This window comes from Eretmochelys imbricata, chromosome 14 (genome assembly GCF_965152235.1).
Source record: "Eretmochelys imbricata isolate rEreImb1 chromosome 14, rEreImb1.hap1, whole genome shotgun sequence".
In the NCBI taxonomy this organism is placed as follows: Eukaryota; Metazoa; Chordata; order Testudines; family Cheloniidae; genus Eretmochelys; species Eretmochelys imbricata.
The window spans coordinates 23,452,005-23,523,712 of NC_135585.1; the positions used below are offsets into that span (position 1 = coordinate 23,452,005).

At 49.7% G+C, this 71,708-nt stretch overlaps 1 protein-coding gene across 1 annotated transcript; it reads left to right on the plus strand.

Moving 5' to 3' along the window:
- The first annotated feature begins 11,783 nt into the window (after positions 1 to 11,783).
- CCDC42 (coiled-coil domain containing 42) lies at positions 11,784 to 18,417 on the plus strand. The gene is made up of 7 exons (XM_077834028.1): positions 11,784 to 11,860; positions 12,880 to 12,985; positions 13,250 to 13,354; positions 14,955 to 15,152; positions 15,705 to 15,926; positions 17,587 to 17,745; positions 18,319 to 18,417. The coding sequence occupies exons 1-7, from the start codon at positions 11,784 to 11,786 to the stop codon at positions 18,415 to 18,417; spliced, it is 966 nt and encodes a 321-aa protein (XP_077690154.1).
- The last annotated feature ends 53,291 nt before the right edge of the window (positions 18,418 to 71,708 follow it).

A 71,708-nucleotide genomic window follows, 5' to 3' on the forward strand; every position in this document is an offset into this window, starting at 1 on the left:
CTGTCCTAAAGAGACATCCTTTCCCCATTTCCCAGAACACAGGGAACCAGGCCTCTACACCAATGGCTCTCACCCTTTCCAGATTACTGAACCTTTTTCAGGAGTCTGATTTGTCTTGTGTACTCCCAAGTTTCACCTCACTTAAAAACTTACAGAATCAGACATAAAAATACAAAAGTGTCCCAGCTGACTGTGACAAATTGCTGACTTTCTCATTTTTACCATATAATTAGAAAATAAATCAACTGGAATATAAATATTGTACTTACATTTTGGTGTATAGTATATAGAGCAGTATAAACATGTCATTGTCTGTATGAACTTTTAGTTTGTACTGACTTTGCTAGTGCTTTTTATGTAGCCTATTGTAAAACTAGGCAAATATCTAGATGAGTTGATGTATCCCCTGGAAGACCTCGGAGATCCTCTAGGGGTACACGTACCCCTGGTTGAGAACCACTGCTCTACAACAAACCCGTATTTGTCAATATCCTCCTGAGTACAATGCACAGCCCACTTCCCTGAGTTTCCTGGCCCCTGGTATTCACAAACATTCAGTGAGCCTTTATTTATGAGAGCGGAAGCACAAATCCCAGGGCTAATCAATGTTATAAAATAAAAGAATATAAAATTCAGACTGGTCTAGAGAAGGGCGATCAGTAGCTTCTGTTCACCCTGCCTCATTGCACATGAACAAGGGCACTTTCCATGAAACTGAAGGGTGGCAAATTCAAAACTGAGAAAGGAAATTAATTACACACCATGTGGGAAAAGTGACTGTGGAACTTGCTGCCAGGTGAAGTCATCGCGGCCAAGTATCTAGCAAGATTCAATGAGGCATTGAATGATTATATGGATAACAGGAATTTCCAGAGTCACAACAGTTCATGCTAAAAGAAGTGTTTTGGAAGGAACATGAAGCCTCATGCTTCAGGGCATTAACCAATCTCTAACCACTAGGGATTTGGATGAGACTTTACAGGGGAAGATTATCCCATATCTGTCTGTTGTGGGGTTTATTGGACCCTTTGCTGAAGCATCTGGTGCTGGCTATTGTCAGAGACAGGATACGGTAGCAGCTGGACCTCGGTTCTGATCCAGCCTGGCTATTCCTGTGCTGTAGCAGATGCTGATGGGTGCCCAGCAGACAGCGAGAGGGATTTGCCCATGAGCTGCCACCCAGGCTCATTCCCTCGGGGGTGGGGGGAGAGCTTTCTTTTGGCTGCTACGATTGCTGTTTGTATTTTCCTCTGCAGTGCTGGGAAAGCAATAGAAGATGCCCATATCCTCAGTAATGAGAAAGGTCTAGGAGCCCAGCATGGAGAAGCAGAGACAGATGAAGTCTTGATAGGAGGTGACATGCTGGCAGCTGCAGGACTCCGGCTGTGATTAGCTGGAAGTAGGGAGCCTTGTCTCAACGGGATCCATAAAACCCTCTGGCTCAGTAATGAACTGGAGACTGGCCAGGTGGCCTGAGAGAGATGTGCACACTCATTTACATGGGGATGCTTCCCCCTCACTCTTAAGGGGGAGGCAGCTGGGCTGGGGGCTTTCTTGTCAGATGTGCTCCAGGATCCGTCCCGTGCTTCCTCCGCAGAGGCCTGGCTCTCTGTGCTGCACTTTCACCTGTTGTTCTGGGAAAAGGGGAAAGGGTGTATCTCTAGAACACCAGTATCCGTACCCAGCGCTCCGGGCAGAGGCGCTCGCCTGGGGAAGGGGCTAAGGATGCAACAGGTGAAGGAGAAATTGCAGTATCTTCCCCCGGGTGTGTATGAGTGTGAGGGAGTGCGTCTGAGCATGTCTACCATGCTCAGGCCCTGACCCAAAGCCCACTGAGAACAACGGAAGTCTTTGCATTGGCTGCAGCGGGTTTGGATCAGGCTCACAGAGAGTAAAACACTTGTCCAGTCTGGGGAAATAAAGGAAAACAACCAAGTAAGAACAAATGTAAAGTCTCAATGAGAAAGAGCACAGTCTGTGACACTCATCTTGGACTGACTCAGACAGCACTTCTCCCTCTGGGCTCCCCAGGAGGGGCAGGGAGATTCTTTGTGCCTGAGTCACAAAAGCCCTGCACCTCACGCAGCCATTTACCCCAGCGCACACTGCAGGGAAAGCAGCACTCCCACTTCGGTCTAGCCATGCTGGACGTGCTCACTGTGCATTGTTCTAACTGATGGCACAAGGCGCAGGGCAGCAGAGCATCCATCCCTCTATAGTTACAGGTGCTGGATGGACACAGAGAGCAGAATGGGAACATCTCCCCCACGTTTACATAGCTACAAACATCACCATGGACCTACGGGAGCTTCCTTGCTGTTTCCTCCGGTCTTTGTTCCTGGGATGAATTTCTGTGCTCTTTCAGGTGGCATCACTGGGAAAAGTCCTGCCCCCGAAGGGTGAGAGGGTCCCATACTGCTGAACATGTCCCCCCTCCCCCCCTCGACACACACACACTGCTCCGGCAGGGACCTAACTCCTAGCTGTCATTCTTGGAAAGCAATTCTTTTTGCACCCTGACTACTCCTGAGCACTACCTCCCAGTGGGACAGGACGCTTTGCAGGGCATTTCTAAAGGGGACCTGGACCCCTGAGGCCACCAAACCCACTTCAGGTGGGTTATAAAGACAGACACGAGCCAAGGCCCCTGAGCTAAAAGAAACCCTGTCGCTGCCAAACACCCCCCTAAGAATATCTCAGGTTCTCTTCTTCTGCTTGGACCCCCGGAGCCTGCAGGGACTAGAGAGCAGTTTCTGCTGCCCCTGAAGAAAATGGCTGTTTGCTGACATGACTAGTCTGAATGCCAGTGATAAAAGCCAGGCACTTCTGCTTTGCTTGGGTCGCTTGTCTCTAAATGAGCCATCTCATAATAACAAACGAGCCCATCAGTCTGCTCTCGGTTTGGAATGCCTGGCCAGCTCTCTCATCTCACTCCTGTTTACAGTGAAAGAGGGTTGCAAGGATGTGACCATAAAAGATTTCCTAACGAAAGCTGGACTCGTGTCAAAAATGAAAATGAAATTTTCCAAGAACTGGGCCCATTCGCCTCCTTCCCCCCCCCCCCCCCCGGCCGTCTTGGCTTTTGTTACTCATGGACAGGACTTTGCGAATGAGGAACCATCTCAGAGTTTAAAGCACCCCTGGATTTTCAAAACAGACTTAGTCATTGGAAAGGAACTATGAACCCCCAACCTCCAGACGCTCCAGAATCACCTATGCCAACCGTGGGCATTGGCCATGCAAAGCAACTTGTTCGGTTGCTCTGATGGTATTTTTCTGACTCCCCCACCAGCGTTCCAACCCGAGACGTTTTTACGTCTCTTCTAGCACCAAGCACAGTCCGGGCTTAATTAGTCCGGGCTTAATTAATTAGTCCAGCTAAGGCTCCCAGTGTGCTGTTGACAGTAGATTGTTTTTGGTATGCCCCCCCCCCCGACCCCCCCACACGTTAGCTGTCATCTCAGACAGCTGGCAGCAGGGAACGGAGCTGAATTAGGACAGGAAAGAAGACATGCTCTGCTTAAGCTTGAATGATTTTCATTAATAGCTTGTTGCTTTTGGAACTCTCGTTATACATAAATGAGGCATCAAAGTTAGGAAATGTGTCAATTTTCCAGCAACTGTACGTTGCCCTGCTCGTCAGAGCTTATGTAGGTGCAAACACCCCTAGTTGGACAATTTGTAAGGACTAGCAGGGTTGTCCTTAGGCATACGCAGCATACGCGGCTGCATAGGGCACCCGAAAATTTGGGGCACCCCTGGTTCTTAGTTTTCAGAGTAGCGGCCGTGTTAGTCTGTATTCGCAAAAAGAAAAGGAGGACTTGTGGTACCTTAGAGACTAACCAATTTATTTGAGCATAAGCTTTCGTGAGCTACAACTCACTTCATCGGATGCATTCAGTGGAAAATACAGTGGGGAGATTTATATACATAGAGAACATGAAACAATGGGTGTTACCATACTGTAACCAGAGTGATCATTTAAACTACTTTCTAAACTACTACATGCTACAAGGGGCCACAGCAATGGTTCCCTCAACCCACCTAGCAATATTGTTAACCTATCCAACTATACTCTCAGCCCAGCAGAAGCAGCTGTTCTATCCCGGGGCCTCTCCTTCTGCCCCTCCACCCCTACGAACATGATACAGTTCTGTGGTGACCTAGAATCCTATTTTCGACGTCTCCGACTCAAGGAATATTTCCAAAATACCTCTGAACAACATACTAATCCACAGAGGTCTCCCTACCAACACTACAGAAAGAAGGATTCTAGGTGGACTCCTCCTGAAGGTCGAAACAGCAGACTGGACTTCTACATAGAGTGCTTCCGCCGACGTGCACGGGCTGAAATTGTGGAAAAGCAGCATCACTTGCCCCATAATCTCAGCCATGCGGAACGCAATGCCATCCACAGCCTCAGAAACAACTCTGACATCATAATCAAAAAGGCTGACAAAGGAGGTGCTGTTGTCATCATGAATAGGTCGGAATATGAACAAGAGGCTGCTCGGCAGCTCTCCAACACGAGTTTCTACAAGCCATTACCCTCTGATCCCACTGAGAGTTACCACAAGCAACTACAGCATTTGCTCAAGAAACTTCCTGAAAAAGCACAGGATCAAATCCGCACAGACACACCCCTGGAACCCCGACCTGGGATATTCTATCTACTACCCAAGATCCATAAACCTGGAACTCCTGGGCGCCCCATCATCTCAGGCATTGGCACCCTGACAGCAGGATTGTCTGGCTATGTAGACTCCCTCCTCAGGCCCTACGCTACCAGCACTCCCAGCTACCTTCGAGACACCACTGACTTCCTGAGGAAACTTCAATCCATCGGTGATCTTCCTGATAACACCATCCTGGCCACTATGGATGTAGAAGCCCTCTACACCAACATTCCACACAAAGATGGACTACAAGCCGTCAGGAACACTATCCCCGATAATGTCACGGCTAACCTGGTGGCTGAACTTTGTGACTTTGTCCTTACCCATAACTATTTCACATTTGGGGACAATGTATACCTTCAGATCAGCGGCACTGCTATGGGTACCCGCATGGCCCCACAGTATGCCAACATTTTTATGGCTGATTTAGAACAACGCTTCCTCAGCTCTCGTCCCCTAAAGCCCCTACTCTACTTGCGCTATATTGATGACATCTTCATCATCTGGACCCATGGAAAAGAAGCCCTTGAGGAATTCCACCATGATTTCAACAATTTCCATCCCACCACCAACCTCAGCCTGGTCCAGTCCACACAAGAGATACACTTCCTGGACACTACAGTGCTAATAAACAATGGTCACATAAACACCACCCTATACCGGAAACCTACTGACCGCTATTCCTACCTGCATGCCTCCAGCTTTCACCCTGACCACACCACACGATCCATCGTCTACAGCCAAGCTCTGCGATACAACCGCATTTGCTCCAACCCCTCAGACAGAGACAAACACCTACAAGATCTCTGTCAAGCTTTCTTACAACTACAATACCCACCTGCGGAAGTAAAGAAACAGATTGATAGAGCCAGAAGAGTTCCCAGAAGTTACCTACTACAGGACAGGCCTAACAAAGAAAATAACAGAACGCCACTAGCCGTCACCTTCAGCCCCCAACTAAAACCCCTCCAACGCATTATTAAGGATCTACAACCTATCCTAAAGGATGACCCAACACTCTCACAAATCTTGGGAGACAGGCCAGTCCTTGCCTACAGACAGCCCCGCAACCTGAAGCAAATACTCACCAACAACCACATACCACACAACAGAACCACTAACCCAGGAACTTATCCTTGCAACAAAGCCCGTTGCCAATTGTGCCCACATATCTATTCAGGGGACACCATCACAGGGCCTAATAACATCAGCCACACTATCAGAGGCTCGTTCACCTGCACATCCACCAATGTGATTTATGCCATCATGTGCCAGCAATGCCCCTCTGCCATGTACATTGGTCAAACTGGACAGTCTCTACGTAAAAGAATAAATGGACACAAATCAGATGTCAAGAATTATAACATTCATAAACCAGTCGGAGAACACTTCAATCTCTCTGGTCACGCAATCACAGACATGAAGGTCGCTATCTTAAAACAAAAAAACTTCAAATCCAGACTCCAGCGAGAAACTGCTGAATTGGAATTCATTTGCAAATTGGATACTATTAATTTAGGCTTAAATAGAGACTGGGAGTGGCTAAGTCATTATGCAAGGTAGCCTATTTCCTCTTGTTTTTTCCTACCCCCCCCCCCGATGTTCTGGTTTAACTTGGATTTAAACTTGGAGAGTGGCCAGTTTGGATGAGCTATTACCAGCAGGAGAGTGAGTTTGTGTGTGTATGGGGGTGGGTTTTTGGAGGGGGGTGAGGGAGTGAGAGAACCTGGATTTGTGCAGGAAATGGCCTAACTTCATTATCATGCACATTGTGTAAAGAGTTGTCACTTTGGATGGGCTATCACCAGCAGGAGAGTGAATTTGTGTGGGGGGGTGGAGGGTGAGAAAACCTGGATTTGTGCTGGAAATGGCTTTTAGATAAGCTATTACCAGCAGGACAGTGGGGTGGGAGGAGGTATTGTTTCATATTCTCTGTGTATATATAGAGTCTGCTGCAGTTTCCACGGTATGCATCTGATGAAGTGAGCTGTAGCTCACGAAAGCTCATGCTCAAATAAATTCGTTAGTCTCTAAGGTGCCACAAGTACTCCTTTTCTTTCTGCGAATACAGACTAACACGGCTGTTACTCTGAAACCTGTCATTTAAGGTGAGCTATTACCAGCAGGAGAGCGGGGGGGGGAAGGGGGGAACCTTTTGTAGTGATAATCAAGGTGGGCCATTTCCAGCAGTTGACAAGAACGTCTGAGGAACAGTGGGGGGTTGGGGGTGGGGGATAAACATGGAGAAATAGTTTTACTTTGTGTAATGACCCATCCACTCCCAGTCTTTATTCAAGCCTAAATTAATTGTATCCAGATTGCAAATTAATTCCAATTCAGCAGTCTCTCGGTGGAGTCTGTTTTTGAAGTTTTTTTGTTGAAGAATTGCCACTTTTAGGTCTGTAATTGAGTGACCAGAGAGACTGAAGTGTTCTCCAACTGGTTTTTAGTGTCCACCCTCCCACCTCTTCCTATCCCTGTTCTGACCCTTCCTGCAGGCTCCCACAGCTAGCTGCTGCAGCCTGGGGAGTCTTCCTCAGGAGGTTTCAGAGTAACAGCCGTGTTAGTCTGTATTTGCAAAAAGAAATGGAGGGGATCTAGTAACTTAAAAATGAAAAAGCCTTCCAACCCGCCAGACCTATTAGCACAACATTGAAACTGTTAAAGAGCCTTTCAAGTGGTAATGAAGCCATTTCACAGGCATTTGCCAACTCCTATGTATATACTGAATACATCCAATGAAGTGAGCGGTAGCTCACGAAAGCTTATGCGCAAATAAATTTGTTAGTCTCTAAGGTCCACAAGTCCTCCTTTTTTTTTTTGCGAATACAGACTAACATGGCTGCTACTCTGAAACCTAGGTATACACTGTCAGTTTCTGAATTTACTGACAAAACCAATTGTGCATTACTGTAATATTTACTCAGAACATGTTAGTCTACAGGACCTTAGTTTAAAATTTGCTTTAAAATGTTTCATTAGTGTGTTGCTGAAGATATAAAATCACATCGCTAAAAAATCCTTGCATATTTTAGATGCACAATTTGAGTATTCATCTTTAGCCTTAAATGCTTGGATCTTCAGACATATAATTTTTTAAACAAATCCTTCAAAAGACCACCCTTATCTAAAATACACATTTTAATTTTAATTACTGTAGTGCAAAAAACTTGCTTCCAAAGTCTTCCTGTCCTTTCTGTCCATCCCTTTCTCCCTTCAGCCCCCTGTTGAAGAGAGTCCTTAAAGGGACAACACCCTTTTCGTTCCAGATAGCTGGACAAACGAGTTTCCCTTTCTTTACTTCTGACTATTTGACGAACTAGTTTTAAGAGAACCCTCTAGCAAAATCAGTACCTTAGTAAGATGTAAAATCCTTTGTTATGCCTAAAATCTTTGGAAACATTTTTTTAAAGTTGATGAAATTTCATAAACATGTCTATTGTTGTGGAGATCACACAAAGTAAATTAATATTCCCTTTTTCTAAAAGCAATGAATATTGTTATGAACACACTAAACCTCTGTGACTGATTACAATAATGTCTTTGTTTCAGTGAGTTACATATGTAGTAATCTGGAATGATTACTTTATGAAGGCTTAAGAGTACATTTAAAATATAAAATCAGCGTAGAAATACTGATTAAGAAAATGTAAAACAGAGAAGAGCTGCATCATGTATTTCATAATATTTAATGTTGTATTCAGCAGGACAGCTGACTTGCCCTTACTACAAAGTTTTTGCAAATAAATTTCTGACAAACTTCAGGGTATATCAAAATCCCCATGACTGACATTTTTTATTCCCAAATTTAGTGCTTTTAATTAGGTACCTTAGAATCATAGAATCATAGAATATCAGGGTTGGAAGGGACCTCAGGAGGTCATCTAGTCCAACCCCCTGCTCAAAGCAGGACCGATCCCCCATTAAATCATCCCAGCCAGGGCTTTGTCAAGCCTGACCTTAAAAACTTCTAAGGAAGGAGATTCCACCACCTCCCTAGGTAACGCATTCCAGTGTTTCACCACCCTCCTAGTGAAAAAGTTTTTCCTAATATCCAACCTAAATCTCCCCCACTGCAACCTGAGACCATTACTCCTTACCTTCTGCATGTCCGGTCTTTACCATCTGGCATGGAGTGTAAAACATGCTCCATTATTTTTTTTTAAAAAAAAAACACTCTTCTGCAATTTCTTTCTAATATCATTTGCTTCATTTGGGTTCAGGGATTTGGCTGGAAGGGGTTAGCAGGGACTAGGGAGTGGGAGGGAAGAGGAGGGAGACCGTGGGGAGAGGGTGGGGCCTGGGCAGACTAGGGGTGGAATATGGGCGGGGCCACAGGTGGAAGAGGTTGGCTGGGGAGCTAGCCTCCTAGGGTCACCAGCTGTCCTGATTTTATAGGAACAGTCCCAATTTTGGGGGCTTTTTCTTATATAGGCACCTATTACACCCCACCCCCCATCACGATTTTTTACACTTGCTATCTGGTCACCCTATAGCCTCCCCAAACGGCAGCTTCACCCACCGCCCGTGACAGCAGGTAAGAGCAGGTCGGCTTCCACACACCCAGCGTGCGCTGCAGTCTCCTTAGGCAGGGGCTGTCTTCACAGAACCAAATGCGCTGGTGTGGCGCATTCTGCATGAGGCAGAAGGTACGGGGATCTCTGCGGGGAACTGTGACTCTCCGCCACCGTGAGGTGGGCTGGGTGACTCGGTACCCTTGCTGCCTCGTCCCTTCCCGCCCCGGGCTGCAAGCCCAGGCTACCGGCGGGAATAGGGGCACCGGTTTAATAATACTGTGTAGGGCCCCATAAATCCAAAGGATGGCCCTGAGGACTGGCCTCAGTTCCTCTGGCTGTACAAGCAGAGATCTCTGCTGTTTCAGCTGAATGGCCTGGCCTGGTAGATGAGTGGCAATAGCAGGTTCACAACCCGCTACCCGAGCTCTAGCCACTAGAGGGGGACAAAGAGCTCTCAGGTGGCAAAGACTAGAGCTGGGCAAAGAATGGATTTTTTGGTTCACAGACAATTCTGAACAATTGAAAGAAATCATTTTGGGTTTCAACATTTTTGGCAAATCAAAAAGTAAAAAACCAACATTTTGGGTCAATTGAAGTGTTTGGTTCGACCCCAAATTAATCATTTTGTTTTGACTTTGAACATTTTTTAATGTTTAAAAAAACGTAAATAAAATTAAAGGACATTTTGAAACAAAAAGTCAGTTTGAAAATGTCAAAATGAAATGTGTCATTTTTTTCAGAATTTTATTTGGGGGATTTTTTTTCAGTTGAAACAATTTGGCAAAATTGACACAAATTTGCAAGAGATTTCTGTGTCACTGAATCTGCATTTTTTTGCTGAACAAACGTTTTGGTCAAAACTTTTTGCCGAGCTCTAGTAAAGATGCCTGAGCCATGTGAACACTGGCACTTAAACTGCATTGCTGCGCCACTGGCTGGGAAGGGGTACAATAGTTTTCAGTGTAGACAAGGCCAAAGTGTAACAGACTGTCAGGGAGAGACGTCCATCTCCAACCTGTATCAGAGAGAACCAAACCTCGGAGAGCCTGAAGCCTGAAATCCATCCCTAAGGACTGTTTATCCAAGCCAGTTCTCTGTTCATTCACTAGGAATAAGCCTGAGCCTGCCTCTTTCCTTTGGGCAGCATGTGAAGGGCAGGAAACCTCCCTAGTTGATATAAGGGATCAGGTCATTCAAGCTGCACTGAGAAGGGCACAAATGTAACTAACTGCAGCTTAGCTGCTGTAAATACATCTTGCAAGGCAAACTCAGTGTATACCCCAGATTAATGATCCGGAGGATGGCGTGGATTGTACCCTCAGCAAGTTTGTAGATGACACTAAACTGGGAGGAGGGGTAGATATGCTGGTGGGTAGGGATAGGATATAGAGGGACATTGACAAATTAGAGGATTGGGCCAAAAGAAATCTGAGGAGGTTCAACAAGGACAAGTGCAGAGTCCTGCACTTAGGACGGAAGAATCCCATGCACCGCTACAGACTGGGGACTGACTGGCTAAGCAGTTCCGCAGAAAAGGACCTGGGGATTACAGTTCTCCGGTCAGGGAGTAGAATGCTCCATTTGCATGGCTCAGATCTCATTGGGATGTTATTATTTATCACAGCATGAGTCTTCACAGGGCTTCTCTATGTTTTGTTCTGAGCAAATATCTTAGATCTACTGTGTGTGTGTGATTGCCCCCATGTTGGCCAACACAGATTGAACTGGGAACCTCCACAACTAAAAGACTGAGGTGCTATGGCTTGTAACTGTGACTAACATACACATACATATATCGAATTTTATAACGATCTGATGCTCACCTCCTCCTGGACACACCTGCCTACATGCAGGAGCTGCCTTTCCTGCTGGGAATACTGCAATGGTTGCAAAGGGCACAGAGAGAGGTGACCCTGGAGAATTGTCACCTGTGCAGCATGAGGGAACCCCCTGCTGTCCCCCGAACCCTGGCAGCAATAATGCTCTGTCTTTACAAAGATGCCATGTATGTTATGGCTAAACCTTTGACAGCTTTCCCTCTTCCTCCCCTTTCTCATGTCATGGCCATTGCCAACTCAATCAGCCTAGCGACACGGTGCACGGGGGCCAGCAGGAGGAGCTCAGGCTGTGCACCGGGCTTTCAGCCCTGCTGACCTGGACCTCCCGAGAGGCTCATCCAGTTCCTCCCTTCCCAAAGGGGACGTGGAAGGGAAGGGGAGGATGCAGCAGTGGAGCTGGGGACTGGGGCGATGGCTCCCTGCAGCCCAGCCAGATAGGAACAAATTTCCCCTTAAGGGAGAGGAGCTTTAAGGTTGCTAAGTAACCACCTGGCATTGTCCAACCCTGGCTGCTGGGGTTCCATGGATTCCAACGGTACATGGAGCCAGCCACCAAGCCTCTGTCTGCTGGGGGCTCTGACACGGAGGGAAGGGAAGAGAGGGCCTTGGGAAGAGCAGGAGGGAGGTGCTCAGGGATTGTGGGTGTGTCCCACGCCAGCCCGCTAACTCCTACATAGGGCAGCTGAGCTGAGCCCCAGGGAGAGGCTGCACAGGTGGGGCCAGAGCAGGGCTCGCCGGGGGGAGCAGACACAATGGCCACCATGGAGGAAGAGGACCTGTCGGAGTATTTCCGCATGCAGTATGGGCAGAAGCTCCTGAAGCTGCTGATGTGAGTAACACGCTCCCCTTCCCATCCCATCCGTCCCCCGCCTTCTATGGCCTTCCACTGTTCCACCCTCCTCTGTCCCATACACCCACCTCCTTCTCTCCTTTCCCCCACATCCAGTCCTTCTCCCACATCCCTTCTGCCTTTTTGTCTCTCCACCATCTCTCCCTCTCCCACCTTCCCTTGCCCTCCCTCCACCTTTCCCCTCATAGAATATTATAGAATATCAGGGTTGGAAGGGACCTCAGGAGGTCATCTAGTCCAACCCCCTGCTCAAAGCAGGACCAATCCCCAACTAAATCATCCCAGCCAGGGCTTTGTCAAGCCTGACCTTAAAAACCTCTAAGGAAGGAGATTCCACCACCTCCCTAGGTAACCCATTCCAGTGCTTCACCCCCTCCTAGTGAAAAAGTTTTTCCTAATATCCAACCTAAACCTCCTCCACTGCAACTTGAGACTATTACTCCTTGTTCTGTCATCTGCTATCACTGAGAACAGCCTAGATCCATTGTCTTCAGAACCCCCTTTCAGGTAGTTGAAAGCAGCTATCAAATCCCCCCTCATTCTTCTCTTCTACAGACTAAACAATCCCAGTTCCCTCTGTCTCTCCTCATAAGTCATGTACTCCAGCCCCCTAATAATTTTTGTTGCCCTCTGCTGGACTTTTTCCAATTTTTCCACATCCTTCTTGTAGTGTGGGGCCCAAAGCTGGACACAGTACTCCAGATGAGGCCTCACCAATGCCGAATAGAGGGGAACGATCACATCCCTCGATCTCCCTCCCATCCTGCCTTTCTCCCTGGGCACAAGTAGAATTCAGTCTCCATGGTCATGGCCCTGGGCTTCATCCACACACGGTGCTCTGCCATGGCACCCCAGCCCTAGCTGAGTAGCTCAGAGCCCACAGGGCACAGGCCGACCGAACGGCGAGGCTGTCTCCCTTGCGATGGGCAGGCAGCACTGAGCTCATGGGCGCAGCCACAGGCAGCCCCACAGGGAACGCTTTTGTATCTTTGCGGCAGGAAATTCCCAGCGACGGAGGAGCAATCCCCATCACCATCCATTCGGCTGCTGGAGAAGAAGAAAGAGGCCACGCTGGTGCACAGGGCTATGGAGGCTCAGAAGGAGGTGAGAGAGGCGTGCGTGAGGGAGCCCCGCCATGACTGCTATGACCCACAACACCAGCTAGGCTTCTTGCACACCCTCCACCTCCTGCTGGGTCCAGTCTCCTCAGGCACCCCCTGAGAGGCACAGTGCAAAATCTGTCCCACTGGTCTCTGGCCCTGCTTTGGAGGGTCAGGGTGTGGGAGCACCGACTATTGGCACCGGAAGGGGGGCTCACTGAGTCAGAACAGCTGGCTCACCTTTTGCCTTTCTCCATGATCCCTGTAGGCTTTCCGGACGAGGATGGAAGCCCTGAATAACCGATGGGAGGAGCTCAGGGCCAAGGAGATTCAGCTGAAGGCTTATATAAAGAAATTTGAGCAGTTCATACAGGTACAACTAGTCCAGTGGCACTCACATAACACGCCCCTGAGCTGTAACACAGCCGCCTGTTCCCATTCCATGTGAACGTCTCCTGTGTGGTACACCCGCACACACCCCTGAGCTGTAACACTGCCGCCTGTTCCCATTCCATGTGAACGTCGCCTGTGTGGTACACCCGCACACACCCCTGAGCTGTAACACAGCCGCCTGTTCCCATTCCATGTGAACGTCGCCTGTGTGGTACACCCGCACACACCCCTGAGCTGTAACACTGCCGCCTGTTCCCATTCCATGTGAACGTCTCCTGTGTGGTACACCCGCACACACCCCTGAGCTGTAACACAGCCGCCTGTTCCCATTCCATGTGAACGTCTCCTGTGTGGTACACCCGCACACACCCCTGAGCTGTAACACTGCCGCCTGTTCCCATTCCATGTGAACGTCACCTGTGTGGTACACCCGCACACACCCCTGAGCTGTAACATTGCCTCCTGTTCCCATTCCATGTGAACGTCTCCTGTGTGGTACACCCGCACACACCCCTGAGCTGTAACACTGCCGCCTGTTCCCATTCCATGTGAACGTCGCCTGTGTGGTACACCCGCACACACCCCTGAGCTGTAACACTGCCGCCTGTTCCCATTCCATGTGAACGTCGCCTGTGTGGTACACCCGCACACACCCCTGAGCTGTAACACTGCCACCTGTTCCCATTCCATGTGAACGTCGCCTGTGTGGTACACCCGCACACACCCCTGAGCTGTAACACTGCCGCCTGTTTCCATTCCATGTGAACGTCTCCTGTGTGGTACACCCGCACACACCCCTGAGCTGTAACACTGCCGCCTGTTCCCATTCCATGTGAACGTCGCCTGTGTGGTACACCCGCACACACCCCTGAGCTGTAACACTGCCGCCTGTTCCCATTCCATGTGAACGTCTCCTGTGTGGTACACCCGCACACACCCCTGAGCTGTAACACTGCCGCCTGTTCCCATTATGTGTAGAGGGCTCCTCCATGATACACCTGCACACACCCATGACTCCCTCCCTCTCAACTCTCTTCTCAGCATAGAACAGGAATGAACATTGCAGGGCAGTAGCCATGATGTTATCTGCCAGGGCCCCTCCCCCAGAGCCTCTTCACTCTGTATCTCTGCCAGAGAAGGTCTCAGGAGGGGCTGGCCAGGGGTGAGTTGCTCTATGTTGCCATGAGCCTTCAACACCAGCTTTGTCATGCCCAGCTTAAGTGGCATCCATCCCAAAGTCTCAGCCAACATCTTCCCTTAGTGCTGGTAGCAGGGTGTTCTCTGCAGTCCTCCTTAGGACCAGGTGCCAATGGCAGTGGAAGCTATGGGACCCCATGCCAGCTGCTGGTGACTGTCTAGCTTGATTGCTGTCCATTGGCATGATCATGGCTCATTCAGGGTTCTTCTCCCCTCCCCTCCTCCACGCCACCATAGTCTCTCTCCTTTTCCAAGTACTGCTGATGTTGGAGGGGCGTGGGGCTGGATAGGAGGCATCTCCTTATGATGTGGTCACATCGCTAACCTCCCACATCTCTTGTCTGGGGTTTCCTTTCTGGGGTGGTGGCGGGGGGGATTGCTAGGAAAATGACCTGAAGCGAATCAGGGCCCTGAAGAAAGCCAACAAGGAGAAAGAGCTGAAGAAACAGAGGGTGAAGGAGCTGGCCAAGGCCAAGCTGGACATGGAGGTCCTAAAACAGGAGCACCAGCAGCTCTCCAACAAGCTGCAGCAGTATTCCATCTTCAACAAGTACCTGGAGACGGTGGTCGAGGTGTCGGAGGTGAGCCTGGACCCTAGGGGCTCCCACATGCTGAGATGGGGAGCTGAGATGGGACCATGGGCAGCGGCAAAAGTCTCAGGGAGAGATGAGGCAGGGCCCAGGGTTCCCTGCAGCTGGGTGTAGAGAGTGTAGAGGAGGTGAGATGGGTTTCCCTTGTGCTAGAAAGGAGCCAGAGAAAGGAGCAGTGCTGTGTGGCAGGGACCTAGGGAAGGGACTGGAGGTTTTAGCAAAGCGGAGGTGGGACCCCAGGGATTTGGCCAAGGGAACAGAGGGTGAGGCTGGGATGAGCATGGCCCTCCCATGCGTGCGTGGGAGGCTCAGGCCAGGGGGAGGTGTGATATTTTCCTGGGGTAGGGGTGATGACGAAGCTGGGACACAGGAGAGCGCTGGTGTGGTAAGGATACTCTGGGGCAGATGTGCTATTCTCCCCTGTTAGAGGGGAGGGGATGTCCTTCCCTGCCTGGGCTGGGTATCAGTGCTGGGTATCAGTGACAGGCTCCCGTGTGCCATGCAGGGCTACGGGGCAGTAACGCCCAGTGCACTGTGCTGCAGTTTGAGGAGATACGGGAAGTCATTGGCCGGTACAAGACGCTGGTGGGCATGCACCAGGACCTCATGCAGTCGGCGCAGGAGGGGCTGGAGATGATCGAGCAGGCGAAGATGCGCCTGTCGCACTACACGGAGGAGAAGGACGACGAGATCCTGCAGCACAACAACCAGCTGGCGCGCCTGCAGATGCGCTTTGACCACGCCCGCAGTGATGTCATCGTCTGGGTAAGGGGGCTCCCCATACACGTGCCCCGAGGAAGCCCTCTTCCTCCCCGCAGACACAGGCAGGGGGACTCTCCCAGCTTGCTGGGCAGTGGTGGGACAGGAGGCTGGCAAGGCAGCAGGATACTGCCACCCTGTTTGCTGGGTGGGTGCCTCACCCCTGACCCAGTGGGTCATCCCAGGGTTCAATCTGTGACTGCACTGGGCCAGGAGGACAGACCCTGGGTTTCAGGGCACTGGTGGGTCACAGAATCATAGACGTTAGCCCTTGTGCATAGCAGGAGAGTTCCATTCGGTCGATTTCAAATCTGTCTATCTACACCAGGGAAAACCCCAAATGCCGCTGCCCTTGCCACAATTTAAGTCTCGCCTGAGTTGGTTCTGCATGGCGACCAAAGCTAGACTGATTTAAGAGAGGCCTAACCCAGAGTAAGGCCCTGATTCATCGGAGTACTGAACCAGGGACCAGTGGGACTCTGCCCACGCTTCATGTTAGGCACAGGTGTGAATAGCTTGCTGAGTCAGGGTCACCCTGCATCTACGCTAGGGCTTGCTTGGGGGTGACAATAAAGCAATGGCATGACGTGGGTGCACTTTTTCTCATTTAGACCAGACTGTTGGGATACGAGAGACCTATTTGGTCATATCCAATCTATCCCCCAGGGCCAGGGCTGGATTGTTCTCCACAGGAGGGCCTCCATGGCTTTGTCTAATGTAGCTATATAGGCCTCAAGTCTTGGGGCTTTCACCAGTCCCTGGGATGAAGATCCCAGGGGTTCAGAAACCTCAGCATGGCTATGGTTTTGCAGCTGTTCAGCCTTTGCTTTGTCCAATTGTAATCCATGACTCCAAATTATACCCCTTATACCCCTTGATTCACCCCTCTTTTCTGTTTATACCCTTCAGAGATTTGCAGATATTTGTCATGGTCCTCCTGGTTCATGGTTGGTAGCCAGGGCCCTGTGAATGATGGGATGACAAGACTGCGTAAATAGCTGCATAATTCCCCCTGTTTTAGAAGTGGCCTCAGAATTGTGCTCTGCAATCCAAGCTTTCATTTAAAATCACAAGAAAAGTGAAGAAAACCTTCCAGATGCGACACATCCTGTCTTATTGTTTGGTTCTGGTTCCTTCCCCATTTCTAGTACTGTTATACAGTATTTATATCATTACCTCTTTGAACATTCCCTGATGAAGGCACGCTGGCTGCTGCTGCTGGTGTGAATTGTTTTTCTTTCCCAGCAGCATTACAATGTGCTGCCCCTTTAGCAGGGTGTTTTTTAAGTTTCCCCCCGCCTTTTCCAGTGCTCCCAGACTGTCCATACCTCTTCCCTCTGCATCATGCTCACTAGACTTAGCTCCCCAAACCAACTCTTGTGAACTCTGACCTGCTTGTGCAGGTGCATTCTGGGAACTTGCCATTACTCTGCTGATTTCTCGTAATGATGATCACCAGCTATGGCTCATGATCCCGAGCCGAGACTTTTCCAGGTGTGAATGGAAGTGAAAGGACAGATCCATGCTGTGTAGTGTCCAGGGGGAGGGTGGGTACTGCCCAGGTGGCAGATGGGCCGCTATCAAGTTGGTATCTCCAGTGCTTTGCCATCCTCTCTGCTGAGCAGCTTATTTCCATGCTCTCTGCCGTCCTCTCCTCTCTCCGCAGGAGTCTCGCTGGGCCCACATTCAGAACACAGCCGCCAAGAAAACCCTCATGCTGGGCACCATCAAGATGGCCACCCTGAACCTCTTCCAGAGTGTGAGCAAGCAACTGAAGGAGACCTTGAGCGTGCCCGTGGAGGACACCCACAAGCAGCTGGACATGGTACAGCCAGGCTGATGCCTACCCCTCACCCCCAGATCAGGGAAGGAGAGCAGCACCTGCCCCAGCTACAGGAGAGGCCTGGAGAAAACAGAGTGTATCAGGCACCTCACCCCACCCTGGAGGGGACTCTTTAGGACAGAGCTGGGGTGCTGTTGGCAGAGCAGAGGGGGATGTACACCAGCAATAAATGAGCATGGTGTCTGAGTTGATCCTTGCCCCCTCTCGCCCCAGAGAGGGGCCAGGGCAGGAGAGGGAGGGTCTATTTGTGGAGGCAGAAGGCTGGATGAATTGGGACCGCGGGTGACTGAACTGGCTACAAATCCCTTGTGTATCTGGGCCATCACTCCATGCTTCCATTAGCTGGCTCCCTGCCCTCAAAGACTGGCCCCCAAAGAGCCATCCCACTTGCTCTGAGCTGGGGATGCAAATGTCCAGTCCTCCTCCTCTGCAGACCAATTTAAAGCCATGGGAAATGTGCCTTTCAAAGGAGCCAAACACCTGCTATTCACGCTGCAAAAGCCATTCCAAGCAGTCCTAAACCTCCAGCCCTGCCATCTCTCTTCTCTACCCCAGATCCAGCAGTTCATCCAGGACCTCTCCGATATCTGGGCAGAGGTGAGAAAGAAGGACATCCAAAGCCGATCAATGATAGTTGTGGTCAAGGACATGTAAGGGAAACACCAGCTACCCCTGTTCTGCCAAGGGAAGGCTTGGCCAGCTCAGACAGGAAAGGAAAGGGTCTCCCATGGATGCTGCAGACTGTACTTCGGTGCTCTCCGTGCTCCTGGCTCTGAGCTCCTGGGCAAACGGAGACTGTCTGTGTTATAAAGACAATGTATTCTAAGACTCCACGTCATTTTCATGGAGTTTGTTCCTCACATTACATTAAAAACCACCCCACAGTGCCCTGACATAGAGCTGGGGGCATTTCTCCACTTACACGTTGTTGCTGAAAACTATAGATTTGGCTCAACCAAGATATTTCGGGTTTCAGAGTAACAGCCGTGTTAGTCTGTATTCGCAAAAAGAAAAGGAGTACTTGTGGCACCTTAGAGACTAACCAATTTATTTGAGCAAACTCTTCCTGAATTCCCCCAAAATCCCCCAAAACTCCAAACGTTTCATTTCAACATTTTCTGACCAAAGCATTTCTTTTGATTCAAAACATGCTGTTTCCATGAGACGTTTCCTTCCATTTTATTATTTTTTTTAAATGTTAAAAAAAAAAAGCTCAAAACCAAAGTTAAATGTTCCATTTTGGGTCAGACAAAATGCTTAGTTCGACACCAAGTGAACTCTTTGATTTGTGGAAAATTTTGGGAATTTAGTTATCAACTTGACCCAAAACTAATATGTGATCTGATTTTTCGGAATTGGTAGACGACTAAAGAAACCAGTTATTTGCCCAGCTCTCCCAGGGGGGGATGATCACTCCCCCAGTATCACAGCCACGAATCCTCTTCGGTACTGAGAGAGTGGGATGTTCTGCACGGGGAAAGAACATCCCGGCGAACCCAACCCCAGAAAGGCACTAATGAGGAGGCTGGGCCAGAGACTGGTAAACCCAATGGGTTTGCCTGTGTCTCATTCCCAGCAACACCTCATTCTGGCTAGGGCAGAGACTGCTCTGACTGTTATGCATCCCACTCTATCTGATTCCCTGAACCTCCCCCTGCACCCAGGGACTGGTTACAGCGTTTTCACTTCACTTAAGGATAGGTCACTTTCCCGAGGTAAAAATTCCCCCCAGGCTGATATGGAGGGAATGGAGCAGCTCTCCCAATCTGGCAGGAGGCCTGGGGAGGAGAGCGGGTGCCCTGGGTTGGTGTGAGAGATTGAGAGGGGGGAGCATGTGCCTGGGCTGGTTTGAGGGGCTGAGGGAGGGGCGCAGGTCCCCCAGGCTGGGGTGAGGAATTCAGGGAGGGGAGTGGGTGCAGGGGCAGATTTGAGGGGCTGGGGGAGGAGAGCGTCTCCCAGGTCGGGGGGATGTTTGGGGGAGTTGGTGTCCCAGGCTGGTGTGAGGGGTTGGGGGGAAGAGAGAGAGTCTTCTGGGATGGCAGGAGGGATTGCGGGAGGAGCAGGTCTCTGTGATGCTGCCCAGGAGAACCCATCTTTGTGAGGCACCTCGCTACCACCTGCCCTTAGCATGAGGGAGCCTTGTCTGTAGCTGCCCGGGCTCAGTTCCATGACACTCAGTTACTAGCAACACAAACATTCCCCCTTGGCTGCTGTGGGCTCGGCTTTCTCTGTACAGGTTAGCGATAGGCACACATTAGCCTCTGGGTCCTCCACGTGTCCCCTGTAGTGTCGCAGGCCCCTATCCCCAGGATTACCCAGCCCACTGTTCCCAAAGGAACGGTGCACCACAGTTTACAAGTTTTACCTTTCCACAGATCCGCTCAGCACACAGCACTTAGCCATATTTCTAGTGAAAGCAAGAGTAAGTTTGTTATCAAAGGACAGAGATTCAAATGATACCAAGTAAGACTATTGGAAACAAATGGTTACATAGAAAATAAAATCACCACGTGCTTACTAGACCTAAACTTACCGCCCAAGTTATCCTCATACCTAGAGAAGTTTCTCTCACCCAACTTTCTTCCCAGCATGTTCAGCCAAACCTGGCTGTCCCTCTGTCCTGAAGCAAATCCCACTGTCAGGTCACTTCCCCAGGGAATCCTTGGGGATTCCTCTGTTCCCCAGATATAGTTTCAAACGTTCATCATGTTAACTCCTAAACAGGCTACCCCCTGCTGGTTTAATATTTTCCTGCAGCTCCAGCAATTGACTGATTCGCATTTGGCTCCGACTGTAGATGGGCATCTGTTGAGAACTATACAATATTCCGTTTGCCCGTGGCCAGCCAAAGAGAGAAGCGTCTCTGCCCCCTGCCTGGGAGAAGCATGTGCATCACCCTTTGGTGACCTGCCTTAATACACAGTCCTACCGAGCACCGTTTTTACACTATACACATAACTCCTCATATAGTTTTCCTGTATACATCTTGCAATGATGGTGATGATCAGTGTGACACAAGCTTTCAGTAGACATGACATTCATGAGTGAACTAGTACGCAGATCCCAGACCCAGGGGATCCCTCTAACCCTTAGGCACTCCGTGCCCTCTGCCAGGTGGCACCAAGAGATCGCTGGGTCACAGTCTCCCGGGCTGGCATGGAGGTTTTGGAGGAGCGGAGTTGCTGGGCTGGTGTGGGGTCTTTCTTGACAAATACCCACCATCATCCAATCTAAATAAAGGAGGGGGATTATTCCAAGCCTCTGGAGAGGGCAAAGTAAGGAACAATGGCTTGAGGCTGTTGCCCTATTTCAGTTTGAGTTGGCATCTTAATAGTTCTGTGTTAAAGCGCACTGTCCCTAGAGAGCAAGTCTGTCCCCAGGCTGCTCCAGTTTTACAATCAGCGGGGTGAGACTTACCCTGAAGGTTTTAGGAGCAGATGAAGAACGAACACAGCAACCACAAACACAGCTACAAGTGAGCTATTGTGTCTTTACTACAAGTTCCACTCCACAGACAATCAATGTCACAATCACAAACAACACCAAGCGAACCCGTGCAATATCCAGCAGCGTGTTCATATTCACATACCCAGCGATATCAGAGAGCTTCATGGCTCTCTCAACAGGTAGCCATCCTTTGGGGGGGTGGGGGGGGAGTCTCCTGATGGGGCCTTCCCACCTTATCCATACCAGGGCAGGAAACCCTTTTATCCTGGGTTATAACCAAACCCACCACCTTATGCATATGTACAAGAATTCCAACCCCCTTTTCCTTATCTGTACTTCTGCACCCCATAAAGGTTGGGGTGCCTTGCTTTCCACAGGTTACCCTCTTAGTTCCCCTTATTCTAGGGTTGCCAATTTTGGTTGGATGTATTCCTGGAGATTTCATCACATGACATAATCTTTAATTAAAGATTAATTTTAATTCTTGGAGACTCTAGGCCAACCCTGGAGGCTTGGCAACCCTACTTTATTTCCATTATGCATCTATGTAAACACATCCCCATGGTGACCTGAGGTTCCCATGATGTTACATTAATATCTTGCAGTCTAGACATTGTGGCATATTTTCCTGAATATCACCCATGGACACATTCTTTACAGGAATCTTGTACCTTTACTGATCCACAGTTATTCCTGGGTCACTTATGTCAACCCTCCATAGGCCTGAGACCTAACATGGCTAAACTGAAATTTGACAGGCTTCATCCTCTAGGCCTTGCAATACTTACTGATATACTTAATGTTATACTCCTACAATACTATACTACGTAAACCTCTCCATCACACCTGACTTAATTATACTTAACCACAACAACACCTCTATTAAATGAAATAATTGGCTACAAGGCCTGAGGCTGGAGCTGGATAGGAGACACGAGGGAAAGTGTTAATATGGGACGTGGTGAGTGAAAGAGACAAGTGAGGGAGGTGGGAGCAGGGACCGTAATTGCCAAGGTACGGGCAGACCAATCTAGGCCAAAGGGGGCAGGGGGCGCTCCAGGCAAGGCAGACGTGACAGGAAAGAGAACACAGGGACTTGGCTTCCCATCAGCTGTGAAACATTGCCAAGGATTAACGAGTTGTTTATCATTCGCACTTTCCATTCAGACTTCACTGGCCTCAGACGATGATCTCTTCAGAGCAACAGCCTGTGGGCTTGTCTACACAGGAACATTTTACTAGTTACTCTGAAGTTAAACCAATCTAGCTGTACCAGTATAGCCTCTGTGTGGACACCTTATTCTGGTATAAGATTGGCTTTTTTTCAGTTTAGCTTACACTCCTTCCCAAGTGACATCAGCTAAAGTGAGTAAAGGCCTCTGATACCATTGAGCAGGGTGCACACCTTAGCTTATACTCGTATAATGTTCCTGTGTAGGCAAGCCTGGCTCTTCACTCCCTGTTCTAGGCATTGGTAACCATTGTGCTGAGGCCCTGGAATTCAGACCAGTCTGCCAGGAGTAAGGAGGCGTGTGGGATCCAATCAACTGAAATCAGCCTGAGCTGAAATCAGTACTGGTTTAGCTCTCGTAATGGGAGTGCTTTAAACTCAAGTCCTGGCAGTAACAGGGGGAATTAAATGAATCTTTATTTTGGAGAGAAGCTTTTAGAAAGGCGGCGAGCCTAGTCTTTGGATAATGTCAGAGAATCAATCGGAGACGGCAAACCACCACAGTGAAAGGAAAGCACCTCATGTGTTCTTCCTTTTTGGTTTTTAAGGTGGAATACTAGCAACCAGCTCACTGTGTGAGCCCCGGGCTGGTGGGCTGGGGAGGGGCTGCATTGTGTGTGTGATCCATGCCTGCCTTGCAACAACAGCACATGAACCGGTGATAAAACAAGCCCTGTGGCCTCATTTACACCCCTCGGAAACAGTTATTAAAATCGGGGTGGGGGTAGGGCGCGTGGGTGTGTGGACAGTGAGACACGCGGGCAGTATCTATGTACCTGGGTTACTGCCTCCAGATTCCTGTCCAGGGCTTTGGGCCAACCAAGGTACAGACCAGCCTCAGAGGATCCATCCTAAGCCCTGAGCCTGCAGATACTAACACGTGAGTACCTTTCAGCACGTGAGGAGCACCACTGCATGCTGCCTGATTGCTCAGATGCTTAAAAATATTTGCATGCATAAGTGTTTGCAGGATCGAGGCCCTAGTTTTTACACAGAACCCATGCAAGCTGGGAGAGGACTTTAGGAGTTTAATGAGCACTGTGTGGCTACTCCTACAGTGCAGACATGATGACCGAGGCTTAGTCATGCAGCTAACCACGGACTAGTCTCGAGTTCGGGAGCTCCCCTGTGCCCTGAGATAGCCAGTAACAGGTGAATTAAGGTCCTGCAGACACTAGGGATGGGCACATTTCAAAGTGTTTAAAACTGCAGAAAGGCTTAGCACCGGAATGAGTTTTTATAAACAAACGCCAAATAATCACTTGATCCAGTTATAAAAATCAGCAACCCTCAGGGGATCGAACTGTTTGCTGAAGTAATGAGCTGAATCATGTCTTCTTCTAATTCAAAGGCATCTGGTTTCAAATAGTCCCTGATAAGCTCTTGCCTTCCCTTTCCAGGGTTTGTCTGCTGCCCCTGCTACACACCAGCATCATTACAAAGCTATAGAATGGGACATTTATTGGAGATGCTTTCAGCTCCCAGCCCATGCAGGTGGTAACCAAGAGAAACTCAGACACAACCCCAAATCATTCATTCACTTCTCAGTCCCGGGGCTCCTTTTTCATCTACTCCGTTCTGCGTCACTTTTCTGCACCCCTTGATATTTGCCAGTCTCCTCATTCCTTCCCTTTGTTTCTGCATTTCTTTATTTCCTAGTCTCTGATCTTTCTCTTAATAGGGCAGGATCACCCCACTTCCCTTCTTCTGCTGTTCCCCACCCCTAGTTAAACACAGGTCCTGGCATCACATTGGCGGCTGAGGGCAAGGGTTCCTCTGTCCAGTCAATGGCGCTTCCTGAGTCAGGCACAGGGTGGCACTGAAGAGCAATCCAGTTCTTGCTCTACCTGCCTGCCTCATCTCAGACTTTGGGGGGCTTCAGGTCACCTCAGGACTGTCCCCCGAAATCTCTGGAGTTTTGGCTGGGGATGCCACATTCACAGGCACCACAGCTGTGATAATGACCCTGACTGGAAAAGAGGAGCAATAGACGCAAGTCCAAGCAGACCAAAGTAAAGATCCTCCTCGAGCCCCAGCATTATCCTGATTTCATTCAAAAGCTTGGGACACAGGATTGGCCTAATTACAAATTATCCGATGTCATTTTCCTCTCTGAATGCCCCCAAGCTGCTGGCTGGACAATGGGGGCTGGGGCCCAGCGACAGTCAAGAAAAGCCTCCCAGGGCCTTTTCAGTATTGCTCCTCTTCTCCCCCGCCCCGGTGCACAGAGCTACTTCGCCCTCAACAGCCAGCTTGGGCCAGCCCAGCACATGGCATAGCAAGTTTGGTCCCAAACGAGGATGTGTGGCCACTAGAGCTGGCCGTGGGACAAGCCTGGTTTTGTGGCACCGTTCGAGGTTTCCAAACTTGTTTTTGTTCGGATGGGAACAAACCAAAGCCTTTTGAACATGTTCACCCAAATGGGATTGTGTCAAAATGTCTGGGGTGGGCTTTTTTTATATCAAAACCTGAGCTTTTCAATTTGGGGCAGGTGGCCGGGACACCGGACTGGGATGTAGGAGACCCAGGTTTAAATCCCTGCTCCATAGCAGAGTTTTTCCATCCCAGATCAGCATGATTCAGACAAAGCAGGGACTTTGGAACATCCCAGGCCACTGCACCAACAACCAGGCTATGGAGTACGAGAAGAGCATGCCCTCTTCCTAACAAAACGGTCATTGCAACTGCTGTGTCTCCACGAAACATGGTGGCGTCGGCAAAATTTCATTTCATCTAAAATGTTCCCAGCAGCTGTAGTGGACAACAAATTCCAGTCGATCTCTTGTCTCTTCTATTTGTGTCTCCTCACTACCTCCATCCCATGTCTTTCCTATGTGTGTCTCCCCACCACATCCATCCCTTGTCTCTTTGGACCTGGCGTCTCATAGGTAGAGAGCCCAGGGAGCTTGGGCTGGTGAAGGGCACTAATGCTGCTAGTGTGCAAAGGGGGACAGAGTGTTCCAAGGTGGTTGGGGAACCAGGACGATGATGGAGGGAGCAGGTCCTTGGGTGCAGGGTGACTGACCTGAGATTGTTGGAGCTGTGAGGTTTTAAGATCAACAGGATTCACATAGTGCAAGGGGAGGGGAGAACATGGGACTTCCCCAGCTGCTTCTAACAATGCTTTGCCCACAACACTTCTGCCTTCATGCATACATCCACCCACAAGGGATTGTTAGTGTAGGGTTGTCTGTTAGGACTGTTACATGTCCAGGGAGTCTGATCTTGGAATCTGTCCCCTGTCTTTGGGTTTAATGTAGTTAAATCAATGTCTGTATGTTGCTATCCGTGCACATGTATAGTCCATATTTTCTCTTTTCACCTGCCGAGGCCCCGACTCAGATCACACTTCTGTGGGATTTGCACTGGTGTGACACCCTTGGAGATTTACATCGGTGCAAGCGAGATCACAACCTGGCCCTTCGCTTGTACCACGTCCCCAGAATAAACATCGATAGGTCCTTGGTTTAAAACACATCATCAAGCTGTTTTCTTGCAGTTCCTGGTGTAGTGATTGCAGGGAAGGGAGAGTGGGGGGAGGGAAGGGTCTATCTCTGCAAGTGGAATCGGCCTGCTCAGGAGAAGAAGAGCATTGTTAGTGAAATGAAGGCATCAATCGGTGCATTTGACAGTGTGCATTAGCCCAAGATGAAAAGGTTGCTGGGCCCAGTGTGCTCCTGGCGATGTTCAGCAGTAGCATTTACTGTTGATATGACTCTATGAAGAGTGAATCTGAGCTCCAGGGTGAAGTGAGTTGCCAGCGATGCTCTTTCTGCAGCGCTACCTTATTGGTAACTCAGGCTTGACAAAGATCATATGTCAGGAGGCCACACAAGGTGTGGGCCTAGCAGAGGTCAGAGGCCCGAGCTCCGGCAGTGAGGTAGCAGCTACTCAGGAGCCTGGGTATTTGTATTATTAAGAATGCCACTTATGGAGTGGCTCCAGGAGGCCAGCAATAGGGACCTCATTGTAACAGGGTAGCCCCCACCTCAAGCACCCCAGCTGCAGCAGGCCGTGGCACAACCAGTATGCCTGCCTCAGTTTCCCTAGAAAAGGGAACACAGTCTCTCCCAGGGTCCATTCAAAGCTCCATCTTTGGGGATAATTTATTCACGAGCATGTGAAATAATATGCAGAGCCCTCGTGATAAAGATGTTCTTCCCCACTCCCTAAAATGCCACAGATCACAGCAGTTCCCATCCCGCTCCAGGGACCTCATCTCCACTCATTCTCCCCACAGGCCATCTCCTGCCTGCTCCCTGCCTCTTTTTGCCTTTGTTCAAGGGCTCTGCCATCCAGGCCGTCTGCCCAAGAGATCCCAGATTCGCTTCTCTATCACAGCACTTCTCTGGGAGCCCCAAGTCAGGTCTCCCATGAGAGGGGCCCCCACAGTGTTCCACTCCATAGGCCTCCTCACCTGTGAGTCCTCCCCTGCTCGGGGAACATCCCACCACGACCACCCCACGGGCCCTGGGCTCAGCTTCTCACAGTCCTCCTCCGCCACAAGGCCTCTCCCCACAGTGTTCCATTCCACAGGACCCCTGCCCGTGACTCTGACCCCTGCTCCTGGGATCCACCCTCCAGTATCAACCCTCTTGTTCTGGGCTCCGCTTTCCCACCCCAGGCTGGTTCTCCTGGCTCCTCAGGGCCTCTGCACCAGCTCTCCTGTATCTCAGCCGCTCTGGACATTCCTCGCCAACAACTATCTTCACTGTGTGCTCTTCCCAACAGCTCCCTGGTCCAGCCCAGCTCTGCTGCTGCTACTGCTGCTGTTTCTCTCTGAGTCTCTCCCTTCTTCCTCAGGCAGCTCTCACCCACCCTTTTCCTGCCTCCCTTTTCCTGTGGCCCAGGTGCCTTCCCTTAAGCCCAGCTGGGAGGCAGCTGAGAAGTCCCAGCCATCCTGCGACTCTGTTACAGGAGCTAGTCCCCCTGTGACTCTCAGCATTCACTCCTACATGATCATGGGCTCACTCCTCAACAGTATTTACTCACTCCTTACTTGGGCAAAAATCTCATTGACAGCAATGGGGGATTTGCTGGAGGAAATGCTGAGCATGGACTTTGGGGTGAGGCTCAGTAATCTTACAGGTGGGTAAACTGAAGGACAGAGGGGACTTACTAATGGGCCAAACCCTGAGTTCCTGATGCAGGTGAGGTCCCGCTGCAGTAGTTTGGGAGGCAAGGGGGGGTCAGAAGCAGAGTGTAAGGGGCCCAGGAGGGGATCTGAAGGGTAGGAGGGATTCAGGTGCTGAAATGTGTGGTAGGGATGAGGCTTGATAGGAATTACCATAAGTGAAGGCCAGCAAACCTATTTTCACTTGTCATTTACCCTGGTGTGATCATGGCTCCCACTCACAAGTTGGATGCATTATTCACTCCTCCAGAGGTTGATCCAGAGTCCTCAGGACCTGATCCTGAGGAGATGAACTCCCACAGCTCCCAGGAACTCCCAGGAACTGTATGTTGTTGGTGCTCAGCACCCTTCAGGATCAGGCCCTGAATGTGCTGGCTGTACATTAACATGTATGTTATTGCAGTGAACCGTGTTGGCCAATACATACATGTTGGGGTTGTATACGCCACATGAATGAGTGCTATGTGCATGGAATTAACATCATAAAATGCATTATAGATAGATAAAGTGTTGGGATTGTCACCTGCATGTATTAGGCTCTCCCCACTAGTCCGTTCACCCACGCCAAGTATCCCACAACATTTTGGCAGTAGAAAACAGAAGCCTGTCAAAGCCAAGATACATAACTGGTGAGGCCTCGCACAGGCTGGGAATGGCCTGAACATAGAGAAACCTACGGTAAAAAAGGTACAGAACAAAACAACCAGTTACAGAACTGTAACGAACTGGGGGGTTGGACTTTAGTGATGGGTAAAGAGTTTTGTATCTTGTAAAATCATCCTGTAAATATGGCTGGATGAAATGCGTGTCTTTGAAGCACACCTTCTGTGCCAGGTGACCATGCTGTGTGCTAAGCATTGCTTCCCAGAAGGGGGGAATGTGTGTCTCCTTTTCATATTGTCCTGCTTTCTCTTTAAACAATAAATTTGGCTACATTTGGTTATATGGGCTCTTGAACACTTCTGAGAACCAGCCGCGAGTGGAGTCAAACAACAACTGGCTACACGTTTTTGTCAATAACAGTGTCCCACTCACCATGTGACTAGCGCACAACCACTCCTGTTCAAAGCCCTCCTTTGGCTACACTTCCCCCAGCAAACCCCTTGCACTGGCCTCCTCTCTGATTAAGGTGAAACTTTCTTCAAACCAGGCATGGGTGCAAGCCACAAACTCCGGATCCAGTGTTCAAGCACCACAAAGTTCTGGGCAGTTCAGATCCGGAGTTTGATTCGGTCCCTTTATAAAATGGGGGGTTTGAGCTGTGAATACCCTGAATTTCAGCTCAGGGAGTTGGGATCAGACACTGAACTGTTGCCTCGTGTGCCATGTGTGTCTGAGTTACACTGTGATTATTGCAGGGTGAGGGCCATGGGCTGGTTCTGGGTTTTATAAAGCAATTATCTGCTACTCTGAACAGAATGACTAATAATAAACAGATCTGAATGGGACCCTGCGAGCCATACATCCCTGTATTGCATCAAAAGAGCCATCAGGATATTCAGCTGAAAACAGCACACTCAGTTTTGTGAGCTTCTGTGTGTGCGGCGGGTTCCTAGCCCCAAAGCCACATAAATGGGGCAGTAATGCCATCCTCAGCCTCCAGGGAAAATAGCAAAAGGTTTGAAAGCACGGGAAGGAGAATACAGGCAGCAGCGTCCTGCAGTGCTGCTAATGGCCGGCAGCTGGGGAGAGAAGCAGCAGACTGGCTGCATACGAAAGTGCTTTCAGACCATGTTTTTCCGCTGTAAGTAATGAGGGAGAAAGTCCGAAAGCAGTGCATCCACTCCGCATTGTTTCTGCCGGTTAAAGCTACTTCCCTTGGCAGTCATTGCCGAGCAGCATTCTGCGCAGCTATCCCATGGTGCACGGTTCCACCATGAGGCCCTGTGCATTCTGGGGCTTTCTCACAGTACATGGTGGGATGCCTACTGGAACTGACTGGAATTCTGGGACTTTGGGTCAAACTAAACAAGTCCCATGACTCCTCTCCAGCCACCCCAGCTGGTTTTTGAGAGCTGGCGCCATTGTCCAATCACTGTCAGGCAGCCTGGCGGGCACACTGCTGAGCACCCCGATCCTGACCATCCTTCATATGAGCAGGCTGATCCGCCTGTATTGGTGATCACGCAGCCGGATGGCTTTGGGTGAGTTGGGAGACCAGTGATTCTCTTCTAGCAGACAGAGGCTGATGCTGGGTGCAGCTATGGAGAGTAAAGCAACCTGTCTCCCCCACCCCCAACCCATCCTCCCCCAGGACTGCAATGCCATGCTTATACAGTGTGTGTGAGCTTGTATGTGTATGCAGGCGTATGTGAGCATGGGTATGTGTGCACTGTGTTTGTGTGCATAAGCATGAGTGTGTGTGTGTGCTCAGTGTGTGAGTGTGTGAGCGTGTGTGCTCAGTGTGTGTGTGCACAATGTGTGTGTGTGCGCATACAGGTGAATGGGGGGGTGTTCCCTATGCTCGTATGGGGAGCATGTGGATGTACATGCCCTGCGTGTGGACTGTGATGGGGCATTCACCCCACACAAGGCTTGGACGGGTGAAGATGGCTAAGTGGGCCAATTAACTGCCCAGGCTACACCTGCAGAAGGAGACAGGGAGCAGGGATTTCCATTGAACAGGCTCAGCACAGCAGGAACAGGTGAAGCCTATATAAGCCAGGAAGCTGGCAACAGAGGGGGCTGTAGGGAAGAAGTCTGCAGTCACTCCCTGGGTGAAGGGAGGTGTGTTTGGGAGCCATTCAGCTCCCCTGCTCCCCCGGTGCGGAGAATCAGGGACCCATGCGGGCCAGGTAGCTCCCACCAGCTTCTGATCTGCCGACTCCTGGCAGGAAGCAATGGTTTTCAAACTGTGGGGTGCATTTCCCTAGGGAGGTGTGCCCCACAGTTTGAAAACCTCTGTGCTAAATGGGATCCAGAAATCTGGAGGAGTATGTGACTTTTCCCACCCCCACGTCATCTCTAGGGGGCACAAATATGATTGCTCACCCCGGGCACTAAAATGCTTAGTCACAGCTCTGTGGGGAGGAGCTGGGTGGTAACATAACTGTGGGTAATGACGCTGTTCAGAGTCTTGGAGAGAAAGCAAAGTGTAGACGCTGGCCAGGTAAGGCCATCTGCCTTGCTGGGGAATAACACAGCGTAGGCAGGAAAAACACCAGTCAGGAGAGAGATGCAGGTCTCCACCCAGAAGACTTGACGGCTGAGCTGCTGGGACCCTAGAGTGGGTGCCCTTGCCGGGCTACACGGGGGGATGCGGGGCAGGTGCCCTGAACTGTGACAAGGCTGATGGAGGCTCATCAGTCAGGTTCACGGGCACAGCCAGAGCACAGATCCAGAGAATGCCTGTCAAAAATGTATAAAGAGAAACCAGACAACAACTGCATAGGAAGTGCAAAGGACTATGCCACCTTAGCGGGTCACTGACGGAGTCACTGGTGGGGAATTTCCTTGGTTTCTGAAGAGCTAAGGAAAGCAGAAAATGAGAATGCAAGTGAGAATGTAGGAACCGCCAGCCTGGAGCAGACCTGTGCTCCATCTAGTCCAGTAGCCAGCTTTAAAGGACAGTGCAGGAAACGCCACAGGAGGCTGTTATAGGATAACTTGCTCCAAGGGACAGTTTGAGGGCTTAGATCCCTTCTAAATCCTTGAGGAAGGCTACATTAGTTGTCAAGGAAGCATCCTTGGGCTAGATTTCAGTCTCCTGCCCCTTTCAGTGGTGAGCGAAGCAGGCCCTGCATAAGGGCTTGCAAAGCTCATTGGGGTCCCTAGGGCGCATGGTGCTGTAGCAATGGGAAAGATTTCCCTCCCGTTCCCCACAGCCTGACTGCAGACTCAGAATTCAGCCCCGTTCAGCAGCTGCCACTGTGTATTTCCCTCTCCATGAGCAGTGCCAAGAGTGCAGAGCCCCTGCATCTACCGATCCAACGCGGCAGGCCAGGATGACTCATCACAGCCTCCAGAGAGCAGACATTTTTATTGCTCCGCTGGTCCTCAATGAACCTGCGTCAGCAGCTCCCCCTGATCGCACTGCAGTCATGCAATTATGGCAGCTCTTCAAAACCAGTCACTGGCACAAGCTTTGATGTTTCTTGCGCTCCGCAGTTGTGAGCTGACTTCTGGGGACCATGCTGCTAAACTAATTGCTGCAGTGTTTATTTTTAAATTAAAGACTTTGGGGGAGCTGGAATGCTAATCCTCATTACAGCCTAAATGACAGGAGTAGCTGCGTTCAGTTTATCTGTTCTCTTTCACATGTCTCTGCCAGATGCCCCAATCTCTCAGCAGCCCTGAGCCCACGGTGCCCATCCTAAATGGACAATGATACGGGGAGTAAAGTAGAGATGGGCCCGAGGTGCAACTCTCCCATCCAGCTCCCGACCCTGATTCTTCCCAAGTCTGAGGGCGTTTGGATCTGGAAGTTTGGCTCAAGCCCATCTCTACGGTGAACAGAGTTCAGGTGCTGAGTATGGGGCCAGGTTCTCTAATGCGTTCTGGTCTCTCGGCACTGCTCTGGCACTGTATTCCCTTGGCAGGGAATAAAGCCAGCGTAGGCAGCTTCCACACCACTTCCCGCCACGGTCCCCCACCTAAAGGGGCATGTGCGGATTGTGTTGGGGGCTGCTGGAGTATTACTATGCACTGGGAATTTCTAGCTGGCAGACAGACCGTTGGGGGCTGTTACCAGCTGGCACAAGGTAGAGCAGCCTCAAGGTTGCTCTAATCTACTTGGGGCTGGCATAGCACCAGCCCCACAATCAGAGAGCTGCATTAACTTCAATGGAGCTACAGTCATTCATATCAGCGGGTCCGTCTCAGAGTGAGTGAGTAGAAGGCAAAGAGATTAGGTTTACCTAGAGAAAACTAGGGCTAGTGTAAATGGATGTAGTGCCATTGGAATCAAACTCTGGTTTACATCAGCTGAGGATAGGCTAAATTCCCTGTTCACTAACAGAATCTGCTCTGACTTGAGAAATTGCAGACAGTCATATTTTAAATGAGAGTTCGATGTGTACCCCAGTCTCTCCTTTGCTCTGCCTGCCCAGCTCTGCATTCTGGGCCCTGTGCACCAACTGATCGCTTTACCAGCACTTCAGCAAATGTTTTTCTGCCCCTCCTTGGTGTTTTAGGACATGTGACTACAGCTGGTTGGGAATATTCTGGTGAAACTGGCTTCTTCACAGGGATGTGCGCAAGGGGGGCAAGCAGGGGCTTGGTCTCCTCTGGCCCCGGGGCCACAGCGGGAGAGCCATCTCCTCCGGGTGCCAGGGGAGAGCGATCTCCACTGGATCTGGGGAAGGGGGTCAGGGAGCCAGCTCCTCTGGCCCTGGGGCAGGATCGGGGTGGGTGGGGTGGGGGGAAGAGAAGATGACAGCTTCTCTGACCCTGGAGCTGTGGGGGGAGATCCAGCTCCTCCAGCTGCTAGGGGAGAGCCAGCTCCGCTGGGGCTGCAGTGGGGAGAGGCAGCTGCTCCAGCCGGGGGGAGAGGGGAAAGGGGAGAGGCAGCTCCTCCGGCTGCGGTTGAGGGGAGGGGAGAGGCAGCTCCTCCGGCTGCGGTTGAGGGGAGGGGAGAGGCAGCGCCTCCGGCTGCAGGGGGCCACAGAAAGTGCCCCTCCAAAAGCAGCCAAATTTGTATTCCTGTGCACACCCCTGCTTCTTCAGCAAACACTGATTCACGTGCATGCAAATCCACAGGTGATCCTCCCTATGCACTTACCAGTGCTCACCCCTGCGTGCTCACACACATGCCTTCATATGTGCAGGCTCACGTGTACGTGCCCACACAACGTGCCTGTACCTAGGCTCAGCACTACAAGCTCAAGCTGTGCATGTGCGCACCTGTACGACTCGCTCATCTGTGCATGGTCATGCAGGGTGTGTGCACACGTGCTCACCTGTACCGGCTCACAGTACATACATGCTCACACACACACACACACTCACTCACAGGTATGCACTCAGTGCGCACACACCAATGCTCACCCAGATGCGCTCACCCAGTGTGCACGCACACATTCAGATAGTGCAGACTCACCCAGTGCTCACACTCACACACACACACCCCCCCCTTTGCATGCACAGAGCAAACACGCACACATACTCAGCTGGCTGTACGTACATGTCATGGGGTTCACACCCCACTGGTGGTGCCTCCTGCTGGCCATCCTGGGCATTAGCTCTGGCCAGGCACTGTGCCCTCCCTGCATCTCTCCCGTCACCCTCTTGCCCTGCTGATCTCACTCCAGGAACCACAGCCTCCTCTTCATGACTCAGTCTCTGGCCAGGTCACCATAGCTCTGCCCCCCTTCCAGGGTATCAAAGTCCCTCTTGACAAATGGGCTCTGGCAGTCTGCCTGCTTACTGCCCTGCCGGTGCTACTTTGCCAGTGACTGGCAGGGGACCTGGGCCCGCCCTCTACTCCAAGTCCCGGCTCAGGGGCCCTCTCATCAGCAACCAAGGTTTGGCCTACTGCACACCTCGCTGCTTTCCGCCTGAGCCTTGGCCTACGTTCCTGGCTCCCCCCCTCTCTGGGTTTGCCAGCCTCCCAACAACAATACAGAAATATCTGCATTTTTAATACAGTGAACTCCCAAGATCCTTACACTTAATTCAATAAGGCTTGTCCAGGATACTGCAGGAAATTGCAGGAAATCTGTCACAAGTCTGATTGATGCCAGTTACATGCAAACCTGATTGATTGGGGCTAGGTGCACAGAAACCTGATGGATGGGGAAGGGGGCTGGGTGCACACAAAACTAACTGATGGGGCTGGATGTACAGGTGCATAATTGATTTGACGTGTGTGTAATTGATGGGGGTGGGCAGGTGCAAACACTCTGGCCCCTAAGGGTACCATCCTTCCATCATGGCCTTAAGCTACCCTATCCAGTGGCTGAGCTAATAAGGGAGCTGCGGGGGCTAGTGCCTCCCTTGCACCCAGCCATTAGGTCTCTGTGTGGTGTCTGTTCTAGCAGATTATGCAGCTGACCCTAGGAGGTGCATAACATGAGTTTTCCCATGGGGCTGGAAAGCGAGCCCACCCCGCTGTTACCTGCCAGTGGTGGCTGGGCCCAGCGCCCTGCTCCAGGCCTTGTGACCTGGCACACAGGGTCGTGTGGCACCGTGACCCCATGTGCCAGGTCGCAGTACCACTCAGGTTTGACTCAGCTGCCCCTCTGTCATGATGGAGGGGCAGCTGGGCCAAACGTGAATGGTGCTGCGACCCCCCCCCATGCCAGGTTGAAATGCCTGAAGCAGGGAGCCGGCCCAGCCCCAGGGGACAGGAGCCACTGCTGCCTGCCACCAATGACCTATCACCCTCTCAGTGGCAAAACCTGGCTCCACCATTGACCCTCTCCCAGCACAATCCACTACTGCTCCAAACATCCACAATGGCTAGCGGTTGGGGGAAGTCACCTGGTACAGGGGTGTGTGCGGATGGGTGAGATGGGGGCAGTGTTGAGAATGTGGTACACGGCATGCAGTGTACGGTATCTGAGGGGATGGTAAGGTGTGTGTCTCAGTGGAGACGAGGGTATGTACAGTTAGGTGCCTTAACTTTACCTTCCTTTTGCGGTTCGGTATCTGGCATGCTGTGTGCATAGCAGCCCGCACTGCGTCCCCGCCGCGTGGTTCTGTGGATTCAGAATACAGGATGCGATTTTTAAAAGCCCCATTTCCACAAGTGAGTCAGGCGCTTAGGGCTGGATTTTGAAAGGTAGGCACCCAGTGGGATGGTCAGATGTGCCCAGGTGCCTCACCCAGCTGAAATCGATAGGGGCTAGTGTCTGGGCACATCTGACCATCCCACTGGGCCCCTCTCTGAGTCTCCAGGTGCCTCGCTACCTTTGGAAATCTGGCCCTTCGACACTGCTGACAGCATGGCCCATCGCCTTCATGTCATCACACACTTGTTCCTTGGCTACATCATGTTGCATCTTGTACTGCTGTGTGTACTACCGAGTGTGCCTGTGAGCCAGAGAGTGAAATCACTTGCTGTTCACAAAAGATACACATGGAAGATGCACTTACATCAGTTCCCCTCCGCCCCCCACACGCACACTGGCATACTCATGCGCTCTTGCGTAGCATGTCCGTACTGGGGACCTGTTAAGAGAACTAGACCATTAATCAAATGATGCTCATGTCCCTTGCTGTAGCTGCAGCACTATAGCCCGGTGCAATTAGTATAAATTGATGTCGCTCTGTTGATGTCAGTGGATACACAGGAATTTACACCAGCTGAGAATCTGGGTCTATTGTCTCCAGCTCCTCTCTACGGACCAAATGCTCAGCTGATGTGGCTTGTATCAGCTTAGACGAGAAATCAGTTTCCTTCAGCTGCAGATGTGATCCTGGATACGTGCGGCTGAGTTCAGATCAGTAGTGTAGAGCCAATAATTCCCAACATGACTTAATTTTACTGAATATTAAAGGAACAATTTAAACATCTTTACGGAGTAAAAACCTCCACCCCGGTGTGCTGTGTGCAAGATGTTTTCCTCTCTCGCTAAAGACATTACAACGGTTTCTTTAGAAGTGTGAGCATGAGCTCTAACTCCATTAATGCAGCCTTATGGGCGCTCATGCTGAGAGCTGAAATTTAATTAAATAGCAGCATCGCTCTTGCGCTACAGTACAATGAGACAGTTCCAATCCATAAAACTCAAAAGGAGGGCGTCAGCGGAGAGGTCCAGAGCTTCAGGGGCTGATCTAGGGCCTGCCAAAGTCAAGGGGAATCTTCTCTTTCCACTGATTTCACTAGGATCGGGATCAGAGGCTGATAACACAGGGTTACCTCATGTGGGGCAGACACAGCTCTGCATGGGGCAGAGAAGACAAGCCATACAGACCTCTCCTGAGTTCCCTACTGCACAATGGAGGTACGCTGGGGTGGGGGGGGTGCTCTCTGCTGACTGAGGCCATGGCCCTTCCTCGTAAAACGGTAGCATGGAGACTGCAGCTGCGGCTGGCTGACCAGCCCAGAGATCTGCCTGTATGCTGAGCTAATGTAGGAAAGTCAGAGGTTGTGTTGGACCACTGGGGCATCACCGTCATTGGATTTTAAGAACCGGTTGGACAAACACCCATCAGGGATGGTCTAGGTTGTCTTGGTCCTGCCTCAGTGCAGGGGTCTGGACCAGATGACCTCCCGAGGTCCCTTCCAGCCCTACATTTGTATGACATTTTACACTCATTTACGCCATTGTAAATCCAAAGTCAGCCAGTCAGAAGCAATGGATCAGATCCTTGGCCCAGTGTCAGTCCCTTTTGTGCTGCTGGAGAATCACTGAGGGGCACAGTCAGGTTTACACCATCTGCCCACCCCCCCATTCTGGGGCTGGCTGGGGGCAGGGAGGGAGTGTGATGGGGTTGGGGCTACAGCATGCTGTGTTCTGGGGACATGCTGCCAAGGGGCTCATTCCACCTATTGTAAGTTAGAGCAGCCCTGTGGCTACTATAACGTATACCAGGGACCAGTTAGGCTCCCAGCAGAAAGGTGCCTAAGACCCACCATTGCCTCTTGCCCCTTGTGATCAGTGCAGCTGGAGTTCAAGCCCACTCTACTTACTCCAGATTTACATCATTGTAACAGCCAAATTTGGCCCAGTAGCCTCATTTGCAGAGGGGGAAGGCATGGTGCAGGCAGACGAAGAAACATGCCTGAGGCAGAGGGAGGGTTAGAACAGGGGGAGTCCCAGCGCTGATTCTGTGCTCATGCCCTGTGCTTGAATCCCCACCGCTGTTCTTCAGCTTTAGACCCTGCAGCCCCAGTGATCTCAACACCCAGCAGCATTTCAGCAGCATCACACTGGAGAAACTCAGCAAGGCGTCTGGCCCTCAGTGCGGGCATTTCAGCTGGGATCATTGGGACAGTCTCAGCTGGGACCGACTCACAACGGCATGATGGCACAAAGTAGCACTGACAAGTGCCAGTCAGTTTCAGAGCCAGCCTGACACCCCCAGGGCAGATGCCATGTCTGTTTCCACAGGGCAGAGAGGAAAGCTGCAGAAATCCTTTTCTTTACAGCCAGTGACGTGAACTTGTCAATCCCCTCTCCCACCCCAGGCCGCAGCCCCAGGGCCGGCTGCACAAAGGAGCCATGTACTTTGGACCCGTCCAAGCAGCTCCCATGGAACATCTGGCTCCTCTGCAGTGAGAACGCAGAAGTCTTTCATCACCCCTCCGGCTCTGATGTCAAAATCTGTATTTGTCTAATCTCTAAACAGATTAAACGGAGACTCTGCTTCAATCCTCAGTGTTCTGGCCTCAGCTCCCCTCTCCTCTCCCCATGAGAGGTTTCCCAATTTGGAGACTTGAATTATCTGTGAGATGGGCGAGTGGGAAATTCTTTCCCAAAAGCAGAATGTTCCCATGACAGGAAGCCAAAAGGGCCCAATCCATCAGCCCTCGCCTGCTGGAAGCAGCCAGAGCTGTTTTTCTGACCTGAGCACGGCAGGATCAGGGTGAAAAATGACCCCGATCAGGCAGAGAGGAGAATAAGAAACTGGAAGAAGAAACTGATGCATTGCTGGTCCATTTCCCCCACTGGTCTGTTGGTGCAGAGAAATCAATGTGATTTCACTGTGCAAGGGGAGAGGACTTGCGCTGCCTACAGGGGGCACCCCATCTGTCTGCTCTCACATAAAGGAAGGGTGGGGGCAGAGGGTGCTGCACACATCTCCTTGGAGATGTGGCAGCTCATTGAGGGGGGAGCTCTTTCTTTCCTGCCCCCCAGAGCTAACCCCAAGCATCACTGTCTCTTCCAAAAGGAAAAAAGTTCATTTTCAATGACACTTTTCATAAAAACCTTCTTTTTTCAACAAAATCCAAAGGAAAAGATTGTCAGTTTTTTGGACAAAAAACCCGACCATTTTCAATGAGAAGGGCAGTTTCTCACAAAAAAAAATTTCCATTTTGCCTAAAAAGCCATTTAAGAAACAAATAAATGAATGAAATAGAACTCGTTTGGGTCAGTGTTTGTCCAGCGCCTAGCGCAAGGGCCGTAATATGAATAATAATGTGTAATAATAATAAAAGCAAGAGCCTCATTCTCACAGCAGTTGGGTATAACTAACAAATCTGGGGTCACAGTGCGGGGCCCTGGCAAGGGGGCACCTGACATTCACGCACGTCGCAATGGAGACCCACGTGGTGAGGAAACAGATGTGGCCGCAATGGAGTCTGAGCAGGGTGATGCAGGCTGACTGTCATCAGCAGGCCAGATTCCCCAAAAAGTGCCATCAGCTTGGTGATGCTCTGGCTGTGCAAAGCGGCTGCATGCAGAGCTGACGCAGCCGACTGGTGACTCTGTCCATACCCACCTCAGAAAGTGGGGGTTCAGGGGAGGTACTGCTCTAGCCATTGGCCTGTGTGCCCAGGGTCTCAAGGTTTGTGCTGGGTTCGGCCTGTCTCCTGCATCACAGGGAGGAAATGCAAACGATACGCTGGGTTTAGGAGCACAGCAGAATCCAAGTCCCCAGCCTGTTGGTAAAGTCAGGCCAAGACAAGGCAAGAAAATCACTTCAGCAAGTGACGAACCCCAAGGAAGAGCTTGATGCTCATGCAGAACGTTGGCTTGCTCCAGCCATCTCCATGGCAAGCCACCCAGGCCTGCACTCTCACTGCCAGCTCTAACTCTGCTCCCCCTTCTTGGCACTGAACACCCAGTCACGTCTGTCCTCTTACATCCCCAGAACCCACTCTTTCCTCGCTGTCCCCCTGCTCAAACTTCACCCTGCTGGGAATGGGAGACGGGACGGATCACTTGATTAACCTGTTCTGTTCATTCCCTCTGGGGCACCTGGCATTGGCCACTGTCGGAAGACAGGACACTGGGCTAGCTGGACCTTTGGTGTGACCCAGGACGGCTGTTGTTATGCTCCCCAGACCCCCTTCTGCCTGCATTGCTGCCACCTGTTCTGGCCCTGGCTTCCTGCTTCACAACTCCCCATCCCCCCACCCCAAAACTGTCCGAAACGCTGGGGTCAACTCCCTCTGCCCCCCTCGCCGCCTTGGAAAGTTCCTGCCAGCCATCTGCTGGAGCTGGTTGAAAAACAAGTCCAAATTTTCATGAACGTTCTCGTAAAAGTTCATCCTGTGCTTTCCATCGAAATGTCAGATTTTGAAATGTTGCGACCAGCTCCATTGTCGGCCGTGTGTGGTTGATCACACGGCCTTTTACCTCGTTCCTGATTTGATGAATGGAACTATGTAAAACAGCAACATCAGAAAGCGCAAAGAGTGAACAAGGCCCTTCCAAATGGAACGGCTGATGGTCGCTGGGGAGCTTTCCGTGCATTCGGATGCCCACCCCGTCCTCGTGACTGATGTATGGCTCCATACTCACAGGAGCAGGGTGCTGAAATGGAGAAGTTGATGTGTGGATCTGGTTTTCTTTTCCACTCTCTGTTCCCAGCTGCAGCACACATGTGCAGAGACTGTGATCAAAACCAGGGAAGGAAAAGTGACTCAATGGACTTTGCACTTCAGTAAAGAAACTCACAGTTCTGGCTGGCTCAGGCTGTACCCAGGCTAATTCTTCCATCCTTAGCCGAAAGAAGGGTGATTTCCCCAAGGTTTGACCTCCCCATCCCCACACGCTCCCCTTGTTCTGCCATTTTCTTAGGTTACGCCTTCACTGCAAAAAAGAGGTGTGTTCTTACCCCAAGATAGCTAGGACAATGTACAACCCCCGAGGAGGCCTGGTGCAGGTAATCTGACCTTGATGTAGCTAGTCGAGGTCAACCCTATCCCACCAGCTGGGGCTGACCTCAGCTAGCTCCCTTGGGGTAAATTCTCCAGAGCCGTGTCTCCACTAGGATTGTAACTTGCAATAGCTATCGCGATATGAAACACCCCTATTGTTACAGCCATAGGTACAGGGCTCTGCCGCCTGCAATACCATGCATGTGCTGCCCTCTGCTGGGCACTAGAGGGTAATGGATTTTTATTGTTTCAAAACAAATCAGCTGCTGCATACTAAAAAAGGGGTGTGAAGCGATGAGTTGTCCTGTTTTTAGCCCTCCCCTCTCCTACTGCCACTGGATTGCTATGGAGCCCCATGGTTCCAAGGAGGGAAAATATGCTAAGAAAAAACACCCGAGAACAGAGTGCAGCCAGGACATGACCCATCAAACCCTTCCCTCTGCCACATGGGGGGTGCCCAACCAGCCAGGGCAGAGGCACCAAAAGGTGCAGCATGTGAAGGACGATGGCCAGCTAGAGGCTCTTGCAAAACCACAACCTCAGGAATCAGCCAAGCAGTGATCAGTGGGGGATGGAGCCATGCCACAGGGCCGGGCAGGAGGAAATGGAAACAGGCAGGGAAAGTTCATCAGGGATGGGCTAGGTAGGATAGAGATCATCAACCTAACTCACCATGCAGGTGACCCAGTGGGAAGCAGCAGGGAATACAATTGTGGTTGGCAGACATCTCAGCGGTGCTGAGCTGATGTCTGGAATCAAAAACCTATGTTTCTCCCTCTTACTGCAGGCTGGTGTTTGCTTCCCCCTGGCCCACAGGTGCCTGCTGTTGGCGACTGGGATTCACGGTGCATCCATCCATTACCTTTTGTCTTGGCTAGTCCCTTGGCCATCCAGACCTCCCAACCCTGCAATGTAAGGAGTTTTGGCCAGATGGATGTCTGTCTTGTGCTAGGCAGGTAGCACATCCCTTTTTCGTACTGTTTTCCTAGTGTTGCTTTGCCACACGCACAAAGAGCAAACAGGTACTTCAATCTGAATTTTGGATGAAGGACAAACAACAAGAAAGAACAAAAGTAAAGCCTCCAAGAGAGCACGCCCGAGAGCAAGCGCAAAATGTGCATGGCCTCTGTGACAATCTGCAGAAGCTCTGAGGTCACACTGGTCATTAGACCAGGGGTAGTCAATTATTTTTTGTCAAGGTCCAAATTTCTCGGTCAAGGTATAGTCAAGGTCCAGACTCCAGAGTAAATAATAATAAAAAATAATAACAATAATGATAATAAGTAAATTAAAAGATTTCAGGGTTGTGACAGACTTCCCCAGGGTGCAACCTGGAACTGGGATACCACTGAGCCCTCTGGCATACCAGTCTGGGTCCTCTCTCACACTGTGAAGCTGTGACAAACTGCAGTCCTCTCCAGGACTTGCACTCACACAGCCGAACACAAACATGGACATGTCCAGTTGCAGTTACATGAATGCTTCTTTTAGCCACTCGTGAACTAACAATAGAGAGGCTCCAGCCAATTCTCCCCAGCTTTCTGCCTAGGACCCCGGAACTGTACCATCCCGCCCTGGTCAAAAGCCTGACCAATGTATGTTTATTACTCAGTCCACCCCTCCCTTAATGTGAAGAGGACATGCACCAGTTTTTGTTCACTGAGTAGATTTCTCATGCATTTCAAACAGCACACTATTTTAGGGAAAAAATATATAACAAATTTATTAACTACAGAAAGATAGATTTTAAGTGATTATAAGTGACAGTGTATAGACCAAAGTTGGGTAACCTAAGAAATAAACAAAATTGCAATCTAAATTCTATAAACCGGACAGGATTTGAACCAAGCAGTGTCTCACCCTGATGGTACAAACAGTCCACCAATCTTCCATAAACAGGCTGGGCTTCCTTTTATTCCCACCTGGGACCACCTCCCCCAGTTCAGTCTTTGTTCCTAAGGTATTCCTAGGTGTTGTGTTGGAGGAGGAGTGAGGCCCTGTGGTGATGCCATTTTCCCCTTTTATAGCTTCTTGTATGTGGTGGGAACTTCATTGTTCCAAGCAAAGTCCCCAGCACCGTTTGTGGAAAAAGTACAGGAGTCCAGTATCACATGACTTAGTCACATGCCCTTGCATGCTTCAGTGAGTCATGGCAGGGGCCATTACCTATTTTCTGGCTAGAATGTTCACAGGAAAGACCATTAGGTGAGGATAAGCTGTTCCCATGGCCCACTGTTTTCTCTGATGGGTCATTATCTTGAATAGTTCATTCATAATGTGCTTGCTTGACTGTACTTTGTGGGAGTTATCCAGGAGCAAACACATTTGAAATACAGATGCAAAGTCAATATTCATAATTCCAGATACAAAAATGATACATGCACACAAATAGAATAATCGTATTCAGCAATCCACAACTTTCCCATTGACACCTCACATGACAAGGGGGGAGGGATAGCTCAGTGGTTTGAGCATTGGCCTGCTAAACTCAGGGTTGTGAGCTCAATCCTTGAGGGGGCCATTTAGGGATCTGGGCCAAAAATTGGGGATTGGTCCTGCTTTGAGGGTTGGACTAGATGACCTCCTGAGGTCCCTTCCAACACTGATATTCTATTCTATGACATATTTTGTACAAGATGCATCATAATCATATCATACTCATATCACTATGGTGAATATGGGGTGCAGAGTGTCACTTTGGGGTACAGAATGTCATAGGGATCTGTTCAAAAGCATCTGGCAGGCCAGATTCTGCCCACCATCCACCTATTGACTACCCCTGCCTTAGACATTCAAAGATGCAGCCCCCAGAAAACAAAAGGCTTTGTAGCGGTCATACAAGACAGTTTCATAGCTACACACAGCACAGGTAAAATGCTCCCTCCTTTAACCAGCTACAATGATGGAGTCAGTCCTCGTTTGGCCCTGGGGGGTATTTCTGGCTAGTGGTCCCCTTGCCTAGGGATAGTTGGGGATCCCTGCCAGTCCCATTGGCTGCAGTTCAGTTCCATGGTATGCCTCATCGGGGCCCCCCTGCACTGTCTTCCCGCCCGGAGGCAGTGGCTGCCATTAGCAGCTGATCCAGCTGTGCATGCGTAACCCACTCCGGGTCGCGCTCTGTGCCCTGGAGGTGGCTGGGCCACAGACACAGGCTGACAAGCCTGCTACGGCCTCAGCTGACAGAGATGGGTCGTTTAGCTCAGGCAGAAGAGGCTCAGCCATTCATAGAGGCCATGGGTTCAACCCTCCTGTGGGCCCAGTGTTACAACGTCACCCCAGGGCAGCAGTTCCGTCGTCACGCCAGCTCGTGCAACCCAGCAACCTCCAGATGCCTGCTCCCCGAAGGTGGCCTGACACTCTTGAACCCCAGCATCCTCCCAAGTGCCACAGAGCCCCTCCCCGCTGCTGCCCTATGGCGCAGAAACCCCCACCCGCTCCGGGTGGCGCTCTGACTCCCTCTAAATTCTGCCAAAACCCTAGGCTGCCTGGACCCAGGAGTTTCTTTCGACCCATCATAGGGAGGGGGCCAAGTCTTACATTGAGAACTCGGTGGCTGGGCCACGTATAGAGGTGGATGAGCCACTACAGTCTAAGCTAACAGAGCTGGGCCTTTTATTTCAGGCAGCAGATGGCCCCACAGTAAGATCAAGAGGTCCCAGGTTCAGTCCCAGCTGGTGACAACCCACCTAGGGTGTGACATTATCGCTGCTCGGCAGGCTTGTCACACCCCCTTTCTCCTTAGGAAGCTGAGCCCCACTCTCCTTTGGATCGACCAGATAGCTGCCCACTCCCCTCCGGGCCAGCCAGACCATGCAATGGTACAGAAAAAGGCACCTAAATCAGGCCATTTTCTCCAGCCAGCTGCTGGTGCGATTGCCAGAGCCTTGTTCTCCTGGACATCAGCACAAACCCCTGCCTTTCACAATCCCGGGTGAGGGGGGTGACCTCCAAGCTGTCATGCAACCCAACTTTCTGCGCACTTATTGATTTACAGCCACATTTAACAAACAAGCTCCCAGGGCTGGAAGCCCCTGGGCGTATTTACAGCTGGAAAACATTGTTAATTATACAAGAAAATAGTCCCTGGAACAGCAGCGCTCTTCACCGAGCGGCTAAGAAAATGAACCTTTGAGTGCCCTGGGGATTGTGCCTCCCAAATGTGCATACCAGGGAGAGACTAGCCCAGCCAAAGGAAGAAAATTGCACCCTCACCTTGCTGGATGCTAACATACATCCAGGAGTTCAGCAGCATAAAGGGGCCAGGAATTTAGGAGAATAAAGAAGGTGATTGTGTTTCCAGTAATAAACTCCAGGCTACTTCTAAATCCTGGTTCTAGCATCGCTGATCCTGTCGCAAGAGCCATGTGTATGATCCAGCACTGCCGCCTCCGGGTATGTATGGGGGCAGGGCAAAAAGCCAGGGATGGGCTAGAATCCGAGGATGCCCTCGCACTTCTCCCCCAGGCTCCCAATGGGGTCAGAACAAGGGAGCACAGCTGTTGCTCCCCACTGTGCCGTCTCCAATAGGCTGTCGTTCCTGTCATGATCCTCCAGTAGGCCCTAGTGCCCCTGCCCCGGCTCCTCACATATTGTTAAATCTGGTGATTGATTCCATATATTGTGCCCCCTAAGAGCGGTAGGAACTTTGCAGACAGGCCACTCCCAAAGCAAAACTGTTCTGTTCCAAAAGAGTCCAGGGCCCAATGTGGCACTTCCTCTAGATAATTCCACACGTCTCAAAGAGCCGAAGGTAGAGAGTCTGGAACGAACAGTGCAGGGACGCAGCCAGGCCCCACTGCCAGCTAACTCCACATCCTTCACTCTCATCCCACCAGCCTGCCCCCCGACGACACATTCCTTTGTCCCCAAAATGCGCTGGTCTTGCAGTTTGCAGGGCAGACCTACACAGGACTAGGGGGATGGCCCTCAGTGACAACATAGCAGAGCACTGCTCATCAGAACAAGACTCTGAACGGGGGAGGGAGGGGCACATGGACCAAGATGAGCTTATGTTTGGCCTCTTAAATCTGTCCAAGGTTCCCAACGCTGCGCCTTCTGCGTCATGCCGCTCAGAACAGCGCGTCGCATTCTCTCGCACCTATCACAGGAGGGTCTCAAAGCACTTTACGAACTTAGGCACAGAGCAGGGCCTTGCCCAAGATAGCATGACGAGGAGCAGAGTTGGGAACCAAGCCCACGAGTCCTTAGGCCCAGTCCCCACTTCAGAGTCACAGACGCTCTCGCCGTTACTCGTAGGAACGAGTGAAGCAGTTTGAACAAGAGAAGACGCTACCCAAAAGCTCTCCCCACAACCTGGGTCCTGCTTTGTTCTGGGGTTAGAACAAGTCTGGTCAACTTCTACCTCCTTTTCATGTGCTTTCCCTGCCGTGGGCTAGGCCCCAATCAGGCTGAAACACCATGGAGGCTGCTCTCTTGGGGCAAGACTTTTTAAAATGTCCAGTGATTTCAAGTAGGGCCACCTGAAAGAAACCTGATTTTCTGGAAGTGCTGACCTCTGCCCACCCCCACCCCCTGAAAAGCAGGCCCCGGCCCTGCCCCCACCCGACCCCTTCCCCCAAGTCCCCACTCCCATCCCGCCTCTTCCCATGATGCCCTGCCTCATTCCTGCCCAGTTCTGCCCCCTCCCCCCAGCATGACCCATCCCCACTCCTCCTCCCTCCCTTCCTCCTTCCCTCCCAGAGTCTTCGGCATGCTGCAAAACAGCTGACTGTGGCAGGCGGTAGGCACTGGGAGGGAGGGGGAGGCGCTGATCGGTGGGGCAGCAGGCAGGCGGGAGGCACTGGGCGGAAGGGGAAAGCTAGCTGCCAGTAGGTGCTGAGCACCCAATAATTATTTTCTGTGGGTGCTCCAGCCCTGGAGCACCCACGGAGTCGGTGCCTATGGACTAATCAGCTAAGATTAGGAGAAGCAGGGATGTGCTGGGATGCTGATCCCATCCAAACCACTTGAGGTTTGTCTCGCTACAAGACAAAGGCACCAACGGTCCAGTAGATCACACCAGCTCTTTGCTCGTTCCCACGTTCTTTAGCAGTGACCCAGCTGCCAGCTCTTCGGTATCTGGGACTCTGGGACAAGGGGAGGGGATCAGAGAAGCAGCCAAAATTTTTAAAAAGTCCTAAAATCCTTGGAGGGCTGAAAGTTCCCTCAAAGGCAACAGCTGTCCCATGAGTGAGTTGCTTTCTCCTGTGCTGAGGGGTGACTGGGAGCCTGTCCAAACAGACACACGACTCTGAGTTGTTGATGGGAGCAAGGAAACAGCAAGCTAATACATTTTTAATCTGGAATGTTGTTTATGGGCTTTGAGTCAACGTTTCTTATTTCCCCAGAGACCAAGACAGTGACATTTCAAATATGCTTGTTCTTTGAATTGGCTCCGACTCATCTCAGCCCCACCAACTAACATGACAGCAGCAGAACAAGAGCCATATGGAAAGGGGGCGTTGGACTTGCCAAAGCGCTGAATTAGCCCACGGCACGCATGTTTCAGCTCCCTGGAGGAACAGAGAATGTTGTAGACTGGGAGTAGATGCTACATCTCCTGGAAATAAATTCTCCCCTGGCCTCTTGGCTTTGACTGGCTTATGTCTCCTAAGGGGCAAAACTTAAACAGACGCTTAAAGTTTGTCTTTGAAAGATGATTGAGCAAGAGGAACTGGAGGAATCAGAGAACTGATCATGAGATTGACATCACCAATTCGTGCCAGCCCAGGATTGTTTGCTGGCCTCTGAACGGGAGATGACCGGTCTCGGTCCAGTTGTGTCCACATCATAAAAGCCACTGTCGATTGACACCAGTCGGCCCCTTTGTGGCGAACCTAGGCAGGAAACCCAAAGGCAGTGGAAGGGCAAGGCATGTTAGCTGAACACTGTGCGGGCTGGTGGGCTCAGATTACCATAGCTTGTGCAGACTCTGCCATTTGGCGCAGTTGCTAATGCACCACCAGCAAGCAAAGCCAGTGGCAGACGCAACTCACTGAGCTGCAACGCTGGGATGCACACAGGGACTACAGAAAAGCCCAGGCACCTCCTGTGAATAGGGCACTGCAGCAGCATGAAAATCACAGGATCTAGTTCCCCGGTCCTATTGAAGGCACTTGCAGAGTTCCCACTGACTCAAACAGGAGCAGGACGGCGTCCTGTGTTAGGAGCTGACATACCACGTCCATCCCATCTAGCCCATACAACATACAGGGCAGGAGATTCCCTGCCTGGGGTGCTGAGTACCATTCGGAAATATCTGAGCCTTGCTTTTACTGGGCCCACCTGGCCGCCAAAGATTAGCACCAAGGCTCTGGCTCTGCACTTGAATTGATCCGGGGTTGCTGTGTTCCCCTGGTGCCTGGGATAGTTTGCACATGCAGCCACGGAAGGTCGTTTGTCTGTAACTGGAACTGGTAAGGAATGTGCCGACAAATTTTTTCATCATCAGAAAATGCCGATGTGTCGGAAGTGAAAGAGTGAGTGACACGGGGCTGGGTTTGATGAACTGCCCAACTCAAAAGAGTCAAGAGAAAAGTTTGGAAATTGCCAAAATGGTTCGTTTTGACATTTCCAAAATGAAAAAATTCCCTGTGGAATTGGGATGTCGCCTGATCTGGCCACCAAGCAGCTTGTCGATAAGAGTTGCATGGAGGAGAGCATCAAAGCATCCCACTACCAAAAGGCACATCTTTTCCTCTCCGCAACAAGCAAAGGTGGGAGCTACTACCCTTGGCTGATGCTCCAGGAATTGGGCCAGCAACTTCCAGAGCTAAACTCAGAAGCTACTGCAGCTTGAGCTAAAATGCCAACTCTCCCTAGGCGGGACTGTAACCAACTCATAACCTCTGTGGATCATCCCCAAAGGGGCTTCTGGGATACACTCACTAGCAGGTCTCAGTAGCATCTACTCCCGCCTACAATTGTTGCTTTAGACTATGGAAGCGTGTCAAGTCACCAGGAGAGAGCACAGCGTGTGCAGCTCCTTTGTAAATGGCAACCAATCACCAATCAGCTGCTGCCTCTGCCTACTGGAGGAGGGCTTTGAAATTTAAAGGCAGTGTACCCAGAGAACAAAACCACCACAGTTCCATAGCTACATGCACAAGCAATACTGCCCTCCCATGGCCACTGAGAATAGCATACCATGGCATTCAGGGCACAGGACTTTTAGCAGCCACACTCATGGCTGGCCTATCATGAAACAGCAGCTGGCTGTAAACTCTCTCTGCTCTGTTCCCCAAGCGGCATGTGCTGCCAGACCCCTCCTAATAGATCAGACGACATTCCCAGCACAGCACTCCCGCTTCTCGTTCCAGATGGCTTTCGTGGTGTTTGCTTGTTTGTGGCTTTGGCTCTGGCATTGAATCCCCTTTTTTCTGAGAGGCTCATTTTTGGTTTTGCACGGTCACGATACTGATGTTGGTTGTTTTCCCCTTTGCACAGCTGGGGATATGGAACAGAGGGGGCTCTTTATCCACAGAACAGGTAAGGCCGAGGTCTGAGCCCTAGTCCCAGTGTGGAGTGACCAGCTTTCAGAGGGCAGCGGGAACTGGGGCTCTGGGGGTGGCACAGTCAGCAATGGCAACAATTTTGATTGTCAGCTGCTGCCACAAACGTTCATGCAAAGACGGGTAGGGAGGAGGCATCTTCCTCCTATCTAGTTCTGAGTCTGCCACAGCTGGGTGCTAGGCCGGGGCTTCAAGCACTAGGCCATGCCAGCTCTCCACGCATCAGACCAGGGTCACCTGCTGTTGGGGATGGCTGGTTTTTCGGAAGAAGCACCGCAGCTAAGGAAGAAGAACAGGAGTACTTGTGGCACCTTAGAGACTAATAAATTTATTTGAGCATAAGCTTTCGTGGGCTACAGCCCACTTCATCAGATGCATAGAATGGAACATATAGTAAGAAGATATATATATACACATACAGAGAACATGAAAAGGTGGAAGTAGCCATACCAACTGTAAGAGGCTAATTAATTAAGATGAGCTATTATCAGCAGGAGAAAAAAAACTTTTGTAGTGATAATCAAGATGGCCCATTTAGACAGCTGACAAGAAGGTGTGAGGATACTTAACATGGGGAAATAGATTCAATATGTGTAATGACCCAGCCACTCCCAGTCTCTATTCAAACCCAAGTTAATGGTATCTAGTTGGCATATGAATTCAAGCTCAGCAGTTTCTCGTTGGAGTCTGGTTTTGAAGCTTTTCTGTTGCAAAATTGCTACCCTTAAGTCTGTTACTGAGTGCCCAGAGAGGTTGAAGTGTTCTCCTACCGGTTTTTGAATGTTATGATTCCTGATGTCAGATTTGTGTCCATTTATTCTTCTGGGTAGAGACTGTCTGGTTTGGCCAATGTACATGGAAGAGGGGCATTGCTGGCACATGATGGCATATATCACATTGGTAGATCTGCAGGTGAACGAGCCCCTGATGGCGTAGCTAATGTGATTAGGTCCTATGATGGTGTCACTTGAATAAATATGTGGACAGAGTTGGCATCGGGCTTTGTTGCAAGGATAGGTTCCTGGGTTAGTGTTTTTGTTGTGTGGTGTGTGGTTGCTGGAGAGTATTTGCTTCAGGTTGGGGGGCTGTCTGTAAGCAAGGTCTGTCTCCCAAGATCTGTGAGAGCGAGGGATCATTTTTCAGGATAGGTTGCAGATCTTTGATGATGCGCTGAAGAGGTTTTAGTTGGGGGCTGAAGGTTGACGGCTAGTGGCGTTCTGTTATTTTCTTTGTTGGGCCTGTCCTGTAGTAGGTGACTTCTGGGTATTCTTCTGGCTCTGTCAATCTGTTTTTTCACTTCAGCAGGCAGGTATTGTAGTTTTAAGAATGCTTGATAGAGATCTTGTAGGTGTTTGTCTCTGTCTGAGGGATTGGAGCAAATGCAGTAGGAAGGTAGGAGACTGGTCAGGATAAAGGTTTGAGGTGTGATCCTTCTCTTTACCCCAGTGTAAATCAGGAGTCAAGCCCCTGAGGGAGCTACGTGCCCATGTGAATGGCATGAGAGGAGAATCAAGCCCTTTGTAAGAGAGAAATCGCTTCAGATTCTGACCAGACCCCTTGACGGCTCGCCCTTTTCACTCTGGGGTCGGGGAATGACTAGGAAACACTTCAGTCAGAGACTGCATCTCTCCCTAGTTCCTCCTCAGAACCCAAGACCAGCTGCAGCCCCACCACTTACCACTCTCCCCAGCGCAAATCATCCTTTCAATGAGCGGTTCTGCCACCCCCTGATGCTGCCACAAGCAAACCCATTGCAGAAAATCCTTCCTCGGGCCTATAAGTTGGACCTATTGTTTCTGTCTGAATTGCTCCTGTAGGTGGCGCTGTGCCACTTTCTCATCCTGAGTGTGTTACCAGACATGATGTAGGAGGGTAGTATTCTTTCTCCTTTTATTCCAGACGTTTTAAAAAGAAATCAAGCTAAAGAGGTCATCTGACTGGCCTTCAGGTGAGAGCCATGCTGTGCATTTCAGGTGAGACCGTGGTGGGCTTAACTATGGAATGAAATTGAACTGATTGTCGCCCTTAATAATAATAAAACTCTGCCCCCTCCAGCACTGTCCAGGAGAGATTCGTGACGTGCTTTATGAGCATTCCCTCATTTCTCCTTCCCAAATCTAGTGGAGAAACTGAGGCACGGAAAGGATAAATAGTTGGCTCACGGCTATACGCTGAGCCTGTGCTACAGCCAGCTCTCCTCTCCCCCAGCTTTAGCTCTAACACCCTGGTTGGCAAGAGGCAGCACCAGCCTGCGTTGAGAGCCAGTCTCTCTCTCCATGATCTTTCTGCTGTTTACAGAGGTTTGGGCGTGCTACGGATGGGAGAAGCATTTCCCCTCCGTTGAGATTAGAGGAGGAGAAAGAAGCTGTCTTGCTTCTTGGGGCAGATGGAGAAGCAGCCCCTTTGCAGGAGAGTTGGTGATGACTGTGCTGGTTTCTAGGTGCTGGCATTTGAAAGATCAGAAGGGTTAGTTCTGGGACAGAAGGTTAATTGGGGCACTGGGGCAATCAGCACATTACGTACTAATATCTCATAGCACCCAGGTTGGTGTTACCAGCCTGGGCTTGTTCTGGCGGATCTGACTGATTCTCCAACCCCCACCATACTACAGCCTCGACTCTCAGCTCTGGACCCAGGAGTGCTTTCTCCAGCTTCCTTCTCTCTAGGCCAGTCTCCCTAGAATCAGTGCAACTGCTTGCAAAATAAGATGTCATAAATATATGACTGGTATATCACCAATCTCACAGGCCAGCTATCCTAGCTCTGAATTCCCAGCAGGCCTATGACCAGACACTCAGAGGGCACCTGCCTCTCAAAAGCTGTCCCAGGGGGTCCACCGCATTCCAGCTCCCTTCTCCCCTTTTAGTAAGTGCTTTTTGAGAACCCACCAGCTAACAGGTTGCCAAAGAAACCTACCAAGGTTCCTCTCTGAAAGGTCAGGAGCTGTTCCATAACCCTCTCCAACCCTTCCCATACTGGTAGGGTTGCCTTCCTTTGAGCTAGGAGGAAAGTCTGATGTGCAGCAGTCTCGGTTGTTCCTTTATTGCTCCAGTGACTGGCCATGTTCTCTGTCCCAAGGCTGCAGAGTGTAGCTGGAGAATCAGGTTTAGCCCATCCAGTGAGGCTCCCAATGGAATTTGGTCAGTAAGAAGGCCTGTGTCTAATACTACTAGAGCCCTTGGAGCTGGAGAGGGACGCATCTGATGTCACCCATAGCTCACCACAGCATGCTCCCAGTGTACCCCAGAATCCTACTGTCTCCCACTGCCCATGTTGTGCACCCAGAGACCATGTAGTCAGAGGGAGAGACTGAGAGATGCGGCTCCTTTTCCCTGACTAACCCCCTGCAAAGGATATGGGAAGACTGTGGCATTTGCATGATCCCAAGGAATAAAGCATAACTGCAAGCTCTTTGTGGCAGAGACAACCTCTAACATCCTTCCTCTCTCACATGCCAAAGGCTGATCAGTGAGACCTGGGGCTGGCCAAACCCATGGGAATGGAACCATCACCCAAAACTTAGCCCCTGGCGGATTCTCCTTACCAGTTGGAAACAGTCTGGGTCCCTCCTTTGGTCTCCTTTCCTGCCTCCCTGCACTTCCTGGCTCGGACACAAAGCAGGGGCTATTTGTCCTCCCCAAATCCATGCAGCCCCCTTGAATAGCACAGCAATATGGCACTCTTGGCACGCGTTCAGACAATTCCCCAGCAGGAAGCGGGGTGAACCTTACCAAATAAATGTGTTGTTGCCCACTGTTCAGACAGCTTGATCGTGTGCCACAATGTAGCTGTTTCTAATGATCCTTCAGCATTTGTGACAAGAAGAGAGAGAGAGAAACAAGACGTAAGGAAACAATCCACCATCCTACTTTCCTCCCACAAATTGGGGGAGGAAGAGAGAGTTTCTCGGCACTGTCTGTCTCTTTAGAACCACTGCGGAAGCGCTCTGATACCAAGGTGTTGAGAGCCAGCTCAGTAACTAGCCAGTGTCCACTGTTCTTTGCTTGGTTTGAGGATGATGGAGGCATAGGCCGATTTCACACTCTCCAGGCTCTAGCTCTGAGCCACCTTTGCACTGAAAAAAGGGAGGAGTAGGGAAACTGGCTCTGCTGAGAGTGAGCCCCCCTCCCCCCCATTCCCAGACTCTCTGAAATCAGAGAGAGAACAGTGGTGCCAGGGAAAGCAGCTTACAGGCACTTGGGACTCATATTACCAGCACTTCTGCAGCACGTCTACCCAGGCCTCGGCAGCTTGGCTGGGATCAGACTCTTCCACGGATGAGCTGTTCTTAAGCAATTTCACTGAAACATCAGCTGAACCCAGGCTCTTCTTCCCAGCAGGCTGCCAGGTGCCCGCTCTCCCCTAGTGTCCCTTTGACAAACCTAGATAGAGCAGTGACTATTGGAAGAGAGCCACCCCCCACCTCTGCCTCCCCATCCTCTGCTCTGCACATGCCTCTTCTGAATGAATTCCATATGGTGACCCTGAGGGAAGATAAAACACTGTCAAGGGATTCACAGCACCATGGTCCCCAGGCCAGTGATTCTGCAGTTGCAGAGGGGACCACTTGCCAACCCCAGTCTCCCTGGCAAAGAAGGAAACCCTGCTGGAGCTGCAGAGGGGCTTCAGCTCTGCTGGATAGATGGGGGAAGGGAAAGGGGAAGGTTGGAGACTCAGGGGCATTCACTTCATGCTATAAAATATGGGCAGGCAGCTTAGCTGGGAACTAGAGCTGAGCAAATGTTGGAATCTGCATCCCATGAGAAAAAAGTCTGACATTTCTCTGTTTTCATCCTGAATTGGGACAAAAAGTCAAAATACTGACTTCTGTACAGAATGCAAAAAAGTTCTAATACATTTCGATTTGAAAACATTAAAACATTTGTTTTTGAATCAGTTCGCTATTAAACTGCAAATGCCTCAAATGCCACAGTACCTCCTGGGAGCTGTAGCTCAGATGCTTCAGGAGGGGCTCACTGGCTGTACTATATCATCCATGATGCACCACATGGCTGAGTCAGAGGGAGGCTGCAGTGCATCATGAGAAATGTAGTTGAGCTGCCTGTAAGAGAGAATGAGGGCATAAAGCCATCAAACTACAACTCCCATGAGGCAGATCTGAATAGAAATATATTGAAAAAGGGCACACATCAGCAGAGGATCAGTGTGAGTCCACTGAAGGTAAAGTAAGTGTTTTCGTTTAATAACATTATATATATATATATATATATATATATGATACAGAAGTTATATAATGTTGCATAGAAGTTATTAATAGTTTCCATATTTATTTAATGCCAGCACGTTTCCTTGGAGTTCAAATGAGTAAAGGAAAACAATGAGCAAATTTCAGATTGTGAGGTCCTCAGATACTACTGTAATGGGTCCTTGTAAGTGTGACAGATAGAAATAAAACATATATATCTCAAGCAATTGATAGTCTCTGAAGAACAACCACAGAATGAACAAATGTATATACTCCGTCCAGTGCTGCAGAATTTGCAAATGTTTACATACCCCCTTTACAAAATCTATCAAAGAATAGAGACAATTTTCTCTAAGAAACATGAGTGTATGGTCTATTTCCTTCAATCTGATTGTAGACCAAAAAATTACTTTGAATGAAAAGATCAACATGAATGAAAATATGAAGCATGATTTACAAGAAACTATGTGAAATTACTGTTAAGTTTGCTTATAACACCACAAACTCAATGCTTTAAAAATGAAAGAAATTAAAAGTTAAAGTTTTTCATAACTATTCATTTGGAAAATGGAATCCTATTTGGGAAAAAAGGTACAAAGGCTTAAGTTGACATAATCACATTTTTCTATTAAAACTGTAATTAATTTCTCTACTATGGTGTTAAATTGTCCTATACAACCTTAATTATGACCACTTATTTTATTGAAAAGCAAAATGTGTATGTGATATACATACCACAGACTACACAATAAAGTAAATGGATGAAATGAAGTCTATTAACATTCACTTACATTTCTTACTAGTGAAATGCCGATGGACCGCGGACGTCAGTTGGTGGGATTGAACCTGGGGTGTCTGGAGTTTAGTGCATGAGCCTCTACCACATGAGCTAAAAGCCATATGGCTGTTAGCTATGGCTGTAGAGCAGATTTATAATCTCAAACCAATCCAATCCCTCTCTCTCACTCACTCACACCACACCCAGGAGGTGTGTGGGTTACACTAGCACAGAACCACATATTTAATAATTAGGTTTTTATCAAATTAATGTCAAAAGTTTAAGAAAAGTGAATGTGTTTAAAAAATGCAAGACCATAAACAACTACATTGACTACGTAAGGTTCTTTCCAACAAACAATACACAAGATATCGTAAATGAATGCATTTTTCCCCATAGCAAACACAGCGTGTTTGTGTAATATTACAGATAAAGGGAATTGTTTTATCTGTTATTATAGTGGTACTTAAGGCTGTATATGAGAGATTAAGCAGCCTGAGGCATGAATTACATTTTTAGTAGATAAAATTTTCAAGAGTGCCTATGGTGCAGACCTTCAAAAGTACTTAGACACCTAATTCAATAGGACTTAGGTTCCTAGTTGCTTTTGACAGCACCACTAGGCCCCTAGCTACATCTTTAGATGCCTAAATAGCTTTGAAAATCTGGTTCCAAGTGCTAAAACGCTTTTGAAAATGGGACATAGGTTCCTAAGTCACTGAGGCATTTTTTAATATTTTACTCTAGATCACCTCATTTCACTTCTTGGAATCCTGGGGGGTGGGAAGGGGAAATGTGCAGATTGGGTTTTTCAAATGGTGATTTATGAAGAACCTTAGCTTTAATTCCCTTCATTTTAAAGCACTGGGCTTGGGGTGCTATAAGCAGCCCTGGTTACAATGTAACGTCGTCTTTTCTAAGTCATTCAAACTATTTATTTCAAGAAATCCCTCAGCTCTTCTTGCCACAGAGCCCCCAAGGTCACCACAGCTACAGTGCACCCGGAGATGCCAGTTGTCCTCTTGACTTCCCCACGCTGTCCCTCCTGGCAGCAGGTGGCAAGCTGCACGGGGCTCGGGGCAGTGCAGTCTGCTCGATGTGGTAGACACAGATGCCTGGATGCAGGAGAGATGCGGAGAGCAGCACAGCCGCCCCTGCTCCATGTGAATATGTGAGGCAGGCACACAGCCAGTGCACCAGAGCAGCACAGTGCCATGCCTAACTTTCAGAGGTACACACAGATGCAAGCTATAGCATATGAGTTTGATAGGGATGAATTTGAGTTCTCTGGGGCATCTTTTGGGGCTGCGCTAATTTATGCACGCTAGTCACAGCCCCCACAGGGCCTTTCCACTTGCCAGGAATCATCAGAGCAGCACAACTCTCTGACATGCCCCTGGGGCAATCTTCAGCTTCTTGGTTTGAGCACCTTTACTGCCCCTTTTCTCTACAAGAATCACTTCTTTTACCGGTGTAAGGAAGAGGAGACGCAGACAAAGGCTTGTCATGGCTCCTCGGGTAGTATCTAACAGACAGCGCCTCACTTGGCTGCTCTCTACCACCGGTGCCAGGTTCAGTAAATCTAGGCACACACCTCTTGCCTTTTCGTTTATAGATTTCGGATCCTTTTGTCACTCTGGTGTCCAGACTTCTTACTAACCAGCCAGACCTGAGCTCAGGCACTGAATGAAATGCAAGGGGTCATGGCCGAGGGTAGCATCCTAGGAAATGTCTCATTCACACACCAGGAAGCCCCCAGACACACTGGCATGGGAGGTGCCAGCATCACAGCAAAGCTGATTTGATCATATCCAAGCATTTTGAATCCACTGGACGTGCGCCCGTGGGGCCCTCACAGCTCAATAACTGGGACCCACTCAGTGCAGCACTCTGTCCCCGCTAGTGGCGGTGGGGCTCACAGACAGGTTGGTCAGCTGGCTACAGCCTCTCCTAACGGAACTGGATCTTGCAGCTCGGGCAGTAGAGGTTTGTGCTTTCAGAACTAGAGGCCTCAGGCTCCACTCCCGCCCAAAGGTGCTGGGCTACATGACCTTCAGAAGGCACTCATCCTCAGGGAGAGGGGGAAATGGTCATCAGGGCTTTGGGAAGAGAATCTGCCTGGAAGTTAATTTCCCTCGGATTCCATAGGGAAATCCCCACTGACACATTAGGATTAGGAAGTACTTCCAGCCAGTCAGCAAATAGCTGCTCCCAGCTGCAGGGAGACAGGAAACATCTGGATTATCATAGATGGCAAGCCCTCTAGAAACACAGGATGCAATCATCAAACAAGATATTTCCTCTCTCTTCCTGCTGGCAGGGATACAGCGTGCCACTGGCCCTGGGGCCAGCACAGAGTTCTGGGAATGTGACACGGCATGCTCGTTTCACCAGGATTTGCCATGAGGATCAGCACAAACCTCAGTCAAAACCCAACAGACCTGATTGCCTCCTGCCTTACAACTCACCTGCTACACACACCTGTCCCAAGTGGGTGTAAAATGGCCACCCGGTCAGAATTCTCCACTCACTCGCACCACAGGGGTGACATTGCACATCCACTTCACACTCATGCTGTGTCGGTATCATGGCTGCACAAACTCCAAGGCAAGGGAGAATCAGGCCCAGTGGGTTAATTCTGAGCTAGCGGTGATTCAGGATCCAATTCTGTGTGGTGCTGAGCATCTCCTGTTATATTCTGAGTGCCCTGGACTCCGGATTTGAGAGAGCGCCGAATTTTGCAGGGTTGGGCCCTAGCGTCATCGCTGTCTATAGGGGGCCTGGTGGCCAACATGGGTGTTGCTACTCCAGAATGACAGATGTCCGCATCACAAGAGCCCACTTCCACCTGCCTTAGCAATCTCAGCAACGACGCCAAGTAATTGAATGGACCATGGCAAATGAACTCCTCCTCTCCCTTAGGGACAGCAAGTCCAGTGCAGGGTGCATGTCTCTCCCCCATTAGTGTCCATATTGTACCTCTTCGGAGGACAAATAACTCCAATTTCCAGGGCTGCTAGCGTGACAGCCTCTTAACAATGGAAAAAGAAGGAGGGGAAAAAGCAAATTTACCTTGAAAAGTTAATGTCATAATTGATTCCAGCAATCAGTAACTTTTAATGATCTGCTTTGCCCAAGACAGTACTCAATAGCTAATGCACATGCCTTTGTGCCAGGATATTAGAACAAATTGACTAATGCCAAGATACTAGATCAAACACAGCAAACGCCCATAGAAATTCCCATGTCAGGTACCGTAATTCTCTACATATATGGTTATAAAGCAGAGTGCCTGGGTGACACACCCTCAGCTCACCGGAGCCCCACTGTCCTCACCCTGGCTGTCGGGGTGCCCCAGCCCCGCCGCTGTCCCAGGGAAGGGCAGTGAAGTGGGGCAAGGAGTGTCTCTTTTTAGCAACAAACTCAGATGGTTGCGTCGACAGGGTTGCAGGCCCTGCTGGAGGCCGGAGCTGGGACCAGGTGGGTTTGGCAGTGCCGTGAAAGCCAGTCCGCGTGTGGGATCCCAAAGGATCTATGTGCTGTGGTGTCGCTACAGCCCCCTCTTGCGGGTTTCATCCCTTGGGAAAAAAAAGAAAAGGATGGTGAGAGGCAGCACAGCCCTTTCCTTTGCTCATGTGAGACGGTCTAGTGGTTAGAGTATGGGACCAGCAGAACCTGAGACCTACTCCTGGCTCTGCCAACCCCGGTATGACACTGGGCAAGTCATTGCACTGCTCTGCGCCTCCGTTTACCCTTCTGTAAGAGGGATAATTGTTTTAAATTCAGTGGGGTGTTTTGAAAGTTAATTAATTGGGGCTTGTTCTGCTGCCTCACTGCACAACTAACCCCCCTGATTTCAAAGGACCCCACTCTTTGCAGAGCCTGTGCTGCTCCCCCCGTGCCCAAGGGCTGGAAACCTGATGCCCAGGTGGGAGCTCTTCTAGAGTAGGGGGCGGGAGGACCCTGACTAGTGGAGAGCTGGTATTGTGGCCCTGCACCACCCCTCCCATCCCCCAGGGCAGGGAAAGCATAGGGGTGTCTCTATGCTCTGGCCAGGCCCATCAGCTGTACCAGCCCTCAGGCAGCTCTGACTCGCACCAGGAACCCAACCAGCCCTGTTCAGCCTCTCCCACTCCCCAGGTATTTCGAGGGGCAGCACAGCCGGGACCCTTGACTCAGGCCCAGCAGCAATGAGGAAGCACAATCAGGTTACAAAGCAGGTTGAGTGTAGGGTTGCCAACTTTCTAATCGCACAAACTGAACACCCTAGCCCCGCCCGTGCCCCAAGACCCCGCCCCTGCCCCACGGCTCCACCCCTGCTCACTACATTTCCCCTCCCTCGGTGGCTCACTCTCTCCCACCCTCACTCACTTTCACTGGTTGGGGCAGGGGTTGGGGTTCAGGAGGGGTATCGGGCTGTGACTGGGGGGTGTGGGCTCTGGAATGGGGCCAGAAATGAGGGGTTCGGGGTGTGGGAGGGGGCTCTGGGTTGGGGCAGGGGGTTGGGGTGCAGGACCGAGTGAGAGCTCCAGCTGGGGGTGTGGGCTTGGAGTGGGGCTAAGGATGTGAGCTTTGGGGTGCAGGAGGGGGCTCCGGGTTGGGGGGGGTCAGAGCTGGGGCAGGGGATTGGGGCACGGGTTTTACCTCAGGCAGCTCCCAATCAGCGGTGCAGCGGGGCTAAGGCAGGCTAGCCCCTACCTGTCCTGGCTCCGTGCTGCGCCCTGGAAGCGGCCAGCAGGTCGACTCTCACCCGCCAGCACCGCCCCAGCTCCCATTGGCTGTGGTTCCTGGCCAATGGGAGTGCAGAGCTGGTGGTCTGGGCAGGGGCAGCACGTAGAGCCCCATGCCCCCCGCCTAGGAGCCAGACCTGCTAGCCACTTCCGGGGCACAGCACGGTGCCAGGACAGGTAGGGACAAGCCTGCCTTGGACCCGCTGCACCAGCAACCGGACTTTTAGTGGCCCAGTCAGCAGTGCTGACCAGAGCCACCAGAGTCCCTTTTTGACCAGGCATTCCGGTCAAACAGTGGACACCCAACCCTAGTTGAGCTCCTTGGGTGAAGGCTGTGATCCATAGGGGACCACTGCGCTAACACTGTGGGCTTATTTAGTACCATTCATAGGGTTGCCAGATGCCCAGTTTTAAACTGGAAAGTCCAGTCGTAAAAGGGACCTGACAGTGTCCGTTCAGATACACTGACTGGACACCAGAAGTCTCATTATCGCAGGTTGGGGAAGGTGGTGGGTCATCAACCCACACCATCCCATGCTCAGCTGGGGCCGCCTCCTACCTGCAGGCAGGCTCCGCGTCAGGCTGCAGCTCCCATTCCAGCCCTGGAGGAGAGGGAGCACAGCAAGGGGGGGCATGGGGGCGGGGAAGGGGGTGAGTGGAGAGGATCCAGGGAGGGGGAAGGGGGGAGATGAGCAAGTGGGGGTGGGGCCTCAAGGGAAGAGGCCGAGCAGGCAATGGGGCCAGAGGTGGAGCAGGGAGTCTGGTTTTCAAAAAGAAGTCCTACCGTAACACAACTGCCTACAGGCTGGTCTACATTACAGAGGTAGTTGGATCCCCTGGGTTCGCCTATCCAGCCCCACACCGCCACTCACAAGTGCTCGCGGTGGTGCCAGCCTTTCCCATTACCACTGTGCTTGCCCTTGCTCTGAGTAAAGCTCAGCACCATGCCACTGAACCCCAGGGCACTCTGCACTGCTGCCCGGATTGCACAGGTTCTCCTGGGGTCCTGGAACCAGCCCCTCACTTCCTCCTCCAGGGGACAGGCTCAGCTGTACCATGGGAAGGGGCCTCTTGGGAGGTGCTGGAGGGAAGCACAGGGCCTCCAGCAGCTCCCACTACAGAGCTTCCCCACACAAGCAGCCAGCTCTGCAGGTGCGTGAAGGCTGAACCCTGGCCCTGTCTCCCCCACAGCCCCATTGGGGGACCATGTGCCCTTGGCAGGATAGGAACACACACCAGATCCTCAAAGGAGGAGTTAGGAGCTTAAATACCTTTGAGGATCTGGGCCATAGCAGCCTTGCCATGCCCCCAAATGTAGAACTGCTGTTCTGCCAGGCTCATAGATGGGCTCATTAAGGGGGAAGACCCCCACAGCACACGTGTGTCAGCACAGGCAGTCTGGCCCTGATCTTCTCACCTTGCACTTAACCTTTGGCTGGAGGGCTTTCCAAGTGCTTTTGCTAATTGGTAGTTGATCATGAGTTCCCTGGCCTCTAGCTGCTCCCATCAGCTGGAGGGAATCACACACAGTGCTGCTTTTTGTAACCTGCCCAGACAGCTGGCTTGGCTGTTTAGCTGCGATGGGCTTTGCTGGATTCATCAGAGCTCACAGTGCTGTAAAATGCTGTTGCAAGGGGTCTCTGCCCTGTTAGGAGCCTAGCTCGGGCTGTAGATCTAACTCATGTCCTGTTCTCCAGGCTTGCTTTACAATTCCAACGTGAGTTTCACCTCGAAAGACCCTGTGATACTGTGCTGGGAGGCCTAGTGGGTAGTAGACCTGGCTTCCAGTCCCTTGCCTCTCTGTCAGGGCAGTAGAGGTGCCTGTTCCTGATCCTAAATCAGGAATTTTCAGCTTTTCACCCATATCTGGGCCTCACCCCCTATGCTCCCCCCTCAGGCTCAGCCTTCTGTCTGGCCAGCAAAGAACTCCTCTCCCCTGCAGCCTGGCCACCACCCTTTGCCTGGGCTTTCGCCAGTCAGAGGGGCAGGGCTATCTGTGCCCACAATTGCCTTTTCACCCCTTTGAGCCCAGTGTAGAGGTTCTATGCCTCATCAAAGAGCCCAGATTGCTCCTCATGTAGTGGTGCTGGAAAATTTTTAATAGTGGGGGTGCTGAAAGCCAGCCCCCCTCTGTCCATCCCCCCTCCCCAGAGCTGAGTCCAGGACCCTGGGCACATGAGGCCAGTGACCAGGACCCCGGGGGGGTGCTGCAGCACCCCCTGCACCCTTAGTTCCTGTGCCTATGTCCACATGTACACAGCATCTCCGGGGGAGGGAGTTACCACACAGAACCACCACACAGCGCCAGCAGGGGAAGTTTTGGGGGACGATGTCCAAGCAAAGCTCTGCTTCGATGAAGAAATGCCCCGGTCTCTTCAGGGGCCAGGCACAGTGCACAAGATGGTGGATTCTTTAGGGCTCATCAGGGAGGGTCACACAGTGAACTCAGTGGTTGCATGCCCTGTTGTAGCCGTTTGGGTCCCAGGATATCAGTGAGAGAAGGTCCATCAGTCCCCATCCTCAAAGGAAACCTGCACAACACATTTAAAAGATCAGCTTGGGAGCTTAAATTTATCGCTCTGCTAGACACTAAAAAAAAATGGTCTTAATAAAGACACTAGATTTATGGCTTATTACAGCAACCTGTAACCCACCCACCCCCCTTTTGTCCTATGAGTACAGGAGTGTTAACAGGTCATTTCACCTTGAATGGTCCCATAGAATATGTGCTAACTTCTTATGCTTAACTTCTTATATGTGCTAACTTCTTATGTTTAACTTGGTTTTAAACTTGGAGAGTGGTCAGTTTGGATGAGCTATTACCAGCAGGAGAGTGAGTCTGTGTGTGTATGGGGGTGGGTTTTTGGAGGGGGGTGAGGGAGTGAGAGAACCTGGATTTGTGCAGGAAATGGCCTAACTTCATTATCATGCACATTGTGTAAAGAGTTGTCACTTTGGATGGGCTATCACCAGCAGGAGAGTGAATTTGTGTGGGGGGGTGGAGGGTGAGAAAACCTGGATTTGTGCTGGAAATGGCCTAACCTGTTGCTCACTTTAGATAAGCTATTACCAGCAGGACAGTGGGGTGGGAGGAGGTATTGTTTCATATTCTCTGTGTATATATAAAGTCTGCTGCAGTTTCCACGGTATGCATCTGATGAAGTGAGCTGTAGCTCACGAAAGCTCATGCTCAAATAAATTGGTTAGTCTCTAAGGTGCCACAAGGACTCCTTTTCTTTTTGCGAATACAGACTAACACGGCTGTTACTCTGAAACCTGTTCTTATGCTCAATAATCTGTTTGATCTGGTATTTAGCTGTGACACTCTGGGTAAACTTCCCAGACCTGTAGAAGAGCTCTGTGGGGCTCCAAACCTGTCTCTCTCACCAACAGCAGTTGGTCCAATGAAAGCTATTACCTCACCCATCTTGTCTCTGGAACTCAGTGGGTCAGCTTCAGAAGTGAGGCTGAATTGACATAATTTTCAGGTTCTTCTGGTCTTCTCTAGGTGTATAGGTTTCAGAGTAACAGCCGTGTTAGTCTGTATTCGCAAAAAGAAAAGGAGTACTTGTGGCACCTTAGAGACTAACCAAACAGGTGTATATTACACCATTTTAAGCTCCCTGATACTCTCACGGTACCAGTAAGCAAGTATAAATGGGGCTAAAGCAGTGGTTCTCGACCAGGAGTATGTGTATCCCTGAGGGTACGCAGAGGTCGTCCAAGGGGTACATCAACTCATCTAGATATTTGCCTAGTTTTACAAAAGGCTACAGAAAAAGCACTAGCGAAGTCAGTACAAACTAAAAGTTCATACGACAATGACATGTTTATACTGCTCTATATACTGTACACCAAAACGTAAGTACAATATTTATATTCCAGTTGATTTATTTTATAATTATATGGTAAAAATGAGAAAGTCAGCAATTTGTCACTAATAGTGTGCTGTGATACTTTTGTATTTTTATGTCTGATTCTGTAAGTTTTAAGTGAGGTGAAACTTGAGGTACGCAAGACAAATCAGACTCCTGAAAGAGGTACAGTTCTCTGGAAAGGTTGAGAGCCACTGGGTTAAAGGGCTGTAACCTACACATTGCCTCTGGCTTTGGCCCAGGTGCCCTACCTCAGAAGGATGAAGGGGTAAGCAGACCATACTGGGATTTGTGATTTCCACAGAGCCCAAGTGCTTGACATTGGTGTAGAAGGATGGCCCAGGGGTTAGATGCTGTGGAAGACCTGGGTTCAATTCCCTCCTCTGCCCCAGGCTTCCTGTCTAAGTTTGGGCAAGTCCTTTGCGTGATGTCAGCACGTGTAGACCGACCTGAACCAGCTCAAGTAACAATAGAAGCAAAGCCTAAAGCAAGGCAGGCTGGTCCTCGGAGCTCCATCCAGAAGGCCAGGCTCTTCAAAGGGGGAGGAATTGAGAAACTAGCTGGCTTTAATCTCCAATTAACCCCCAACTGCTCTTGCTCGAGTTTCCTCTCGGCTCAGCTGTGTCCTACACAGGCGGAATGCAATGTATATATTTGGGTCAGACCCTTTAAATAGCCTGTGATTTATGGCGGAAGCAAAATTGTTTTGCCATCCCTGACAGGCAGGATGTCAGATCAATAAACTCTGCTTCCTTCAACATTCCTTTCTTCTCCACAGTTGATGCCACGATATTGCCTTGTTTTAGCTAGTTTACAAAACTCTGGAAGTCTTGGCTGGCTCTGCTGTTACCCTAAATACACTCTCAAGCCGCAGAGCCGCTTAAACAGATTCTGAGCCAGATGTTCATTCGAGCCCTCCTCTTGCCCTGCTTGAAGCTGCATTCCTCTTCTCCGACACCATATTCTTCTGTCTGCTGTCTTGTTATACCGTTACGGTCCGGTCCCAGCCATGCTCTCATTGGCTTCACTAGGAAGCAGGATTGGGGGCGTGACGAGGATGTTCCTCTGAATCAAAATGCTGCATCCAAACTTACCCAAACTGGAGAGTGCTGGAACTTCAGATCTAGATCCCAATGCTGTGCCCTGGGCTCAACTGTCCTTCAGATATTTCCCCCATAAATCACAGGCTGTTTAAAGGACCAGCCACAAATCTCTGCATTCTGGCTGTTTAGGACACAACTGAGTCAGCCCACTAGGGCTGCTGTTTGCAGCTTATAAAATCAGTAGTAATATTATGGATGTGCCGGTCGTGATTCCCTATATTCTTCATAATTGAAAGTTTCTCCTCCATCAGAAACCTTAACTCTGCTGCGTAGTGGCACTTTGCAATAACCACATTATTAAACCACAGTATTTTACTGTTTGTGATAGAGTAGATTATACTGATTTCTAAAGACATATTTGATTTTTCTTTTTTCTTATTTTTTCCTTTTAATTTCTTGTGGTGTAACTACAGGGCAGAGTTAAGGTTGTTTGTGTGCCCTATCTGTTCATTTAACAAGTTTGGATTTCTTTTAAATGTAACCTTAGCTGGGTTTATAGCACCCGGTTTGGGGATAACTATAATCTGATTACCTCATCTGTCTGTCTGTCTATCATCATCCAGTCATAGCTCTCGCAATTTTAACATGTGTCCCTCAACAATATTTGGTGTTTTTCTTAAAGTCCAACTTCTGGAATAAAGAGATGGCATGAGACTCTCAGTTTCAATTTAAAAAGAGTAAGTTTCTAGCCCTCATGGTTACAGAGAACATCTTGAAAACACAAAGTGAATGCACCATAAAGGCTCAGATACCAAAGACAAATAAACAGACTGCCAATTTTATTACCTGTAAACAAAATCTCATGTTTTATAAGCAAAATGGTTTTGGGGCCTGCCTCATGATTTCTGAGTGTTTGGGTTAGCAATTCTATAATCAGCTTTCCTATCCATCAGTCACCTACTCACACTATCTAGGGACATGCAGGAAAGGAAGGGGAGGGAAAAGTGAAAGGCCAGGGAACGGCAGAGAGAGGTAGGATGGGGAAGGAGGAGAGAAGGGAAGCGTGCAAATATGCCCAATGATGCAAGCAACATGCAAACCAAGAATTATCTACAGAAGAGATCTGGTCAGTAATTCTGAATATTGAATAAATGTGAGAAAAGTCACACTCTGTTCATGGACAGAACAGGCTGAAATTCACGGAGCAAATGACTGGTTATGAATGATTTGCTCAGACAGGGTCTAGTTTAAAAATTTAGCTTTTTTAGAGAACTGCTGGTCCACTCTGAAATCCTTCTTCACTAGAATCACCCCAGAATGCATCCATTTGGGTCAGCACTGGTGTAGTCAGTCCCAGCCTGTCCCTAAGGCCTGAATCCTCAAAGGTATTTAGGCATCTAATTCCCATTGAAGTCAATGGGAGTTAGGTGCGTGAAAATCTTTGAGGATTGGGCCTAGGTGACTCATGATGGGTCCACTACAAAAACTACATAAAGTGGGCTTGATACTGCACCCTGTCACCCCAGTTTTATACCAATGCAATTCTATTAACTGCAATGGAGTTACACCGGTGTAATGGGGTAGAGAATTAGGCCCTGACTGGACTCTCTGTAGTAAATGACTATTTACTGGCTTCTCGGAGTAGCTATTCTTCTTCTTCTTCTATATTCAATTAAGTTGTTGTTTCATTGCAAAATCTTTTGAGTTCTACATTTAACATAATGTTGGAAGAAAACAGGTTTTACTCGAGAAAGCTAAATACTGGGCAGCACAATATGGGAGGAGGTGAACAGCCCTCAGTGGTGAAAGAACAGGTTAAGGACTATTTAGAAAAGCTGGACATGCACAAATCCATGGGGCCGGATCTAATGCATCTGTGGGTGCCAAGGGAGTTGGCTGAAAACTTTGAAAACTCGTGGCAATCGGGGGAGGTCCCAGACGATTGGAAAAAGGCAAATATAGTGCCCATCTTTAAAAAGGGGAAAAAGGAAAATCTGGGGAACTACAGACTGGTCAGCCTCACCTCAGTTCCCAGAAAAATCATGCAGCATGTCCTCAAGGAATCCATTTTGAAGCACTTGGAGGAAAGGAAGGTGATCAGGAACAGTCAGCATGGATTCACCAAGGGCAAGTCATGCCTGACCAACCTGATTGCCTTCTATGGTGAGATAACTGGCTCTGTGGATATGGGGAAAGTGGTGAACGTGATATACCTTGACTTTAGCAAAGCTTTTGACATGGTCTCCCACAGTATTCTTGCCAGCAAGTTAAAGAAGTATGGATTGGATGAATGGACTATAAGGTGGATAGAAAGCTGGCTAGATCATCGGGCTCAATGGGTAGTGATCACTGGCTCAATGTCTAGTTGGCAGCCAGTATCAAGCAGAGTGCCCCAGGGGTCTATCCTGGGGCCGGTTTTGTTCAACATCTTCATTAATTATCTGGATGATGGGATGGACTGCACCCGCAGCAAGTTTGTGGATGACACTAAGCTGGGGGGAGAGGTAGATATGCTGGAGGGTAGGGATAGGGTCCAGAGTGACCTAGAGAAATTGGAGGATTGGGCCAAAAGAAATCTGATGAGGTTCAACAAGGACAAGTGCAGAGTCCTGCACTTAGGACGGAAGAATCCCATGCACTGCTACAGGCTGGGGACCAACTGGCTAAGCGGAAGTTCTGCAGAAAAGTACCTAGGGATTACAGTCGACGAGAAGTTGGATATGAGTCAACAGTGTGCCCTTGTTGCCAAGAAGGCTAACGGCATATTGGGCTGCATAGTAGGAGCATTGCCAGCAGATCGAGGGAAATGATTATTCCCCTCTATTCAGCATTGGTGAGGCCAAATCTGGAGTGTTACGTCCAGTTTTGGGCCCCCCACTACAGAATGGATGTGGATAAATTGGAAAGAGTCCTGCAGAGGGCAATGAAAATGATTAGGGGGCTGGGGCACATGACTTATGAGGAGAGGCTGAGGGAACTGGGCTTGTTTAGTCTGCAGAAGAGAAAAGTGAGGAGGGATTTGACAGCAGCCTTCAACTACCTGAAGAGAAGTTCCAAAGAGGATGGAGCTAGGGTGTTCTCAGTGGTGGCAGATGACAGAACAAGGAGAAATGGTCTCAAATTGCAGGGAGGGAGGTCTAGGTTGGATATTAGGAAAAACTATTTCACTAGGAGGGTGGTGAAGCACTGGAATGGGCTACCTAGGGTGGTGGTGGAATCTCCATCCTTATTGGTTTTTAAGGCCTGGCTTGACAAAGCCCTGGCTGGGATGATTTAATTGGTGTTGGTCCTGCTTTGAGCAAGGGATTGGACTAGATGACCTCCTGAGGTCTCTTCCAACTCTAATTTTCTGTGATTCTATGAACTTCAGTCCATGGCTTCATATCATTGGGACGACAATGGAGTATTCATGACCGTTTCATATATTTGAGAATGAATCTTTATTATGCCAGAAAGGTACACCAGAAAGCGTGTTATTCATTGTTTGCCATTAACCAAACCTTCCGTTTAAAAACTTTTTTCATCCAGTTAGAGAGTATAGTCAATACCATGTGACACAGCTGGCCAATCAGACACTGCAAACAACAGTCAATATGAACAGCCCAAAGGCTGAATATTCTTCACCCAAACTACAAAATGAATAATTACAAATAAATGAGCGCACCTAAAAAAAAATTCAGGGTCCACCCACAAATTGAAAAAGGGCAAAATTCACAACAAATATTATTTGCAATTAATCTATTATTTTAAAAAGCTAGTTTCTCCTAGCTTGCCAGCTTATGGTGGCTGAGCGTAATCATTTAGGCCTAGATTCCAGAACCCTCCTCAAAGTAAACAGCATCTTACTTTACACAAACACCCGTTGGAATCAACAGAGCTCCTCACAGAGTGGTACAACCCTACTGTAGATGCAGTTATAGTGGGATATCTTATTCCCATTCCCATATGGGAGTAGGCTATGCTATTATAAGCATCTTTATACCAGTGTAATGGCAACTGCACTAATTAGAGGCATTGTATACCAGTATAGTTAAAGCCATACAACTTTCTAGTGTAGCCAGAACCTTAGTTGCCAGCAGTTACAGCTAACAGATGAAGAAAACTACAATACAAATCTTATACAGTCTTGAATAACACCCTACCTGCTCAATGTGAAATATGAGCAAGAATCCAACACACCTGCTGAACATTACATTGAAATCCCAAAGCATTCACTATACAACTGGGCTACCCCAGTGGCATTATATAAAGCTGGACACGTAGTGTCTGTCCACGCTGTAATTGGAGGTGTGACTGCAGATCAGGTAGGCATAATCTAGCTAACATGGCTAAAAGTAGCAGTGAACACACAGCAGCACAGAATCCGGCCTGGACTAGCAACACAAGTATGTACCCAGAGCTCTGAGCTGCAGTCACTACTTTGACTGAACATAAGAGTGGCCATACCGGGTCAGACCAAAGAGCTACCTAGCCCAGTATCCGGTCTTCCAACAGTGGCCAATGCCAGGTGCTTCAAAGGAAATGAACAGAAAAGGTAATCATCAAGCAATCCATCCCCTGTCGCCCATTCCCAGCTTCTGGCAAACAGACTGAAGTGCAGATCTTCTTAACAGGTGAGTGGAGACTTTGGATGAGCATAATGAATACAGTTTGGATGGAATGTCAATCAGATCTGGAACTCTCTTATACTGTTTGAGGTATGCCACAGCAGAGAACAAGCCAAATAACAGCTACGGATGCTCAAAACAATCAGAGCCCTTCACATCAGGACACCCCTTGCCCTCCATCAGTACTCTGGACTCTTTTTACAATCTTTCCCTTCCCCTTCAGCTCCATTAGCCTTGAACCCCACCTTTGTCTTCTTCTTTCCTACTTCCCCATACACCTGAAATGCTGGCTCACAGCCTCTCTCTCTTCAGTCAGTTACTTGCTAAAAGTGCACTTGGGTCCTACAGGCTCTGAGACGGGCACTTATTTAACTGTAACTGGTCCCCCCCCCCCCCAAAAAAAAAGTAACTGTATTTTGGGAACCATTGACAAAGCAAAGGAGTTTTTCTTCTGTTCAAATTTTTCCATGAAATATTTTCATTTGTTTTTGATGAAATGTCTAAAAAATATAAAAATGTTGGATATTTTCTAGGTTTTTTAAAAAAATCAAATGTTTGTTTCAGCGGTAAATTAAAAAACAAAACACAAAACCCTCTCATTTTTTTAAATGTATTTTCCACTGGGGAAAAAGATGGAGGGAGGGGGAAGCAAAAGTGACATTTTCCCAAAATATTCCCCCAAAAAATCAAAATTTTTCACTGAAAAACAGAAAAATCAGAGAGGCAAAAAGTTTGCAAAAAATCATTTTGGTGAAAAAAGCATTTTCTGTCAATATATATATATATATTTAGAGACACAACGTGGGTTTATTAGACCAACTTCTGTTGGGGAGAGAGACAAGCTTTCAAGCTACACAGATCTTTTCTACAGGTCTGGGTCCTAGGAAAGGTATTCACAGTGACAGCTAAATACGAGATGGAACAGATAGTTTAGTACAGCGGTTCCCTGTTTTAATGGGATCACCAGGGTTGGTTTAGACTTGCTAGGGCACAGGGCTGAAGCCAAAGCCTGAGCCCCACCACCTTTGGCTGAAGCCAAAGTCCGAGGGCTTCAGCTTTGGCCGTGGGTGGCGAGGCGCAAGTTACAGGACTCTGCTGCCCAGGACCTTTGGCCCCCGCACCTGGGGCTGCAGAGCTTGGGTGGGCTCAGGCTTTGGTCCCCCATCCTGGGGTCATGTGAGTGGGGTGGGAGTAGGTATTGTTTCATGGTCTCTGTGTATATAATGTCTTCTGCAGTTTCCACAGTATGCATCCGATGAAGTGAGCTGTAGCTCACGAAAGCTTATGCTCAAATAAATTGGTTAGTCTCTAAGGTGCCACAAGTCCTCCTTTTCTTATTGTCAAAAGGGGATCTTTGTGCAATGAAGTTTGAGAACCCCTGGTTTAGCATAAGTAGTTAGCAAATATTCTAAGTCAGTAGTTCCCAAACTTTTGTATTAGTGACCCCTTTCACATAGCTAGCCTCTGAGAGCACCCCTTTTATAAATTAAAAACACTTTTTTATATACTTAACACCATTATAAATGCTGGAGGTAAAGTGGGGTTTAGGGTGGAGGCTTACACTTCGCGACCCCAATGTAATAACCTCATGACCCCCTGAGAGGTCCCAACCCCCAGTTTGAGAACCCCTATTCTAAGGGACCATTCAAGGGGAAGTGGCCCATTAACACCCCTGTAGTCATAGGACAAAAGGAGGGGTAGGTGGGCTACAGGGGTGTTAATGGGCCACTTCCCCTTGAATATGCCATTACATTACAACAATCTGTATCCCATAACCCCCCTGAAGAAGAGCTCTGTGTAGCCTGAAAGATCCTATCTCTCCCCAACAGAAGTTGGTGCAGTAAAATATATTACCTCACCCACCTTCTCTCTCTAAGGCCCTGTCTACATGACAGAGTTTTGCTGAAGCAAGTTACACTGATGATCAAAATCCGCTATAATTACATCACTTGTGCATGTTTACACAATGCTCCTTCTGTTGGCAGAGCGCATCCACAGTTGGTACTCTAGCATTGACAGAGAGAGCAGTGCACTGTGGGTAGCTATCCCACTGTGCTACACGGCACCTTCTGCAACTAGGAGTTGTGGGAAGGCAGAGTGGATGGCAGTGCATCATGGGTGCGTGCTCAACATCCCATGATGCAGTTTTTTCTATCCCATCATTCCAGTAGTGTAGACGAGGCCTAAGAGAGGAGCTGAAGAACAAATTGAAGGCAAAGTAACGTACCCCAGAGACTTTACAGGCAATAAAGATACTGTAAAGAAATTGGGTCTACTCCACATTTGTAGATTGAGCTCTTCAGCTTTAGTACAGATTCATAGGTTTTCATTCAAGAACGGACCATAAGATTATCCAGTCTGATCTCCTGTATAACACAGGCCTTTACATTTCACCCAGTTCCCCCTATATTAAGTCCAATAATATATGTCTGATTAAAGCACACATCCCAAAAAGGCCCCCAGCCTTGCCGGGGGGGGGGGGGGGAGGGGAATGGTGTTGCAATAGTTCCTGTTGCTCACTGTCGGAAATTTATTTATTTCTTATTTCCGACTGGAATTTGCCCGGCTTGAGCTTCCCTCCTTGGACTCTTGGTATGCCTTTCTCCCCAAGCTCTAAAATACTCCCATTATGGATTAGGGAAAGTTTACCCAACTCACAAACACAAAGAGTC

What these genes read in the sequence shown, in the direction of transcription:
- CCDC42 (XM_077834028.1), top strand. Translation starts at nt 11,784, where the DNA reads ATGGCCACCATGGAGGAAGAGGACCTGTCGGAGTATTTCCGCATGCAG. An exon ending in CTATGGAGGCTCAGAAGGAG is followed by an intron (nt 12,986 to 13,249) that starts GTGAGAGAGGCG and finishes TGATCCCTGTAG; the next exon opens with GCTTTCCGGACGAGGATGGA. An exon ending in AATTTGAGCAGTTCATACAG is followed by an intron (nt 13,355 to 14,954) that starts GTACAACTAGTC and finishes GGGGATTGCTAG; the next exon opens with GAAAATGACCTGAAGCGAAT.